Consider the following 72,089-nt stretch of genomic DNA (forward strand, 5'->3'; position numbering starts at 1 on the left):
TGGGATTTCGGCCCTATTGTGAATCTTGATCATTTTGGTACTGCTGCTACTACCAGGTCTTAAAGCTGTTTTGTCTACTTCTCATAATGAATGTGCCAAGCTATGGTTGGGGTCAAGATCTGCTAGTAGTCAGATGGAGGTTTTTGCTGTTGCTCTTTCTGCTGCTGCAGCTGCCTCAGATTGTCAGCAACAATGGAAACTACAGATCCGGTGCGCGGCTAAAGGTTGAAAAGAACCCTCATGGCTTCAAAGAAAATCATATTATCATTGGGGCATTTGTCTCTGTTTTTATTATTTTAGGGAAAGAGTTTTCCTTTAACAGAGTTCCAGATGGGTCAGTCCTTGGCTAGTAAGTAGACCTTTTCTTATATGGCAGGAGTATGTTGGACTGAGTAATCATTCTGATTTAATATGCTCATGAAAATATGGAGACAGTCTTCATTCCTCAGCAGTGCAATCAGCTGGTTTTCCATTGCATTCTTCCTTTTCATCTGAGTGAAACACCAAGATGGGCCCTAATAATGAAGTATACCGGCTAAAGCCCTGATAATATTATCTCTCATGACAAGAAGGCATAGTTCTCAATTGAGCTGAGCCAAAACTTCTCACAAGATTTTTTTTTCTGACAAAGCGTTTTGAGATTTTAATTTTCTCACTCCTGGAAACTTTTCTTCCTCTTGAAAAAGAAGGAAACTTTGCAACATTTTCTCTGAAATTATGCAGGGTCTTTTTGTACTGGTTGCCATTCACCCCCTCCCCCAAATGCCCCAGAATGATGCTGGATCTGAGGCATTTTGAGATTGCCAAATGTTGGCCCAAACCAGTGCTGCTGTTTTCATTTGCAGCAGTGAAGTTCTGGTGGTGGTGGGAGAAAATACGTACAGAAAAAAAGAAAGAAGCCGTGCTCAATGAACTTCTAGTTGTGAACCCCAATTCCCCCCCAAATGTTGGAGAAGACCCATAGCTCAGCATTAGAACATCTGTCTCAGATGCAGCAGTCCCCAGGTTCAATTTCTGGCATCTCCAGTTTGGTTCGGGAATGTCCCCTGTGTGAAACCCTGGTTAGCGGCTGCCACTCAGTGTGGACAATATTGAGATAGGTGGACCAATAGTTTGACTTGGTATAAGGCAGATTCCCATGTGTCTAGAATTTCTTCTTCCAGTGGAGAAACTCAGTGAAAGGGAGGGGGGATTTGGAGACACTGTGTGTGTGTGTGTGTGTGTGTGTGTGTGTGTGTGTGTGTGTGTGTGTGTTAAATTATGTATTGTAAAGCTCAGCCTGTCAACTGACATCAAGGTAGGGTGCGTTCATTTTCAGCCAACACAACTCATGAATCAGAGCCACCAAGGGCTCAGAAGAGCTTCCGAGAACACATTTAGGCAAAGAAGCAATTTGATATAATTAATTTTTGAAGGGGGAAATATAATTCTATCGACTGTATATTAATTCAGGAGATATGTTTGCACCCTTGAGAAAACACTGAAACCACACAACAATTTCATTGCAGTATACTGCCTAAATCCTACCATCAAATCCTTGTTGTTCAGTTTGCCATTGATGAAATCCGAAAGAATGTTAACTTCTTAACAAACTACACAATATTAGAACATTACATGCACAATTCTTACAATGAAATGGGAACCTGTTCTGCAACAATGGATCTCCTTTTCAGAAGCCATGGGAACCCCCTTAACTACATCTGTGGCAAGACAGACAAGCTAAAGGCTGTCATCGGTGGGCTCACCTCTCATAACTCCAATCAGATGCCACACATCTTAAATATCTACAAGATGCCACAGGTAGGTGTATTCACCATTTAAGGAGGAACAACCACTTGGGACCATAGGGGAGTAGGCTTTCCCAAGTTGCTGTCTACCACACCTGTTAAAAAAAGGGTAAGGCTCAACAGCTCTCCTCTGGTTACTTATCTCAACACAGATCCTATTCAATATGCACTACGTTAGAGCCCTAGCACTTCAGGTTTTTTGGGAGAGGGAAATCTGGAGTGAAGAAGCAGGAGTGTGTATTATGCAGTGTATTATTTTATTGTCTGTAATTTCCCCACTAAAACTGGCCCTTCACAGTATTTAAGAGAATGTTTCAACTCTCAGGTAAGGGGGAAAGAGCTGGGATTGGGAAAGTTGGACTAGAAAAAAATGAGGATTAAGGATTAAAGCAGGGGAGGTCAGCATTCCTTTCTGTAAGGCCTGTTGAGGACCACATGTCAGTGGTGTGCTGCTCCAGATGCAAAAGTGTGCAGAGGAATGAATGCAACTTTTAACTTTATGCAGAAGGCTAGTTTCTACCCAATTACAAACTCCTCCATCAAGGGAAACAAGAAGCATTATCGGAGTTTGAGGACACATTCCAGCCAGGCAAAAAGCACTTGGGTTGTGAAATGGAGCCAGTGAAGGCTCGTGGCTTGGGACAAGCCCTAGGGCCAGATACAGAGGTCAGGAGGGCAACTATCAGCCTCCTAGCTTGAGGCTCCCTATTTCTGGGCTAAAGTAATCATATCGTTCGGCTCCATGAATTCTCCACTCCAAATCAACTTCCCTACAAAAATAATGTTACTCTTAAATATTATTTGGGAGTTCTAACATTAGTCTACATTTAAAATGTGTGTACCTTTTAAGCAACAGTCCCCACAGTGAAGCACCAGTGTTACAATGAGCTGTCATTCTGCAAGACCTCTTAAGTATTTTAACTGCAAGCATAATGAGAATTTGTTGTTAGTTCTAAAAGGTTTCTTCTTTCTTCTCAGCTTGCTTATGACTCCTTTGATCCCACTTTGAGTGACAAAACACAGTTCCCTTCTGTCTATCAGATGATCTCCAATGAACGTCCTCAGTATGCTGGGATTGTTCAGCTGCTTCAGCATTTTGGATGGACCTGGATTGGCCTTATTCTTTCAGATGACAACAGTGGAGAAATGTTGCTGAGGACTCTTGAGCCTTGCCTACTCCAGAACAATATTTGCTTTGCCTTTAAGGAAATTATGCCAAACCTGAAGAAGCACTGGGGAGAAACAATGGAACTTACGGATCATATGGAAATAAAACTTAATAATCAGTTGAAAAGAATAAGTTCTGTTCTCTCATCCACTGAAACCAATGTGATTCTTGTGCATGGTGACTCACGGTCAATGGAGGGCTTACGAATGATTTTATATTTACATGAATTTAAAGAAATGAAGCCCATAGAGAGGGTCTGGATCATAACAGCCCAGTGGGATTTTACATCTGTTCTCTATCATGGGGTATTCACACCAAAATCCTTCAACGGCACCTTGTCCTTCGCACTCCACACAAATACTGTGGCAGGATATGAAGAGTTTCTTGAGGATTTAAATCCTCATCAATCTGTGACTCTTTTGATGCACGCATTCTGGGCCAATGCATTTGTTTGTTCATTCCCAGAATATAACGTGATTTTATCAAATGAGACAAATTGTACTGGGAAAGAGAACCTCAGGAGCCTCCCTCAATCTGTGTTTGAAATGGGGATGTCTGGCCAGAGCTACAGTATCTACAATGCTGTTTATGCTATTGCCCATGCTCTCCATGCCATGTTTTCATCTAGATCAAGGCAAAAGGCAATGGGAGGAGAAGGCTCATGGAATATTCTAAATGTTCATCCATGGCAGGTAGGAAGTCTCTCTTGGCTTCCACTATGGTAATGAGCTAGAAATCTGTATGGACAGAACTGCCTTACAAACGGTGGATTTAAAATCCTTGATCTAGTGTAGCAGGTTATAGAAGTTCATAGGAGCTCCCAACACCAGGCCTGCACAAATTGTGTCCTAAAAGCATCCAGTGCCCACCACATCTTCTGGCATTGCAGGTGCTTGAGGTCCCCTTGTATTTTTTTTCTATTTGCAGCCAAGGAGTAGATGTATCAAGCCTCTGATGGACCACCCTAATTTGCAGGTGGTGGATTGTTCTTGCAAGATTAAAGTACACACAAGAGAGTACTTTGGTAGCCAATTCAGTTCCTTGGCTGGTTCAGTTAGCTGAACCATATTGATCATATAAATCCAAGGGACGTTTGCTTATTAATTTAAGTGTGCAATTCTATACATAGTGACACTGGGCTAAGGATAGTTAGGACATACTGGATCACTGGCTGGGTCCTGGCTCAATCAGGCTACACTGGCATAAGTCCCTCATCCACAACTGAGCCAGCAACACCTCACCATTCCCCTCCCTCCTCAGCCAGGGCTCCCCCAACTCAGCTGAGGCCGGCATAAATGAAGCAGGTGTAAGCCTGCAAGAGGGACATTCTCAGTGTGTGGCAGAGGTGGGACCAAGGGTTGGGGCACTTACACTGCATCCCACATCTTTTCAGCTCAGTCATGTAACCTCCAGTCCCAGTGTTCCTGAGATGCAGAAACAATTTCTGGTCTATGTTTGGATATCATCAGATGACATTCAGAATCAAGATAAGTGCACCATATCTTTCAAAAATGCACTAATTTGGACACCTCCTCTAATCGTTATGCCTCCCCTAGAAGAATTCTGTTCAGAGGAGAACTTGCTACTCCTCACACAAATGTTACAGAGAAACAGGGTGTGTCAGTGTGCAGGCAGACAGAGCAGGGGGATCTTGGGCCTTCAGAGGTCATGGGATGATGACCTCCCCCACAAGAAACAGAAGGTCCCTGCACCAAATCAGATTTTATTTATTTATTTATTTTATTTTATTTATATACCGCCCTAAGCCCAAGGGCTCTCAGGGCAGTGTACATAACAATAAAACAATCAGAAAATATATAAATACAATAATACAATGGAATCAAACCAAACAGACGTAAACAAAAATCGAAACAGCAGCAAAATACATCAATAAATATTAATAGTACACATTGAAATGCCTGGGAATATAAAAAGGTTTTCACCTGGCGCCGAAAAGATAGCAGCGTCGGCGCCAGGCGCACCTCATCGGGAAGACCATTCCACAATTCGGGGGCCACAACCGAAAAGGCCCTATTTCTAGTCACCACCCTCCGAGCTTCTCGATGGGATGGTACTCGGAGGAGGGCCTTAGATGTTGAGCGCAGTGTACGGGTAGTTTCATATTGGGAGAGGCGCTCCACCAGGTATTGCGGTCCCATGCGAGATGTAAGTGTTGTTGAACCGATTGGGAGCAGTGACCACAGTGCTATTAAATTAAACGTACATGTAACTGGCCAATTGCCAAGAAAATCCAACACGGTCACATTTGACTTCAAAAGAGGAAACTTCACAAAAATGAGGGGATTGGTAAAAAGAAAGCTGAAAAACAAAGTCCAGAGGGTCACATCACTCGAAAATGCTTGGAAGTTGTTTAAAAACACTACATTAGAAGCTCAACTGGAGTGCATACCGCAGATCAGAAAAGGTACCGCCAGGGCCAAGAAGATGCCAGCATGGTTAACAAGCAAAGTCAAGGAAGCTCTTAGAGGTAAAAAGTCTTCCTTCAAAAAATGGAAGTCTTGTCTGAATGAAGAAAATAAAAAAGAACACAAACTCTGGCAAAAGAAATGCAAGAAGACAATAAGGGATGCTAAAAAAGAATTTGAGGAGCACATTGCTAAGAACATAAAAACCAACAACAAAAAATTCTATAAATACATTCAAAGCAGGAGACCATCTAGGGAGACAATTGGACCCTTGGATGATAAGGGAGTCAAAGGTGTACTAAAGAACGATAAGGAGATTGCAGAGAAGCTAAATGAATTCTTTGCATCTGTCTTCACAGTGGAAGATATAGGGCAGATCCCTGAACCTGAACTAACATTTGCAGGAAGGGATTCTGAGGAACTAAGACAAATAGTGGTAACGAGAGAGGAAGTTCTAAGCTTAATGGACAATATAAAAACTGACAAATCACCGGGCCCAGATGGCATCCACCCGAGAGTTCTCAAAGAACTCAAAGGTGAAATTGCTGATCTGCTAACTAAAATATGTAACTTGTCCCTCGGGTCCTCCTCCGTGCCTGAGGACTGGAAAGTGGCAAATGTAACACCAATCTTCAAAAAGGGATCCAGAGGGGATCCCGGAAATTACAGGCCAGTTAGCTTAACTTCTGTCCCTGGAAAACTGGTAGAAAGTATGATTAAAGCTAGATTAACCAAGCACATAGAAGAACAAGCCTTGCTGAAGCAGAGCCAGCATGGCTTCTGCAAGGGAAAGTCCTGTCTCAGTAACCTATTAGAATTCTTTGAGAGTGTCAACAAGCATATAGATAGAGGTGATCCAGTGGACATAGTGTACTTAGACTTTCAAAAAGCGTTTGACAAGGTAACTCACCAAAGGCTTCTGAGGAAGCTTAGCAGTCATGGAATAAGAGGAGAGGTCCTCTTGTGGATAAGAAATTGGTTAAGAAGCAGAAAGCAGAGAGTAGGAATAAACGGACAGTTCTCCCAATGGAGGGCTGTAGAAAGTGGAGTCCCTCAAGGATCGGTATTGGGACCTGTACTTTTCAACTTGTTCATTAATGACCTAGAATTAGGAGTGAGCAGTGAAGTGGCCAAGTTTGCTGACGACACTAAATTGTTCAGGGTTGTTAAAACAAAAAGGGATTGCGAAGAGCTCCAAAAAGACCTCTCCAAACTGAGTGAATGGGCGGAAAAATGGCAAATGCAATTCAATATAAACAAGTGTAAAATTATGCATATTGGAGCAAAAAATCTGAATTTCACATATATGCTCATGGGGTCTGACCTGGCGGTGACCGACCAGGAGAGAGACCTCGGGGTTGTAGTGGACAGCACGATGAAAATGTCGACCCAGTGTGCGGCACCTGTGAAAAAGGCAAATTCCATGCTAGCGATAATTAGGAAAGGTATTGAAAATAAAACAGCCGATATCATAATGCCGTTGTATAAATCTATGGTGCGGCCGCATTTGGAATACTGTGTACAGTTCTGGTCGCCTCATCTCAAAAAGGATATTCTAGAGTTGGAAAAGGTTCAGAAGAGGGCAACCAGAATGATCAAGGGGATGGAGCGACTCCCTTACGAGGAAAGGTTGCAGCATTTGGGGCTTTTTAGTTTAGAGAAAAGGCGGGTCAGAGGAGACATGATAGAAGTGTATAAAATTATGCATGGCATTGAGAAAGTGGATAGAGAAAAGTTCTTCTCCCTCTCTCATAATACTAGAACTCGTGGACATTCAAAGAAGCTGAATGTTGGAAGATTCAGGACAGACAAAAGGAAGTACTTCTTTACTCAGCACATAGTTAAACTATGGAATTTGCTCCCACAAGATGCAGTAATGGCCACCAGCTTGGATGGCTTTAAAAGAAGATTAGACAAATTCATGGAGGACAGGGCTATCAATGGCTACTAGCCATGATGGCTGTGTTGTGCCACCCTAGTCAGAGGCAGCATGCTTCTGAAAACCAGTTGCTGGAAGCCTCAGGAGGGGAGAGTGTTCTTGCACTCGGGTGCTGCTTGCGGGCTTCCCCCAGGCACCTGGTTGGCCACTGTGAGAACAGGATGCTGGACTAGATGGGCCACTGGCCTGATCCAACAGGCTCTTCTTATGTTCTTATGTTCTTAAGTTCCGACGAATGCAAGCGATCTTATCTTGGAAGTGTCCAGCAAACTCTTCACAGCGGGCTACAGATGAATCTATAGTATCCCGAGGGCCAAGATGTAAAAGCCCTCGTACAGTTTTAAAAAGCTCCGCTGGGCGGGAGAGTGATGCCTTAATACTGACAGCAAAATATCTCTTTTTTGCTGCCCTCACCGCTGCTATATATCGCTTAGAGCAGGCACTTACCAAGGCATAATTGCATTCGTCGGGAGTCCGCCTCCATCTGCACTCAAGCCTCCTCCTCTTTTGCTTCATCGCTCTCAGCTCCGAGGTATACCATGGAGCTGTATGAGCTCTACATAGGAGGGGGCGCATGGGAGCGATCGTGTCAACCGCCCGGGTCATCTCCGTATTCCACAGTTCAACCAGGGCTTCAACAGGAGTGCCAGTCTTCTCAGTCGGAAAATCCCCCAGAGCCTTTTGGAAACCCTCAGGATCCATTAATCTCCGAGGGCGGACCAATTTAATAGGTCCCCCACCCTTGCAGAGGGAAAGGGTCGCCGTAAGTCTAAACCTCAGCAAGCGGTGATCTGTCCATGACAATGGGGTAGATGAAAAAACCCCAACCTCCAGATCACCATCTCCCTGTCCAGTGGCAAAGATCAAATCAAGGGTATGTCCCAACACATGCGTTGGGCCAGTAACAAACTGAGACAGCCCCATGGTTCTCATGGAGGCCATGAAGTCCTGAGCCCAGATAAAGCAGTCTCGGCATGGATGTTGAAGTCCCCCAGTACCAACAGTCTAGGGGACTGCAACAATACCTCCGAGACTACTTCTGTCAGCTCAGTTAGGGAATTTGTTGAGCAGCAGGGCGGGCGGTACACCAACAAAATTCCCAGCCTGTCTCTCTGGCCCAGCACAAGGTGGAGACACTCCAAACCAGTCGTCACCTGTACAGGGTGCTCGGTGAGTGAGAAAGAACTCCTATAGACCACGGCAACCCCGCCTCCCCGACCTTCGGCTCTACCATGATGCTGAACTGTATACCCAGGTGGGCAAAGCTGGGTAAGAGCAACTCCTCCCATATCACCCACCCAGGTCTCGGTTATGCACGCCAGGTCGGCCGCCTCCTCCACAATTAAATCATGAACAAGGGAGATCTTATGCTGTACCGACCTGGCATTTAACAACAGCATATGGAGATCCGAAGGCTGACTGATAGGACAACCAGCAGTCCTGGGGGTGTGAGGAGAACCGGAACGGGTCACAGACACTACTTGTCTGGGACGGGTTCCCCTTACCTGGCATGTTCTCCTCACAACACCATACCTCCCATTACCCGTCACTATGCTAATTGGGGCCCCCGAAGGTCTCCCCGGTTGACGTATAATACACTCTCCCAGGCACATATTAAAAGAGATAAAAACACCAATACACACACACCTGGTCACATTCACACCAAATGATACACATTTACAGCAAAACACACAAAGAATTCACACACATACACACACTTCATCAATAATACGATACAGTAAACATACACACAATACACTCAGACAATATTAAAATAACTACAACACATTCCAACTAAAAACTCATACACTAACAGCTCAATCATTCACGAAACATAATACACATTCAAACATATTCATTACATCCAGGTGGCAGCAATGAGTAAAATGTTGCAAGCTCAGAGCCGCAGCTATGTTAACAACACTGGCCGTTCTTAAAGAGGCCGTAATAGCAGCAACACAAGGATGACACGATGGCGATGGGACAAAAGGTACAAAACTGCAGCAGTATCCCAAAACAGCAAAAATCGACGTTCGTGTCCCAAACAACGGCGATCCGCTCCGCCTCCAATAGCAGAATAGTGAAGACAATGATGGTGAAGACGTCCAAGCAACCAACAAACAGCAACGATGATCAACAACGCAGCAAGGCGGAGAGCAGACGAACGACGGCAGGGCAGAGCAGAGCGTTTTGTTTTAATATATTTTAATGCCTGTTTTTATGATGTTCTATAGTGGTTTTGTTTGCCACCCTGGGCTCCTACCATGTCGCTTCGCTTAGCTTGACGCTCTGCTCCACACTGTCATCCGGACAGAAAGGCTGCTCCTTGGAGCGCAGCTGCTCCCACAGTGACCCTCCAGCACTTTCCCCGAGAGCCACCGAGTCTGGGGGAGCACCATACCGAAAGATACAGCCCCAGTCAGTTGCCAAAAAACAGACTGCCTGCCTGGAGATCAAGGACACTTTGTGAGTAAAGGGCTACTCATGAGGAAGCTACTCATAATGGGCAGACCAACCTGCTCAGACGATTCAGATGTTCTGCAGCTATGCTCTGAAGTCCAATGGCTAAAAGCCTCCAGTTCCTAGAAAAGAGAACTGGAATAACATCCTTGTGCTAGTTTTCTGGTGGGCCAACCAGCTGGTAACGGAGCAGCATTGTCTTTGATTGTGGACATTTTCTGGACATTGTTTCTGATGGGATTTATGGGATAAAACATGTCTGTAGTTCTATCCCTAGCAGAGAAAAATTGCCAAAATGGAATGAACAATCAACCAGCCCACTACCCTTGCACCCTATACAGCAGAATAAAGCAAGCAAGCCTTCTTCAGTAAAGTATATAAAATAATCTTTATTCACAACCCTTCTTGTATACAGTGATACAGGCTCAGCTTATAAATTGGAAAGAAGAAATGTGGTTCCTTTCAGTCCATTGTTATCAGCTTCTGGCAAGCAACCACATGCCTGCTTGTCTCCATGTGGTTAATGGAGAAATCAAATGACAGAACCAAGGAGGGGAAAGGGGAGGGCAAGTCAACAAACAAACAGGAAACTACATCATATCAACTATAGACCTTCCCTGATTCTGGCTAGAGATAAAACTTCTAATTTAATGTATTAAAGTATATACACCTGCCCCACGCAGTGGAGGACAGGGCGGTGCAGGCAGGGTGGAATTTCATGCCTGACTTCCCAGTACTGACTGTTGCTATCACTTACTGAAAGAGAGAGTAGGTAATGGGCGAGGCTCAGGAAGCTAGAGGAACAATGCCACCCTGCCTGTGATGCCCTGCTGACCACTAGCAATGTAATAGTAGTATCACTGGCACCAGAGCCTACATTTCTCAGCATTTGGTTTTCCTGTGAAATTGCTATGTCAAATAACAAACATCACACCCTCTCTCTCGCCCTGCCTGCTTCTGACAATGCCACTCTACCTACAAGAAGTTATGCAGATAGGATGAAGTAAACGGAGTGAGAAAGGCTGCAGTCCAGTGGTAGGGCATCTGCCTTGCATGCTGGAAGTCCCAGGTTCAATGCCATACATCTCCAGGTAGGGCTGGGAATGTCCCCAATCTGAACCCATGGAGAGATGAACTGCTGTCAGTCACTGTAGACAATACAATGAGCAATATAGACTTGGTGTATAAGGCAGGTGTGTAGTCATCAAGGGTCTCAGGGGGTCATAGACCCCTTATGTTTTTGAGAGCCAGGTCCTAGCAGGGTTCCTATGACTCCAGTTTCCTATAATCATGAAATAATCATGAAATAGGAGTGTGTTAGCCACTAAAAAGGATCTTCTAACTTGCTTCTTTGTCTTTTTCTGCTGATCAGAGACAATCAGAGTGAAAGGAGATGAATGAGCCACTGACAAGACCCTTCACTTATCTCTGACAGTGAGAAAGAACAATAAAATGGTGACAGTGACAGAGAAGCAGAAAGCACTATTTATGCCTGGCCAGATTATTCTATAATTTAAGAATGTTGCATAATCTTAGAAGGACACGCTGTGGCTATTATGAAGGAACTTTGCACTTCTGCATTTGCCACTACACTACTGTAAGGCAGCTTCCTCTGTCTGAAGGTTCAGAGAACTCCCTAACATGGTTGCCTCCCTGGCTTGTGTTTCAGATTGAGGAGATCAGTAATCATATTTGAGTCATTAAGAGATAGAATGTGGCTGAGCCGGTGCACGTGCGCACCCGCGCACCCGCACACACACACACGGTTACTCGGTTGATACAGCAATGCTTGGAGTAAATGTTTCTTAAAGAAATATTGGGTGTTGAGAGTAGAACACAACATTGGGGAAACAAAAACATGCTCTACCAAAATCGGAGCTGCAAATTCTGAAGTGAGAACTGAACATTAAGTGTTTCCAGATCTGTGGTTTTAATACTGTTCCTTAAAATATTTTATTTCCTTCACTGGGAATCACAGGTCCATCATGTTTTGTTTCATCTTAGATCACGTAAAATATAGCAAGTGTTTTCCTCTGTCCTATACCAATCATACGGCTATTGGTGCATATCATTAGAATGGCAAACGGGGGTTGAATGTGAACAGATTGGCAGCAAATTGTAAGCAAATGGAAGTATCAAGTTCCCACTGCTTGCTCCAGTTCACTTTGTTATCCCCTCCAATGTAGCTCCACTCCTTCCTGAAACACATCCGCTTCAACAATAGTGCTGGAGAAGAAATATTCTTTCATGAAAATGGTGAGTTGGCAGCTGGCTATGATATCATCAACACAGTCAACTTCTCCAATGCATCCATCCAGAGAGTCCGTATTGGAAGGATGGACCCACAGGCTCCTGAAAGAAAAGCGTTCACCATCAACGGAAGTGCTATTGTGTGGAATCACAAGTTCAAGCAGGTGGAAATGACTCTTATTTTATTCACTCTTCATTATTGCAAGAGAGCAGAAAAACACTGCTGGTCAGGTCCTTGACAGTCCCTAATCCAACTTGTCTAGATTTCCACAATATTCACCACAATTTTTGTGTGTGAATCCTGAAGGATTCCAGGAATCGTGACAAGTCTTTGTTATTTTTGTATAACTAATGCATTGCACCCACACCTGAAGGAAAGAACCAAAGTACAGGTATTTGGGTAACTAGGCCCCTGACTTTATTTAACATTGAACCGCATTCTAATTTTGTGAGAAACAACTGCTAAGGAGACAGCTAGCTCTTGAACATTCACTCAGATGTTAATACCAATGGGCGAGCCAACTCTCCTTGGATGACATGCAACATTACCTGCCTTCTTTCTACATGCCCACATCTTTAGCTGCAGAGGGATTCTCTTCTTACATAAGCACAAACCTCACATGTTTAGGTGTGTGAGCTGGCCTGGAAATCACTTTTTATCATATAGGGGCCTCAGGTTGTTCCATAGTGAATTCTCTCTTTCTCCTTTGCTGCCAAATGTTAGGAACATCCCATGAAAATACTGCTACCTATTAAGTGAGAGGGTGGGTGGTAGGCTGCCAAATAAAGCAGTGGAGATCAGGGTGCTGCTGACTTAAATATTCACTTCCAGCCCTGCATGCTGCCACCCGTGTACACACATGTCCTGATGCCTTGTCTAAACCTCTTTCCTTGTGGCTCTTGTTAGAAGCTGCCCCGATCCACATGTGTTGAGAGTTGCCATCCTGGGCACAGCAAGACCATTCGTCAGGGTGAACAGATTTGTTGTTATGATTGTCCCCACTGCTCTGAAACAATGATTTCAAACCAGACAAGTAAGTAGAGATCCCACACTTCTGTGGGGAAAGAATTCCAAATTTATATGAATTAAATTTCCTCCAAGAGTTGGTTCACATGTGCATTGTTGATCAGTAAAATCCCACCACATCAAAGGTTGACTTTCATATTTTAATGGTTCATTAAGAAAATGAACAGAAATGTTATATCCCTTCATAGGTCATTCCTTTTTTAGAGAATGACTTCACATATTTGGCTGTTGGTATTCAGTTGTATATTGTTCATGTGTATAGAATTCAGTTTACATTTACAGAAATCATTTCATGAGCAAATCTGAGTTTCATTTTTCTCCAGCGCATACATAATTCAGGGAAGTGGAACCTGTGAGCCTCCAAATGTTATTGAACTGCAGCTCTCATCAGACTCAGCTGTTATGGCCAATGGTCAGGGATGACAGGATCTGGAGTACCATAACATCTGTGGGACCATATATTGTCTGTCCCTGATATAAGGGAATTTACAAACTGGGCTTCTCTGCTTTTTTCCCCTCTGCCTTTAAATATTTATTTAAAAACATTTTAACCACACACAGTTCAAAACAAATGTCCTTTCCACAATTATTCCACTTTGTGAAGCCACCAAAGTATATTGAGTTATAGGACAGATAGACAGAGATGGATGGAATGAACTGAATATTCCCTTGAATATCCATGGTATTAAGAGAGTTCTCCATTATCAATATGCTATCAGTCATTCAAAGTAAAAGGACAGGACAGTATTGAATTGTACTTTCGAGATACAGAGAGTGCATGTGTGTGAACATGGTCAAAATTCTGATCTCAAGATGGGAGAAGGTGCAATGTAAATTCATATCATATTTTTTTCATCCGAGCCCCAGACCACCTAATGTGCATGGTAATGAATTTTCCTCCAACTCTTAGTAGGAATGAGATGCTCACACATACTGGTTGTGTGAGCCTGATATCCTTTTTTGTATATTGAAATCCATTTCCATGCGACAATACAAATAAGAATATAAGAAGTTGCCTTAAATTGAATGAGACCACTGATTCACTCATTTGGTCATTTCTAACTGGTAGCAGCTCTTCTGGGTTCAGACAAAAGTGTTTCCCACCCAACCTGGAGATGCCAGGAGTTGAACCTGGGACCATCTGCATGAAAAGCAGATGCTCTGCCACTGAGCTGCAGCACTTCCCAATAACTTAATATATTGATGGCATCTAGAATAAATGGATACATGTGCATTTATTGTACTTCTGACTTTCAGATGCAGAGCATTGCCACAAGTGCCCTGAGGATCAGCACCCAAACAAGAAGCAGGATCACTGTCTCCCAAAATATGTAAGTTATCTATCATATGGAGAACCCCTGGGAATAATATTGACTTCGTTTGCTCTTTTCCTTTCTCTGATCACCCTTGTGGTAATGTGGATCTTCATTCAACATCAGGATACTCCCATTGTCAAGGCCAACAACTGGAACATCACCTGCACCCTCCTCGCTTCCCTGTTGCTTTGCTTTCTGTGCTCCTTCTTATTCATTGGAGAGCCTGGGAAAGTGACCTGCTTTCTGAGGCAAACTGTGTTTGGAATCATCTTTTCCCTTGCTGTGTCCTGTGTGTTGGCTAAAACCATCACTGTGGTTTTGGCTTTCATGGCTACCAAGCCAGGAAACAGGATGAGGAAATGGGTAGGAAAGAGGGTGGCAGTCTCAGTCATCATCCTCTGTACTCTTATGCAAACTGGCATCTGTGCAGTGTGGTTGGCAACCTCTCCTCCCTTCACCGAGTTGGACATGCGCTCCCATATCGATCAGATCATAGTGCAATGCAATGAGGGCTCAGACATCATGTTCTACATAATCTTGGGCTACATGGGGTTTCTGGCCATCATCAGCTTCACAGTGGCCTTCTTTGCCAGGAAATTGCCTGATACTTTCAATGAAGCCAAGCTCATCACCTTCAGCATGTTGGTGTTTTGCAGTGTTTGGGTATCTTTTGTCCCAACTTACCTGAGCACCAAAGGGAAATACATGGTCGCTGTGGAGATCTTCTCCACCTTGGTCTCTGGGGCTGGACTGCTGAGTTGCATCTTCCTGCCCAAAGTGTACATTATTATAAGAAGGCCTGAGCTGAACACCAGGGAACAGCTAGTAAGAAAGAAGAATTTAAATATGTGACTGACTTCCCACCCGTTTTTCATGTGCTTCTCTTTTTTCCCCCTAAACCAAAAGTGCTCCAAAAAATTGGTCTTTCTTCATAGGGAAGGTTTCCCAGATTCCCAGTTAAACCTTTATAAAATATGCTAAAAAGGATGCTTTTATCTGTCTATATAGGGAGTTGTGTATGTGTGTGTGTGTGTGTGTGTGGGTGGGTGGGATGACATTCTGAAGTGGGCAGTCCAATAGCAGAAATAGCCTTGTTTCTATTAAAGATGAGACATCTCCAGTAACGCTTCAAGTTATGGTCTTAATGTCTGGTCAGGTTTACACTTTAAACCTGTGGGAGGGATACTGTGTCCTCCCAGAAGTTGCTGATTTTCATTAGTCTGGTTTTCATTAGTCCCAGTCGCCATGGCCAGTGGTCGGGGATGATGGGCGCTGTAGTCCAGCAACATCAGTAGAGCCACTGGATGCCCACCCCTGCCATAAGCCATGTTGGGACTCTGTGTAACAAAGCAGGTTAAAATGTAATATGTAGATAATTGAAGAGAAGGGAGGCATTCCTTCAGATCTCATTCTCAAGCTGTTTAGTGGGTTTATCAGACAAAACCAAGACATTTGTTTATGCCAGGAAACAAATCATCGGCCCTGTTTCCCTTCCCTTCATTCTGCCCAAAGCATAGCAGCTGGGTTCCTTCTAGGGTTGCCAGGTTCATGGCCTGAGACTGATCCTGTATCTTTAGGAAAAGAGAAAGTCACCCAAGTGCAGGTGTCCTTGCAACACTGAAATGAGAAAAAACCACAAGGTGGAATTCTCCCTTCCCCCTGCACAACTTCTAAAGATACAGAAGACCTCTTGGACACCGGGCCTGAATTCCACCTTGTGGTTTTTCCCATTACAGGGTTCCAAGAACACCTGCACTTGGCTGACTTTCTCTTCTCGTAAAGATACAGGATCAGTCTCAGGCCAGGAACCTGGCAACCCTAGTTTCCTTCTCTATCACAACACAGCTGATGGAGAGAATGCTCCACCCTTCTTTTTCTACAGGTAGAATCTCCAGGCAATGTCCAAATGTGGTCTCCTCAGGAGTCATTGACTGGTTGGTGCCTGCTGGTGTGGATCAGGGACTACCCTAAAAGGCCAGTAACTAGCAAAGGACCCATGAGACTTGGGGGCCATCACAGATGAGCAAATGGATAGAACAAAAACTAATACCATTTTTCATCATTCACTTATCCATTATTTCAATCTGACATCTGTGCTGTGTGTCTGACAACCTCCTCACATCACCACCCCCATTTATAACATGCACTCTATGATGGTTTTGGAGATCTTGGTCATTGGTTACTCATGCTGGATTTCATCCTCCTCCTAAGATTCAAATATATGTGTATTGACAACTGAGCTGAACGCCAGAAATGAGCTAGTCAATGGTAATTGGATGATTTCCTTTTTTCTGATCCCTTCCTGCATATCCCTATGTTATCCCCCTCCCCAGATTATACTATGTTGTGCCTATCTTCATCTTTGTAAAATCCTAGCAGTTGTACATGCTCATGAAATAATAAACAACAGTGGTGTCTGTCTTTGTTGAGCATTTTCCCTTCCTGTTTCTACACTGGATGACACTTAAAATATTCATGACTTAGGGTGCAATCCTACTGTTAATTTTGTTTGGCTGAGGGGATACAGGATGTGGCAGACCTCTAGCTGAGCTGGCTGGGTCCTGATCAGCCAGGCTATGCCGGCACAGATCCTTCATCCTGGCTCATCCAGCCCAAATTAGCTCAGACAAGGTTCAGCTGACTCAACCAAGACTGGCGGAAAGAGGAGGTATGGAGGGGGAGGGGGATTTATGCCATAATCCTACTGCCATTCAGCTTGGTCATATGACCTCCAATCCTGGTGTAAATTAAGCCAGCTCTGCTGGCTCAGCTGGTATTTTCCCCTCCCAATTGTTCAAAATTTAAACCATCTTGAATTAATCTATAGGATTGTGCCCTTAAATTATACTGGCTTCCCTGATGTAGGATCACTACCTTATGGATATGTGTGAGGGGAGCAGTGTGGTGACTGCTGGCCTTTGCATTATCCGGTTCTCATTTGGGCTGGAAATTAACATTAATGGGGCCAGATGAGGAGCGGCAGTGGATGCTCTCTTGCCCTCATTACAGCTGCATAAAAGGCATATGGTGTGTGTGAAAGTGCAGGATATTGGTCACTGGGGGAATTTGTGGTGAGAGGTAAGGGGAAAGGAGCAGGTAGACTTGGAGACATTTTCTCAGCAAAGGCAGATGGCTGAGCAGGAAAGGGGAGTAGAGTTGCCAGGTTCTTGGCCTGAGACTGATCCTGCATTTTTAGGAGAAGAGACAGTTAGCCAAGTGCAGGTGTTTTTGCAACACTGTAATGGGAAAAACCACAAGGTGGAATTCTTCCTTTCCCCTGCACAACTTTTAAAGATACAGAAGACCTCTTGGTTGCCAGGCCCAGCCTGCAAGACATCTTCTGTATCTTTAAAAGTTGTGGAGGGGGAAGGGAGAATTCCACCTTGTGGTTTTTCCCATTACAGGGTTGCAGGGACATCTGCACTTGGCTGACTTTCTCTTCTCCTAAAGATACAGGATCAGTCTCAGGCCATGGACCTGGCAACCCTAAAGGGGAGAGTGGTAGGACAGAGAATGAGTTTCTGTGTGTGATATGCCCAGGGTGAGCCAAAGTTTGAGAACGGGATATTTCTCTGCAGCATAGAAAGAGCATGAGAAAGGGGCCTGCCATGAGAAGGGGGCCTGAACTCCTTAGAGAGCAAAGGACCCACCAGACATACTCTGAAAGTAAGTGTTTTCTTCTCATGCTCTGAGGACACTCTAGGGAAAACATGAAGAGGTATGGAACCATACTGTTTATGCTCCCCAATCAGTTGTTACTGGAGAAGGAAATATTTATGCCACCATTGACAATTGAGAAGATACTTTCTTACTTTTGAAATTAAGAAAGTATCTGAGGGGTAAATGTTACAATGAGTTAAAATTAAAAAGGTTGTACTGAAATAAAATCAAACAATGCTAAGTGAAACATATGCTTACCTCCCTTGTGAAAAGTATGGGAGTTTTCCGCCTATCTGCTTCTTTAACAATTAAAAATGTTATTTCCAGCTTATCGGACCAAAGGTCAAGGATAGAGGAAGTTTGGAAGGAGAACAGAGGAGTGGACCAGAATAGACAGATGCTGAGAAATTAAACAATGATGTATTCTTGATTAGCTATGCATTTCTGATATTATGTATGTGACGCATCTATAGCCTATAAATATGATGACTGTCAGAAATTCTGGAGAGTCACTTAAGGGTGGCCCTCCCTTTGCAAAGGTTCTAATAAAGGCAAGTATTTGCAATAGTCTGGTCTCGTCTCTATTCCTTATTGGCATCTCAAGGAATTCAGAGCTCTTATTGGTCTGGCCTCCATACAGGCCTGGCTCCTTTTGTAACGTTCTGTGATTGTTGCAGGGCATACAATTCTGATTACGGGAATTCACATTTTGATTCATAGTCAGTATACTACCCTGAGCTCCTTTTGGGATGAAAGGCAGGTATACATTTAATAAATAGTCAATCAGTCTGAACTTCTATAGGTGCCTTGACCTGCAGACAACTGTCAGGAGCCTGCATGTCATAGTGGGTGTGGTTGAAGCATTAAACTGAACATGGGCCCCCAAAGAAATTTTTTCTTCAAAGCAGAAAAATGAGGGGGAGAGCTTGAAAGGCTGGGGGGTGATCATACATGGGAATCTGAACAAAGCAACTCTGGGCTCTTTCTCCTGCTCTTTCTTAAAAAAAAATCATATTACTTGTTTATATATTTGATACTTTTCTCTTCATGGGCAAGTGCCCAGAACTCCTCCCAATATAAAGTAAGCAGATGCACCCTAAAATTACTAGGATAGATTGTGACTTAGGGTAGACCCATAGAAATAAATTGGTTTTCAATTACTCAATATTGATCAAGTAGTTAATTCCAGCACTGATCCATTAATTAGCAGGCAATGGTTGCAAAGCAGATAAATGTATTTTCCTTTGCATATTGTTCAGAATATTGGAAAGGAAAACTATGTACCCTGTAATTATCAGAATCACTGTTATCAAGTAGTTGTAACCCAGGGCAACCAGCTATCCGCATACACATATGAATCAATGTCAGGTCATATCCACTACTCCATCTATAAAGACTAGTTGCAAAACTATCTGTTATATACAATTACTGTAGGCTAACTGAAAGTACTTTCTAAATTGTTGGTTTTAGTACTGCTGCTATGTTGTGTGGCTGCATACACACCATACATTTAAAGCACATTATTTCCCTCAAAGCATCCTGGGAGCTGTAGTTTATCCTACACAGAACTACAATTCCTAGCACCCTTAACAAATCACAGTTCCCAGGATACTTTGGGGGAAATAACGTGCTTTAAATGTATAGTGTGTGTGCAGCCTATACCTGTCATAATGGCTGTGTCCAGCTGGGGACATCTTGCTAGTAGCCAGATGGATGACATTGCTGTTGTATATTCACTAATAGGTAAAAAAAACCCTTGTGGTTCAAGAACGTACCTGTAGCCAACAGAGATTTCTCTCAAAGTTTAAAAAGCGGGGAAATTGTGCAGCTATAGTGAATGCACCGGGGGAGCAGGAGTCCTGACCTCCTCTCTGAGATATTGTACTGTACTACACATTTGTCAAAATGCAAACACAATTTGGGTTGGTCTTACACAGTCCAATCCACTTCCTGTGTGGATTGGAAGAGTTTGGTAACGTGCCTTTGAGCATATTATGAGTGGCGGTAACACCTGCAATCAGCCCAAATAAAGAAACAAGACATGTGCTGTGCTGATCTTATTTTAGCAGGGAGTAAGCCACAATATTAAAACAGTTGATATAGTTCAGATAGTCACTTTAAATATGTTTTATTTACTTCACAATTTTAGTGAAGATTCCTATAGTCAATTATTTTCTTTTGCTTCTGTTTCTGTGAATATGTGAAGTACAGCATTTTGCATAATGTACACTAAAAACCTACAAAAACAATTGTGGAATAATGACAATGACTATTCTGCAGAATGGTCTCCAGTGGACATGAGATGTGTCTCAGTGCACAAGATATAAAAGTAGAAGGTGGAATATATTCTAACAATTTTGTAAGTGTACTTTATGTTTTTATTTATTTAATTCATTAAATTTATATCCCACCTTTCTTTTCATGATAGAAACCCAAGGCGGATTATATATGGTTCCCAGGCAGTCTCCCATCCAGGCACTGACCAGAGCTGACCCTACTTAGCTTCAGCAGAGTGCTGGCTTCATGTGCCTTCAGACCATAGCCTTGGACAATTGACCATGCCAACCCTTCCTTAGGTGGAGTGGTTTAAGCACAGCAGGCTGAACACATGCATCGTGGCCTGGCCAAGCCAAGTTTGTTTTTTCCAACACCTAGAGTCATTGCTTAAGTAGCAACATATTGTAATCAGTCTGATTTTACATCAAATGGCAGTTTCAGGTTCAATTGTTAATGCACCCAAAATAGACATAGAATATAACCTCCAGTTTGAAACACAAAAGGCTGTCTTCACCATCATATAACACTGACCAATAAAAGGGCTTTGAAATTAATAAAAATAAATTTGACACAGATATCTAGGATGAATAATGAATGAAACAGCAGCAACACAGGAAAGAAGTGAAGTAAGAAGAAGATGAACAAACACACAAAATAATTATTTCTCCATTTTTGAAGATGCAGTCCTGATTGCAGGTGTTGCCACCACTCACTGTGTGCTCAGAGGCACATGTTACCAAATTCTTCCAAGTTACACAGGAAGTGGTAGACTGAGAAAGACCATCCCAACTTTTGTTGCATTTTGACAAATTTGTAGGGCAGTACAATCTCTCAGAGATAAGGTCATGTCTCCTGCTCCGCTGGTGCACTCACTATAGCTGCCCAATATTCCCACTTTTTAAAGTTAATAGAAATATCTGTTGGCTACAGGTACATTCTTAAACCACAAGGTTTGTTGGTGGTGTTGTTTGCTTTCAAGTGAATTTCTCTGCTTTTTAATCTGAGATGTAAGAAATGGGATCCTGTGCAAGTTTGCTAAGAATGGATTTATCATTTGCATGTTTATTGAGTTCAATGGGATTTACTCCTGGGCAGTCATGCTTAGTATAGGTGAAACTGACCATGGGGGGGGAGAGGGCAAAGGGGAGGAAGGGAGTGGGAGCAAGCAGGAGGAAGAAGTGAGAAGGAGGGCAGGTTTGCTCATTTGCACGTTTATTGAGTTCAATGGGATTTACTCCCTTGCAATCATTCTTAGGATAGGTGAAGCTGACCATGGGGGAGATTGAGAAAGTGGAGGGAAGGAGTGCTGGAGTGTGTGAATCTGAGCATGGGGGAAGAAAGAAGGGAGCAAGGATGGGAGAGGAATGAGGGGAGTGGGATGAGGGGATAGGAGGGTAAGGGGTAAAGGAGTAGGAGCACGAATGGGAGGAGAGAGAGTGAAGGGGAAAGAGGGGAAGAGCGGAGGGCAGATTTGATCATTTGCATGCTTATTGACTTCAGTGGGATTTACTCCCATACAAATGCTTAGGATAAGTGAAACTGACCTGGGGGAGGGGCAGGGAGGGGAAGAAGGTAGAAGGGTATAGGGAGGTAGACAGTGGACAGGGAGATGGGTGGGGCAGAGAGAGGGAAGAAGGGGAGGTAGGGGTGATGATTGGGTTGGTTGAAGGAGATTTCACTGGGCAGAGGGAAAGCCCCTTTCCTTTCCAAAATAAAAATGTTGTGAACAGTATCATTATTTTTCAAGGTTTCCCCCACCTTTTTATTCTATAGCAAACACATGTAAACTCAAATGTAAACCAAAGCTGTCCCTGGACACATCTACACCAGATATTTATTCCACTTTAAACAGTCATGGTTTCCCCTAAAGAATCATGGGAAGTGTAGTTTGTGAAGGGTGCTGAGAGTTACTAGGAGACTCCCTTTTCCCTTCACAGAGCTACAATTCCCCAGTATTCTCTGGGTAGAGGGGATGGCTATTAAACCACTCTGGCCACTGGAGCTCTCTCAGGGGAACAGAAATTCCCTAACAACTCTCAGCATGCTTCACAAGCTACACTTTCCAGGTTTCTTCGCGGGAAGCCATGACTGTTTAAAATAGAATAAATATTTGGTGTGAGTTGGCTGATTAGCGAAGCCCAACAGCTCCTAGTCTGGCTGTTAGAACACTGACAGCTGGTTCTTACTGAGCCTGCCCGAGCTTATCATAGACTTCAATGTTAATTTTCTTAAATTAATTAAAAATTGTCCATGTTTATATATTTTTTTTTACTTTTGAACTGCAGAAGGTGAAGGTCAGAGTATGGGGTAAGGTCAGTAATAGGATTACAGGTACTCTGTGAACACAGCTGGTTTTTAATTAATTTAACAAATTATGAGACCACTGACAGAAAAAAGCCCATCAGGGGTCTGGATTTTTTCCTCTTGTTTTACACCTTGAACTCTCGATTCTGTCTGACTGTTTTGTGTATTGCCATGAAAACTCAGAGGGCTGTTAAGCAAGCATTTCTGAGTTCAGCACTATAAGTTTTGTAAGGTTTTGTTTTGAAATGAGCTTATGGGAAGCAGCAGAATGGCATGGGAGGGTATAACATTGCAGAATGTGAAAAATCCATGCTGGCAATTTAAAAATGCAATTTAAAAAAAACGTTTAAAAAATTAAAAACACATGCGTAAATATCACATGATTGGTACTGGATTGGGAATAGTATGGGCATCAAGCTAATGTTCTTATGGTACCTGTTCTTCCCTGATCATGCTGACAGACCTTGAAGGGGCAGCTGCTTAAATGTAACCAGGAGTTCCTTAGATGGCTAACTCACAGTGTGGACAGTAAAAAAATATCTTGCTTTCCACCAATGAGATGAGAATCTGCTCCATAATGTTATTAGTGGCAGGAACAGAAGTTTGAATATGACCAATTACTACACCAATGGCAACCTGGGAGAGCGCATAGCTGAGATTTGTGTTCCTGCGGACAAGTTCAATCATTTCGGCACCTATTATCTTTGGCATGATACTACTAGGCCAGATGATTCTTGATCTGCACCCTATCTCACAAAGTATACCAGAATACATTAAAATGGGTATTTTAGGATAAGGTGCATTTAAAAATGCATTAATTGAGATACGATATGAATTTAAACAAGATAGAACAGATTTATGAATGAAGACATGCAAAATTGACACAGACCAGTAATAGATAGGTCCATTCCTATTTATTTCACAAATATATTGACTTTGTCTATGCAAGGAAATTTGGAGAATTTTAAAAAGTGTTTCATCTGCCCTGTATTTATGACAATAATTGTGATTTCATATATCTTCTAATGGAAATTCCAAAGTAGCTACCTGGAGACCACTTGTAAAGTTCATAAAACAAACAACAAAATCCAAGTAAGATGTTACATTCAGGCTATACTTTTCTGATGTGTTTCATCTGCCCTGTAATTATCACAATGGCTGTGATTTCACTTGGCTTCTAGTGGAAATTCCAAAGTGGCTACCTGGAGGCCACTCGTAAAGTTCAAAACACATACAACCAAATCCAAGTCAGAAGCTACATTCGGGCTATAAATACAGCAGTTGAAATAAAGACTTCCTGGTGGGGGGAGGGTTTATTTGTGAGGTTTGCAAGGCTCTGCTAACCTGAGCACTAAAAGTTCACCCAAACCGCAAGATTGGAATTTGTGCCTTGCTAAAGCTTGTTTATCACTTACCAGGTTGGGATTGGTTATCTGTGGCTACTGTCAAGACCATTGTTGACTGTTAGCATTGGGGGGGGTGTTGGTGACAATGCAGGGATGTATTTGTACCTGGGGCTAGATCTACAGGCATTCCAATCGATCTTGTCACTACTTCTGCTTTTGCTGCTGCCTTATTCTTTCAGCAAGCCATGGAATCATTCCATGTGTGTCTGGAGGAAAACAGATCAAAAGATCCCATATAGTTCTCTAAATGATGTTATCCTTGGTGAATTTATATTCATTTTACTCCCTGAACTGCTTTCACTTTTCTTTAGGGAAAATCCATAGCCCTTCATGCTTGGCTTGTAAGTACTTTGGAATCATATATACTGTATTTCATGAATTAATATACAGACCATAGAATTTAACTTATATTTTTCCCTTTAAAAAGTTACCATTATGTCAACTTGCTTCTTTGCCTAAATGTGCTCTCAGAACCTCTTGTGAACATTTTGATGCCTCTGATGAATCAGTTGTGTTGGTTTGAAATTAATGCATTTGCCCTGATGTCAGTTGACAGGCTGAGCTTTAAAAGACATAGTTAAAATAAGCATATGTTCTAAGCAAAAACTCTGCAAATCTCCATTCATGAAATCCTACAAACATAATTACCCTTGTAGGAATATCACCAAATTCCAATCACAACTATGTTTGTGCCTTTTGCATGAAGAGCTGGACACAAGTGCCATGGACACCTTTTCAATAATGCCTGTGGCATCTCCCCAGCAGGTGGACCAATTATCTCTTCATGGACTCCTTTCAACATTACATCTGCAAGATGTTTATCTGTAAAACCAAATGACCATCTATACATTGAAACTCATATTTATTTGGATTGCCCTTATTTACATGGTAAAGTGGGACTGAAAGTATGTAAGGACATAAGAGATCCACTCCAAAAAAAATTATTTATTCATTCATTCAAAAGCATGTTTAAACAGCATAACATTTTTAAAATCTCTATGCACAATAAAAATGATATCCTGAACAACAAAAATGCAACATGAAACCAATAAATGTATATAAGAGCAAGCAAAACAAAGATTCAGGGGATCCATACACATAAATCAGGGTCCAATTTTATGTTGGCCTGTAATGTGTTCTGTGTGTCTCACAGAAAGAGGCTCTGGAAACCTGAAGCAAAAGAGTTAAGCAGAGCAAGAGAGTGTGCGAGGTCTGCCAAGGTCAGCAGCTGGTTGACAAGGGCAACCGCTGAGATAAGAAGGGAACTCAAGGCAGCTCTGGTGTGGGGGAAAGTTTGTATGGAAGGAGGACTGTGTTTGCTAACTTTAGTGTCAGTAAAAGACTCTTACAAAGTACTTTGCCTGGCCTGTATTATTCCGGTTCGGACCTGCTCCAGTGCCTCTGCACTGTACGGTATCAACACGCGCTGCAACACGGGTTATGGGCCCAGCATACCGAACAAAGCAAGCTGTTCTGATCCGGTGCTGAAGAGAGAGAAAGCAGGAAAATAGTGGCAAGTAAAAGAGTGAACAACATGGCAATAAACCTGATGACCGGGATGGAGATGGAAAGATTGAGTGCCATTAATTATGCCAGTTGGAAGTGGAGAATGAAAGCAGTTCTGGTCAAAGAAGATTTGTATGACATGATAGAAAATCCCCCTCCGGCCGCTCCATCAGCAGCGTGGACGAAGAAAGACGAGAAAGCGAAAGCATTTATTATTCTAGGGCTGTCTGATACTCAACTGCTACACGTAAGGAATGAGCCGACAGCATACCAGATGTGGGAGACGCTAAAGGCTACCCATGTGCAACAAACAGCAGGGAGCCGGCTGTGTTTAGCGAGGAAACTTTATCAGATGCATTTTACAGATGAAGTGACTATGAGTGAGCATCTTGCTGAATTTCGTAGATTGTTTGCTGAGCTTCATGATAGAGGAGTGAATCACAGTGACATTCAAATGATTTATATCATTTTATCTTCATTGGATCAAAAATGGGACAATTTGGTAACAAGTATGGAAACGTTGCCTGATGGGACTTTAACTTTGGACTTTGTGGAACAAAAGCTGCAACAAGAATGGAACAGAAGACAAGAGAGTAAAAGGACTGAGTCTAAAGAGGCTGAAGCTGCACAACAGAATTATTCAAGAAACAGGCAAGAGAATAAAACTTGTTATTTTTGTGGGTCCTGGGGACATATACAGAGACATTGTTTAAGTAAGAAGAGGAGAAACAGAGACTATGGATGGCAGAAGCCAAGCGTAAACTTTATTGCTGAGAAGGACACTAAAACACTTAGCACTACATGGCTTTTGGACAGCGGTGCGTCTAATTGCCTGATTACTCACGCAAGTTTGTTTTACACTTCAAAGCCTGTGCAAGAGAAGATTTATCTGGCTGACGGATCAACGCGGGACGCAATTGCAAGAGGCACGATAAGGTTAAGTAATTTGAGAACGATATTGACAGATGTATTATTAGTTACTGATTTAAAATATAACATTCTTTCAGTGAGAAAATTAACTCAGATTGGTTGTAAAATAACTTTTGAAGGGAATAGATGCATTGTGCAGAAAGGCAATATAATATGTATGCAGGGGAAATTACAAGACTCAATGTTCATAGTTCAGAGTGAGCATGCTGAACCTACATGTGCCTGGTTAGGAGTGAATAAAAACATACACGAAAATTGCATCCATGAGTGGCACAGAAGATTAGGGCACGCAAACTTTGAGAAGATTAAAAACACCCCAAAGCATAGTAAAGATTTAAAGCTAACAAATTGTGAGCATGTGGATGAGTGTGATGCATGCTATAAGACAAAAATGACAGTGGCACCAATTAATCAGAGCGTTGAAAGTACTACCACGGAACCTTATCAGCTTATACATGTTGATTTGGCAGGACCTTTCCAGAGTTCAAAAGGAGGGGCAAGATTCTACTTAGTGATTGTTGATGATTTTTCTAGATTTACACATGTATATTTATTGAAAAAGAAAAGTGAAGCGGAGGACAAATTACGTGCGTTATACAGAGAACAGAGACACAATATGGGGTTGTTATTAAAAATATAAAATCAGGCCAGGGGGGCGAATTTACAAGTAATACATTAAAAGCATATCTTGAAAAGAAGGGAATAATCCAAAGTCTCACTGCTCCCTTCAGCCCATTTTCCAACGGAACTGCAGAGAGGAGGAACAGGTCTCTGCAGGATTCAATGAGAGCTATGCTAGAGGATGCAGACTTGAATAAAACATATTGGGGTGAATGTATTTTGTATACTGTATACATACAAAAACCGTCTTGTACACAGAATGATTGGAATGTCTCCCTATGAAAAGTTGACAAGGAGAAAACCCGGGCTAAAACACATTGAGCGTTTCAGAGCAAAATGCTGGGTGCATGTTTCTAAGCAGAAAAGACATGGAAAAATGGCCCCAAGAGCTCAGGCAGGTCGTGTTTTGGGATTTCAAAATGCGTTTTATAGAATTTGGTTACCTGAGAAACAACAAGTAGTATTAAGCAGAAGCATTAAAGTAGTAGACCAGCCTTGGAAAGACAGTCAAACAATTGTGCTTGATGACGCAAGCAGACAAAGAGCAGTAGATATTCCTTTTGGTCATCAAATACCCTTAAGAACTGCGTTAACTGACATGATGAAGGGTGGCAAACGTAATGTTAAAAGACTCAGAAGTGAGGACATAGCGATGCAGGATACAGAAGTGCCAGGGACTAGTGCAGGCTCAAGTGCAGGTGCAGGAACAATTAAAGATGAGAGTGATGAAGCAATGGAAATTGATAATGTCAGACGTTCTGAAAGATCAACGAAAGGAAAACCACCACATAGATTCACATTTAATGTAACACAACACAAGAAAGATGAGACAGATGAATATCCTTTAGAGTGGGAAAAAGAAGGGCCAATAGACAAAGAAACTATGGATCTAATGTGGAAATACTGTATTGAAGAATGAAATATAAATGATGTGTATATATATATGTGTATTGAAATTGTAATGTATAACTGAAAATAAGATAAATGTATATTGCTTTCTGTGAGTCACAGGTGGGGGCTGTTGGCCTGTAATGTGTTCTGTGTGTCTCACAGAAAGAGGCTCTGGAAACCTGAAGCAAAAGAGTTAAGCAGAGCAAGAGAGTGTGCCAGGTCTGCCAAGGTCAGCAGCTGGTTGACAAGGGCAACCGCTGAGATAAGAAGGGAACTCAAGGCAGCTCTGGTGTGGGGGAAAGTTTGTATGGAAGGAGGACTGCGTTTGCTAACTTTAGTGTCAGTAAAAGACTCTTACAAAGTACTTTGCCTGGCCTGTATTATTCCGGTTTGGACCTGCTCCAGTGCCTCTGCACTGTACAGTATCAACACGCGCTGCAACATTTTATGGGTCATAGAAAGGCAAAAAGTTAAATTTTCACAAGAATGTCTGGTGATTGTTGCTTCATGTATAGCAAAGGGAAGGACATTCTATAGAACAGGGGCAACAGCAGAAAATCTCCTTTTTTAATTTGCCACCCTATTCTGTAGGGCACTGCTTTTCAACCTCAAGTCCCCAGATGTTTTTGGACTATAACTCCCATCAACCCCAGCCAGCTTAGCCAATGGCCAAGGATGATGGGAGCTGTAGTAAAATAACATCTGGGGACCCAAGTTGAAGAACAGTGCTGTAGGGTGCAGTGCCTAGAAGATATGAGTGTGGTCTTGTAGGACTATACAGGCTCAGGCTGCTTTCACACATGGGGCTAGTAGCACTAGTTTAACGGATTAAAAAGCTAACATTTCTGTTCTGATTTCTAAATCCCTTTCACACTGCAGTACCTCTTGCGATAAGGAACAGTACTTTTTCAGCCGATATAGCGGCATTTTGCGTAACTGTCTTTCACACAGCTTGTTTTTGTCCCTCACCCATGTACACTGTTCCCCACTGTGTAGGAGGTCTAAGATCTTGTCCCGTCACCATGCAAGCCCTCTCCCTTTAGGATCTGACTTTTTAAATTGTTTTAGTTGTATCAAGACGGGTGTGTGTGTGTGGGAAATTCTGCTGCTATCTGCGCTGATGCCGGAATACCAGTACAACGTTCATGAGGCAAAACAAAAACTAAAACTGTGCTACTAAAGGGCCGGAACACACTGCATGCTGGGATGCCTGTCACATGAGCAGCAGCAGCTACTGAAACACTCCCGCAATCTTCCGGGTTCCCAGCCTTCCTAATGGATTATTTCTGGTATCATTTTTTTGCAGGAATTAGCGCTACAATTGCACTACATTCCACCAGAATTCTGGAGCTATGTCATGTGAAAGCTCAAATATAATGCACAAATTGCCAGGTAAGAAATTGTCAGAATAACGGAATAAAGTGCAGTGTGAAAGCACCCTCAGCTAGCCTTACAGGTAACCTTGTTCTGAGGTTTCCAGGGCCTTATATGTAACAAAAAAAACAAAAAGCCCAGTCTATATCTGGATAAAGGCTGTTTAAGTAGGTGTGTGTGTATGTGTGTGTGTGTATTCATGGGAAGATGTTAAGAGATGGAATACATAAATAACAACACTGTTGTTGTTTACCACCATATCACATAACATCAGGATAAAACAAATACATGGACACATCAGAACATTTTATAGCTTCAGTTAAATTTCTTTTCACATGCACTGCACCCTATCTCTCACATGGAGTACTGTAGACATGCATCATACCATGTCTCACATACAAGGTAATGCTAATTCCCAGGATCCAAAAAAGGATCTGAACAGGTTTCCAGGGCCTTATGTGTAACAAGAATGCAGGAATGGGACCTTCAGTGATGTGGCACCCACACTTTGGAACTCCTTCCCATTACACATCAGGCAAACACTGTCTCTATTGTCTTTTCAGTGCCTGGTGAAGCCATTCCCTTTTCAACAGGCTGCTTTAGTAAAGTGGTGTGTTTTTTTTAATCCCAGTCTATATCTGGATAAAGGTTGTTTAAGTGTGTGTGTGTTCATGGGAAGATGTTAAGAGATGGAATACATAAATAATGTGAGCTCATCAGCACTTTCCCCACTCATGTTAAGAACATAAGAAGAGCCTGCTGGATCAGGCCAGTGGCCCATCTAGTCCAGCATCCTGTTCTCACAGTGGCCAACCAGGTGCCTGGGGGAAGCCCGCAAGCAGGACCCCAGCATCAGGTATTCATATTGCCTCCTCCAGTACAGGTAGCCATATGGCTGGTAGCCACTGACAGCCTTATCCTCCATGCATTTGTCTAATCCTATATTAAACAAAAAAACACTGTGTCATGCAGCTAAAATGAAAACTAACAAAACAATAAAGACAAGCACAATGACTGTGAATAACAGAATAGATAAATATACTGAAAGGCCCAAGACATGGGACCTGAAACAATATGTAACAATGCAAAATACCACCACAGTGAATATAGAATATACAGTGATGACAGACAATGGAAAATGACACAATAATGCAAAGATGACAGTTATTCTGGAGCAGAGTTTGCTTCTCTCCCTATTAGAAGTGGCTATTTTCTTACATGAGGGCATATCACCCTCACAAGAAGATAGTGGTTGAGCTACAGTATCGGTAACTTATATACATTGCATTCTCTTCAGCGGAGATATCTGTGGGAGACTCAAGGATGGCTGCTGAAATCTGAGCATTATGAATGTCTGAAGAAGCACTGAAACAGTTTAACAATCCAGAATAACTGTCATGCCACAGTGTTTTTCATTTTCCTCTGCAATTTTGGGTAGTGTCTTTTTTGGGTGGGTGTATTTGTGGTTACATCAGGAACCCTCTCTTTTTGGTTGCCAGTAATCCTATGTTAAAGCCATCCAAGTTAGTGGTCATTTCTAAATCTTATGGGAGGGAACTGAGGAGGCCCAGAGAGGGAGAATTGGGGGTCTGACAGAGGAAAAAGACTGCAGAGATTAAAGGAATAAATTCACTAATAGGCAAAAAACCTTGCGGTTTAAGAATGTACCTATAGCCCACAGATATTTCTACCAAACTTTAAAAAGCAGGGAAATTGGGCAGCTATAGTGAATGCACCAGGGGAGTAGGAGACCTGAACTCCTCTCTGAGATATTGTACTGCCCTACAAATTGGTCAAAATGCAAACACCATTTGGGTTGGTCTTTCACAGTCCAATCCACTTGCTGTGTAGCTTGGAAGAATTTGGTAATGTGCCTCTGAGCATATGGTGAGTGGTGAACGGCCTCTGTACTGTGATGTTACAATTAAAAGTTGGCAAGCACTGAGGTCTAGTGGTTTAACTAGTGGATGAATTAAACACATGACATGTAGCTCACAGGAATACATTGCCACAGTCATTACCTCTCCACATGACCTGCCTCACTAGGTCACTGCAATATTAAATACTGGACGATAAACACCACTGTCTTCGTGGCATATCTCCAGTATAGGATGTATGTTTCAGTGTGGGAGGGTATATTTGTGAAGAGGGGTTTCAGTGTTGGGCAGTGTGGGTGGGACATTGTATGGGGTTACAGTGTGAGTTGGGGTGGTGAGGGGCTGCAATGTAGTGGGTGCATGCATAGCTGTGACATGTGTGGTCCCCTCTTATTTTCTCAGGTTTCTAGATGTGCTCATGTGCCCTAAACAATTAACCAGTTTAACCACACACTAACACTGAAGGGATAAACATTGAAAGCCTCAGAAGATGGCACCCATTACAGACATTGCACTCCCTGCAATATTTTAGTGTCCATTTTGCTGTCACTCATGCTCAACAATATTATGATGGAACTTGTTTTCTATAGACTTTAATAGGGCAGGAAAACCTTAATTACTTTTGAACTATTTATTACAACATCAGCAAACTAAAGAAAATGTGCACTCTGCAACAAGCGTCAATAAAGTACATTCTTAGTTTTCTCTCAAAGTAGAAAGAAACATTGTATTTTTGTGGGGAAAAGGAAGTCACCATGTTTAATGCAGGTTAAATTGCTGCATCTGTGGAAATTATTATTAGATTGGTTTGAAATTTCTCATCAAGTGTATTGTATATGCCATGTCTCGAATCATTAGCCCCAAGAAATGCTCTAGAATTTGTAAGTTCTAGAATTTTTAGGCATATAATGATTGAATCTTGTTTTTCTTACTCATCCTAACTATAGGAGCATGCCCTGAATTCTGGCACTAAATTGGCTATGAAGGAGCTAAACAAGTTTCCCTTAACATTACTCAAAGCTGACATTTATGGAAAACGTAATTGTCTACCCTGTCATTATTGTAATCATTGTCCTCATGTAATTGTAGTGGAATGCCACTACTACCGGAAAGACAATGGCACAGGTGAATCTCCTTCAGGTGATGGTGGGATTATCCTCTCATTTCACAACAACCTTTTGCAAACAGCACTTTCGAAAGGTTCTGCCAAACAAATGTTTGAAAATTCAGATAGGAATAAGTGAAACAACCAAGTTTGTTAAACCCTGCCAGGGTTTACTGGGTGGTTTTGGAGCTACTCCTGTTCAGTTTATTGGTCACTATGAAGATGCCCAGTTTTGGGAGAAATTTGATAGTAGCCAGATAGGCATCATCAATGCTTCTCCTTTTGCTGTTACAGCTGCCCCAGGTTGTCAGCATGAATGCAGATGACAGAAGCAGTCAGCAGTCAGGCATTCAAAATGACTTTGGCTTTCCAGAGAATATTAAAATTGGTGGATTTCTCACTTTTTAAATTCATGATTTTAATGCAATCCCATATAATACAATTCCAGACCTGAAAATTAGGGTTCAGTAAGTAAATATTTTGTAACATAAAATAACTCCATAAAGTTGAATTAAAATTCCAGCCAAACAGCTTAGGGTGAATATGGAGGCAGTGGGGGCATCATTAGTCTTCCTTTTTGATACTACTGTGCATGGAAGCACAATTTGAGGAAATCGGAGTCACAAGAGGACCAGCTTGTGATGAGATGAGTGTTCTCCTTTGATTGGTGAGCTCAAACCCATTTATAAAATACTTCCTCCAGAAAGGATGATGTCTGCATGATTTATTTGCTCGTATTTCCTCCTACTTTGCTTCCAAATATAACTGGCTTTTCAGTTAAGTTATGGTAAGACTGGAGGCTTTATACCAAGTCAGGCCATTGGACCATCTGCCTCAATAGTGTCTGGAAGCAGCTCTCCAAGGTTTCCATCAGGGAACATTCCTAACCGTACCTGGCAATGTCAGGAATTGAACCTCACCTCCTGCATGTGAATGCAAGTCCCGGGGCAGTTTTAAAATACATCATTAAAAACAACTTAAAATCATTTGTTTGATTTTAGTGATTTTGTTTGTCACCAAAAAAAAAAAAAAAGTTCACAAGCTTAAGCCTGGAGAAAAGGCCCAGATGATGGAAACTTCCTCATTTTTTTAAAAAAAAAAAGAGTGGGGAGAGGAGAAGAATGATAGCTTAGGAAGATAGCTAGGCCATAACTCATCTGCTTGACATGGTCCTTGAGGGATCTTCTTTGCAGGGAGAATCAGCCAGGCGACACTCCACCTGTATTCTGAAGCAGCCCAGTCCAGTCTCTGGTTTACTATCCCATGTAATATAAGAGGCACGAATTAGAGAGATAAAAATGGATAACCAGGCCTTTTGTGGTGGCAGAAAGTGTGGGACAGTACATGTAAGAAAAATACTTTATGCCTTTATTCATTCGCTTGTTGGTGAATTCAATAAACGGATGCGTAGAGAGATAGTACTGCATCAGTTTCACAGCAACATAGTTAATGAATCATAGTCATCAAAGAGCACTTGGCTTAGAAAATGAAACAGCCGTGGAAAATGACATATGACAAAGAAACCTTATGAGATGACAGTAATATTAAAGGCTTTAAGATATATCAGGTACTCCACACCTGATACTTCAATAATAGCTTCCAATGATCAATAAGATCACTGTGTGCACATTAAACCAATCAATATGCAACAGTACTAAGTCTACATTGACGTATCATTGCAGCCTATTGCCAAATTACTACCACCAAGCGCTTATCTTTCTGTTTGCAATAAGTGAGATCAACAAGAATGCCAAGCTCTTACCCAAGAGCACACTGTCTTACATCTTCACTCAAAATGCTTCCAGTGAAATGGGAACCTGTTCTGGGACTGTGGATGTCCTTTTCTTAAGACGCTCCCCCCCTCAACTACATCTGTGACAAGTCATTCAAGCTAATGGCCATCATTGGTGGGCTGGCCACTCATAATTCCAAGCAGATGCCCCACATCTTAAATATCTACAAGATGCCATAGGTGTGACTACACGGGTGCAAGCTGGAAGGGAATTAAGGGGACCAGACCCAAATGTTTAGGAACCCATGTCCCTCCTCTGCCCTTAGCTCTGCACAGATCTTGTTCAATTGATGGGTGAACTACACTTTATGGGGAAATGTGTGCTTTGTGATGGGGTGGATTTACCCCCCCCTTATTAGAGGAAAATGTTTCCAGAGCGACTTCCCGGAAGGAGTGCTGGCTGGTGGTTGTCTCTGAGGGAGCTCTGCCTCAGAGGAAGCTTTTTTCAGGTTAAAAAGCCAGTCAAGAGGAAACTTTGACTGGCTTAAATGTTCTCCAAGGCATAGGAGAACCGATCAGATTTTCCACAAGACTTCGATGAGCTGTCGGCGGCTGGAATTGATCAGGAAATCCCTGAGATAAGAAGGCATGCCGATCGGCTGAAGACGGAGTCAGGATTTCCACGCAAGCTGTACTGGAAAAAAGCAAAGCGTTTTTTTTTCTTCTTAAAAAAAGTCCTTAACCAGAGAGCCTACTTCTGTCTAAATCTTATCATTCGGCTTAAATTACTACAATAAAAGGGATTTGTTTACGAATCAGCAACTGAGAAACCTGGGTGAGTCATACTTTTTCTCTTTTAAATATAATTAAGGAAGAAAGAAAATGTAAACAACTTATATACTTTTTTTACGACAAAAAGCTGGCCTGAATTTGGAGTTTTAAAGTTCAAAAACGGATGAGAGGTAATTATTATTTGATGGAAATATATTTTGGACTATTTTTCTCTTTGGACTATTTTTTTTTGGACAAATCTGCTGTTCGTATATGTTACTAATTGTTTGGTGTTGGGAACCAGAATTGTTTTGCATTCTTGGATGTAGATAAGAATTGTGCTGTGCTGGCTGGACTACAATAACAGGCCTGGAATATTAACTCTTTTGTCGGTGGAGGAAAAAAAAAAGAAATAGACTGCCTCTAGGTTTTGGAACAGTGATTAATATCAGAAATTAAAGGCTCCTCTTGAAAATGACAACTAGAAAAGCAACTAAGGCCCAGGAGCGAAGAGGTTCTACTGATCCACAGGAAGGGGCTATACCCCCAGATATGTTTCAAAAAATAATGGAAGGGATTAATGATATAAAACAGGAAATGAAAACTGAACTGACAGATATAAAAGACTATATTAAAACACAAGTGGATGAGATTAAAGGGACAATTGGGCAAATAAAGGAGGATGCAAAAAACACTAAAGAAAAGGTACAAATCTTGGAGAATAGAACAGATATATTAAATCTGGAATTAGAAAAAAACTTGGACTATATGGCTGTGACTGACATGAGAAATAAAGAACATTGTTTGAGATTTCGTGCAATTCCTGAGGAAACAGGTGAAGACATCAGAGATAAAATTGTTAATGCTCTAGTAAAATTTCTGGATTTGAATGAAGATCGGATGGAATTTGAAATAGACAAAGTGTATAGAATTAATTCCAGATATGCAACAATGAATAAAATTCCAAGAGATGTGCTTGTTCATTTTATAAAGAAGACGACTAGAGATATGGTATTACAGCAACACTTTAAAAATACCTTTAAAATTGATGGTAAGGAAATACTGGTGATGAAAGAAATTCCTATTACACTTTTACGTAAGAGAAAAGAATATGCTTTCCTTACAGAGAAACTTAAGCAACGCAAAATTCAATTTAGATGGGATGTTCCAGAAGGAGTGATCTTTACATTCAGACAACAGAAATATAGATTGAATACTGTTCAAAAAGCAAGGGACTTCTTGAGAAAAGCTTCAAAAGATATGGATGAAGATAAACTCAAAGATATGGATATAATTCCTGGGGAACAAAGTCAACAAAGATATGCAGAGGAAGGGAAGGAAGATGATGGATTAAAAGGAGCATCAGGCACATTTTAAAATACACGCTTAAAGATGGATTACAAATATCTAACTTGGAATATAAATGGAGCCAACACGGCGCAGAAGAGAAAGAAAGTGTTTCATTATTTGAAAAAATTAAAATTGGATATAATTTGTTTACAAGAAACTCATATTAAGAAGAAAGATTCCAAATATTTGATTTGTAAAAATTTGGGTGAAGAATTTATTTCGGCTGGACCAAAAAAAAAAAATGGAGTTGTTCTCTACATTAACCCACAATTGCTTCCTAAATTGGTATTACTGGATGATAGTGGTAGATTTGTGGGGGTTGAAATTACTCTACAGGGTACAAACATTTTGATAGTGGGTATCTATGCCCCCAATGAAGATAAAACAAGGTTTTACACAGGACTTATGGAAAAATTGTCAGAGTTTTCATATGACCATTGGTGTGTCATGGGTGATTGGAATGGGGTAACTTCACCAAAAATTGATAGGCTGTCTGAAAAAAATATCAAAGAGACACAGGGTAAATTACCGAAGATTTGCTTTGAACTGATGGAACATTTAGAATTGGTGGATACCTGGAGATATATAAATGATAATGCAAAGGAATTTACTTATTTTTCAGAAAGACACAAAACATTCTCGAGGATTGATATGATTTGGATGTCTAAAATTTTAGCGAAGGATACTTTTAAAATGGATATATTACCAAAAACTTTTTCGGATCATAACCCTGTGATATTAACTTTAAAAAAGAAAAATCTTGGATTTAGATGGAGACTAAATGAATCTTTATTATAGAATGACAAAGTAGTACAAGAATGTAAGAAGAAATTAAAAGAGTTTTTTGAACATAATTTACATAAAGGAACAAGTGAAAATATCGTTTGGGATACAAGTAAGGCATTTATGAGGGGATATTTTATTAAATGTAACTCTGAATTAAAAAAAAGAAACAACAGAAAATGCAATTAATTTTGGAAGAAATAAAACAAACAGAGGAAGAATTGAAAAAGAACCCAACTAAAGTTTCTATTGTAAATCAAATTAAAATGCTACAGAAGCAAGTATCAATGCTGACAGTTAGAGAAATTGAAAGGAAACTAAATTTTGCTAAACAAAGGACTTTTGAATTTGCAAATAAACCTGGGAAATGGTTAGCATATAAATTAAGAAAAGAACGTCAAAAAATATTATTTTAAAGATACAAGAAGGAGATGAGACGTTGACAGATAATGTAAAAATCAAAAAGATTTTTCATCAATATTATTCAACATTGTACAAATGTCAGGAAATTCCATCTGAAAAAATAGAAGAGTATATATCTAAACAGAATTTGCCTAAAATTACAGACTTTCAGAGACAAGCTATTAATGGCCCTATTACGTCAAGAGAGATATTTGAAGCTATAAACAAAATTAAATTAGGAAAGGCACCAGGACCAGATGGGTTATCTGCAATGTATTATAAATGTTTGGAGGAAGAACTCTTACTACCTTTACAGTCTACAATGAATCTTATTCTGCAAGAGGGAAAGATACCGGATAGTTGGAAAAATGCTAATATAACATTAATACCTAAAGAGGAGCAAGATTTAACTAAAACAAAAAATTATCGACCAATATCTCTATTGAATAATGACTATAAAATTTTTACAATGATCTTGGCAGAAAGATTGAAAATAATATTGCAACAATTTATTCAGGAAGATCAATCAGGGTTTTTACCTAAAAGACAATTACGTGACAACATCAGGAATGTCTTGAATGTCGTGGAATATTTAGAACAACGAAATGATAAACAAGCAGCTTTGATTTTTTTAGATGCTGAAAAAGCATTTGATAATTTGAATTGGAAATTTATGTTTCAGGTTTTGGAGCAAATGGATTTTGGAGACAATTTTATAAAATGGATTAGATCGATTTATACATCTCAGAAGGCTCAGATAATTGTTAACGGAGATTTAACGGATTCATGTGAAATACAAAAGGGTACAAGACAGGGATGTCCTTTATCTCCCCTTTTATTTATTCTGGTCTTAGAAGTGCTGCTTAGAGATATAAGGCAAGATAAAAGAATTTCGGGATTAAAGATAAAAAAAGAAGAATATAAATTGAGACCATTTGCTGATGATTTGATAATTGTACTAGAAAACCCTTTGGAAGGAATTAATGTATTGATGGACAAATTAAAAGAATTTGGACCGTTAGCAGGATTTAAGATCAACAATCAAAAAACAAAGATGTTGGTGAAAAATTTAACTTTAAGGGAACAGAAAGAGTTAATGGACAAGACAGATTTTACAATAGAGAAAAAGTTGAAATATTTAGGTATCATTATGACAAATAAAAACTCAAAGTTGTTTCATAATAATTATGAAAAATTATGGACAGAGATTAAGAAAGACTTGCTAAGATGGGATAAACTACAACTGTCATTAATGGGTAGAATATCTGTGATAAAAATGAATGTATTACCGAGAATGATGTTTTTGTTTCAAACAATACCTGTAATATCCTCTGATTTACCTTTTAAACAATGGCAAAAAGATATTTCTAAATTTGTATGGCAAGGAAAAAAACCAAGAGTTAAATTTAAACTACTACAAGATGCCAAAGAAAGAGGAGGACTGGGATTACCAAATCTGAGACTTTATTTTGCTGCCTGCTGTCTAGTCTGGATAAAGGAATGGATCTCATTGAGGAATAAAAGACTATTGGATTTGGAGGGCCATAATTTGAAGTGGGGATGGCATGGATATCTATGGTATGACAAAGTAAAAATAAATGTAGACTTTAACAATCATTTTATAAGACGTCCTCTGTTGAAAATATGGAATAGATATAAACCAAGGTTTTATTCGAAAATACCATTATGTGTCTCAAGTCAAGAAGCGTTTTATAGAAGAGAAATGGCTGGAAAAGAGAAATGGTTAACTTATCAAGAACTATTAGAAAATGTACATGGAGAATATATAATGAAAGAGAGAGAACAACTGACAAAGGAAGGATATAGTTTTCAATGGTTTGCCTATTTACAATTGTTAGAAAGATATAAAATGGACAAGAAAATGTATGGGTTTGAAATAAGTAAATCTGATTTTGAAATAGGATTGTGTACAAATGATGAAAATATAATTGCGAAAATGTATAAACTCTTACTGAAAATGGATATGGAGGAAGAACAAGTAAAAGAGTGTATGGTAAAGTGGGCAAAAAATTTTGGTTATAACATACAAATGGATCAATGGGAAAATATGTGGAAAAAAGGCTTGAAATTTACACTATGCTATAATCTTAAAGAAAATTTTTATAAAATGATGTACCGTTGGTACATGACTCCAGAAAAGTTGTCAAAAATGTATAGTAATGTTTCTAATGTTTGTTGGAAATGTAAACAACAAGAAGGATCATTTTATCATATGTGGTGGTTGTGTAAAAAGGCAAAATCATTTTGGGCACAGATAGGTAGGAAGATGCAAAAAATTCTAAAGATAAATATTCAGTCAAAACCAGAATTTTTTTTATTGGGTTTTATGGATAAACAAATAGAAAAGAAATATGGAAGAATAATATTATATATGATTACGGCAGCAAGATTATTATATGCACAAAAGTGGAAAATGGAATCAACACCAACAAGGGAAGAATGGCTATTGAAATTAATGGACTTAGTAGAAATGGATAAATTGACATGTTTACTTAGAGAAAAATCGACAGATACATTTCTTAAGGAATGGAAGCCTCTCTTAGACTTTTTGTTGAAAGATCAAAATAAAATGATGATACTGGGATTTGACGATTAATTAAGACAGCCTATGGAGAAAAGGGATTCTGTATGTATATATTAAGGGACAGGTTTGATGTATATTATATACTTATAGCTGATCTGCGACAAATCGGAAGTCAATTATTTTATTTTTACTTTTTGTTGTTGTATTGTTATGTTTTTTTTATTTTGTTTTGTTTGTTTTTGGAAAAATTTGAATAAAAATTATTAAAAAAAAAATGTTTCCAGAGCATGCAATTAAATTAGGATTAATTGGAGTGGTAAACACCCAAGGGAACTTTTGGATGGAGGGAATTTCTCCAACTATCTTCTGTTGCTGACAGGTTTGCTAGGATCTTTGGCCTTGTGTTCTTGTTACCTGGGGTGTACTTCCTGCTAAATGCTGATCAGCATGGTTGGGGTGTGCAAAACATGTTCACTAAACCCCACTGCCTCCCTATATGGAAATATAGAATGATTTGACTTCCATCACACACTTTAAGGTTATGGTGCTCTGCTGGGGTGGTTTTGCCCAAAATGGTAGGCAGGAGGTCTCCCTTATAACAAATTACTGTTTCAAGAATCTCTATTCTGGGTGTGTGAGAAATAGTCAAATGTTTGAAAGAAGTCAGGTTCTTGATGCTGCTCTCACTTATTCAATATTGGGAACCCCTGCCGCTGCAGGATGGAAATTGGTACTTGAAATATGCCCTGTATGAAAGTGTGTGTGAGCACACACACTCACTAACACATTTAATTCTTTCATTGCTTCCTACTTCTCCACTCCAAATAATTCTTTCGCATAGTTCATAGCGCATGAAGCCATGTTCAAGTTCTTACAGGAGTGGAAAAACTGCTTAGAGCAAGAAATTTGGAGACAAATGTTAACATGGGCACAAAAAGGATGGAACACATTTTTCTCCACCAATTCTCAGATCAAATTTATGTGGCTTTGTGTTTTTTTATCTACCACATTCCTAGCCCTTTAGTAATACTTTCCAGATTACTGTATTGGAGAGTGCAATATTTGTTGGAAGTAGGGATGGGCAAGGATCCCACTAAACTTGAAGCTGACATTTGATCCCCAATAGTTCATAGGGTCACTATCTCTGGCAGACCAGTCTTGAATGCTGCAAGAACCTGCAGCTGTTCCCAAAACTGGCTTTTTAAAAATGCATTGAATATAAGGTTAAGTGAAACTGATGAGCCTGTCTTTCAGGCTGTCTTTGCTTTGGTGTTTGCTAACAGCCTGTGAAACTGACTTGATCTTTGCTTTCTCCCACCAGAGGGGAGAATCACATATGGAGGCTAGCGGGGAGAAATGGGAGAGAGAGAGAGAGAGAATGGCAAACAAAAGAGAAGCTGGGGAAACATTGGGACTCAATCTCATTGCACTTTTAAGTTCTGATTCCTCAGAATTCTCTCCTCCCTTCTCTCTCCCTCACTTATTCCCTCTCTTTGTGTGTGTGTGTCAAAGGAGGTAGAGAGAGAGACTGACATCCAGAACCAGTGTTTTCAACAGTGCAATCCTACACATGCCTAATCAGAAGTAAGCCCATCTGAGTTCAGTCGGACTAAGTTCCATGCAAATGTGCATTGTTGCAGCTAGGTTAGACTCTCTCTTCCTTTCCCAAAGTTTCTTTTTTTGGGGGGAGAGGGTTTTTGGGTTCTCTCTGTGTGTTATTTTGCAGGGTGGGAGTGATGCTGCTTAGGCAAAGACAAAAAAGGTTTTGCTGAGGACATAGCCTCTCTCTCTCTCCCCCCCCCCCGTATAAGACCTCTCTCGAAGGAAGTGGTGATTGGGTGAGTGGACAGGCTGCTGCTTTCCTTCCTTTTGTTAGACACCATGATAAAACATTGTTATCATTTGGGAGAAACAAAATGAACTGGGAGCAGCACTAGATAGTGATAAACAAGTGATTATAGAAAGGAACTGTCTGTCAGTTTGATGGAATGCAGTTGAAATGAGAACAAGCAGTACATCCCCTACCTAGTTGGAAGATCAAATGTACAATGAGCTCAATCTCCTATCCAGCCGCACCTTTGTAGGAAGGTGTTTTTTTTAAAAAAAAAATGAGGAACAATCAGATATCGTTGTTAGGTTTTAGAAAGCCATTGTCATTGTTCTTAGTTCAGTTATGGCTCCTTTGACCCTGCACTGAGTGATAAAACACAGTTCTGTCTGTCGGATGATCCCAAATGAACGTTCTCAGTATGCTGGGATTGTTCAGCTGCTTCAGCGTTTTGGATGGACCTGGATTGGCCTTATTCTTTCAGATGACAACAGTGGAGAAATGTTGCTGAGGACTTTCCTTCCTTGCCTGCTCCAGAACAATATTTGTACTGATTTTAAGGAAATAATCCCAATACTGGAGTACTGAAGAATGACAGTGCAAATCCATATGATGTTGAACAGTATCTGTTATATTCTTTCTTCAGCCAAAATCAATGTGATCCTTGTTCATGGGAATTCAGGGTCTATGGAGGTCTTACTAATGGTTCTGTCAAGATCTGAGAAGGTTGAAATGAAACCATTAGAGAGAGTTTGGATTATAACAGCTCAGTGGGATTTTACATCTGTAAACCATAGCGATATATTCACACCAAAATCTTTCAATGGTACCTTGTCTTTTGCACTGCATACTAATAATGTGCCAAAATATGAAGAGTTCCTTGAGACTTTAAATCCTAATCAACTGATGCTTTACTTCATCCGCTATTTCTGGGTCAGTGTTTTTGGGTGCTGATTCCCAACATATAACATTTATGTACCAGATACAGGAAAATGCACTGGGGAAGAGAAGTTGAGGAGCCTCCCTGGAACTGTTTTTAAAATGGGAATGTCGGGTCAGAGCTACAGCATCTACAATGTTGTTTATGCTGTAGCACATGCTCTCCATGCCATGTTCTCATCAAGATCTAAGCAAAAGGTATTAGGATATGGATCCACATGGAAACATTCGAATATTTACCCATGGCAGGTAGGCTTCTCATGTACACCTCTATTGTGACATAGGGGCCCGCCTTCTTTCAACTGACTCGATTCAGGATCTTTATTTTAGTAGAGCAATCTAATGGGAGCCAGGTTAAAAATATTTATTTTAAAAAATATTTAAAAGATATTTATGCTACTTTCAAAGGATTTTTTGAAATCAAAACATCTGGAGACATCAGGTTAGGAGTGGCTTATACTCTTTGTGAGTTAAACATATCCAGCATCAACTACACATTCTGGACTTCAAGAAACTTGAAATCTCTCTCTCTTCCCCCATTTCTCTAGGCCTGGCCAATCCAAAGCTTTATCAAGCCATTGATTGGCTAAGCATCTGCTCAGAATGGAAACTCTTTTTGGGGAATAGCATGGAAGAGCCTAAATTAAATTTAGATCAACTTTTCAGATCAACTTCCGACCATCTCATTAGGTCACATGTGCCAAGCTTCATGTTTCTAGTGCAACAGAAACTATAAGCTATAGAATTTAGAGGCTTATAATGACAGAACCTTGTTTCTGGTATTTACTTTACTTACAGAAGCACTCCTATCCTTCTGTAATACCCAACACGCCCTGATTCCCAGCACTGAGAATTTAATTAACAGGCACTGGATATGAAGAAGCGAAGTAAGTTTTTTCTAAACTTTGCTGCAAGTTGAGGCTCTTAGAAAATGTAATGATATTCCTTGTAATTATCATAATCACTGTTCTCATGTAATTGTTGTGGGATCCCATGGCTATCAGAAAGACAGAAAAAACTAAAATGAGTGAGTGAAATAGTCATCTTCACCTATAAAGGCAAGTTTCAAAACATTTTTTTACATACATTTTTTTTTTGAATAGCTCTTTCTGAAATCAGTGAAACTACAAGTTTTGCTGAACCTCTGTGTGGTTTCCAGGGTGATGTTGAAGCTGTTCCTGTTCAATGTATCTGCCACAATGAATGTATCCAGCTGGGCACGAGATTTGCTGGTAGCCAGATGGACATCATTGCTGCTTCTCCTTTTGCTGCTGCAGCTGCCTCAGATTGTCAGCAGGAATGTGAACACTGGATTTGGTATACAGCCAAAGGTTCAAAATGACTTTGGCATTCCACAGAACATTGCCATTGGTGAATTTCTCTCCCTTCTAACCCATGATTTTAATGAGATCCCATATGATACATCTCCAGATCCGAAAATGAGTGTCTAGTAAGTAAATGGCTTTTTTAAAAATATGACAAAAGTCAATATACTCTTGAATTAAAATTCCTTTTGAATAGCTTAGTTTGAATATGCCTTATTATCCATTATTCAATATTCATTATTCTCTATATATACTGTATATTATTGTGCCTGGTAGAACAATGTGAAGAAGTAGGAGTCACAAGAGAACCAACCAATATTCTCATAGTAAGATGACTGCTATTCTCCATTGATTAAAGTGATTCTTATTGTGTTTGGATACATGAAAACCTTCATAAGATTCTTTCTCCAGATAGTGCTGAGACATATGTTTCCCAGTTTTTTCTTGATACTGAGCAGCATAACAGACAATTTGAAGCCCACCCTTCTTCCTGGATGAGATGAAGCCCTGACAAACTTATTTCTCTTGAAAATAAACATAGTTTTTGTTTGGTATTAAAAAATGAAATAGGCACAGTTTCATAGTCCTATTTCTTAGCTGAGGTATAAATGCAAGCAGCAGAATGAAAATAAACCAGCCCACCCTTCCCTCAGACACAAATAACAACAGAGACAATCTTCTTAGGTAAAAAGGGATAAAGAATGTTTACTCAAGACCTTTCATATGTTCAGGAAACATAGGCTCTAGCTTAGATAAAAAAGTAGAAGTCTTAGTCCATGGTAATGGTCATCTTGGAAGAGAAGCATGTGGATGCTTTTCTCTCCTCAAGTTAATGGAGAATATGCAAGAATCTACAATACAACCAGACAAAGGAGGAGGAAGCCAGGTAACCAACCCCACCCATTAGGAAATTACATCATGGTATACAGGTACATAGGGATATTCCCCAAATATCCCTTAGAGGGTACATCTCCCTTTTTACAAGGGAACATGCAAGTTTGCTTATTGTAACAGTTTTATGTCCATCTGGCTAGTACCAAAGTCTGAGCCTTCCAAACATAAATTAAAACAACCTAGCCCCTGTATCACAGGGCTTTCCATAGATAAATTCCTACCAATCTTCTTGAAATTTAGGTTTAGTATTCATTATGTCCCATTTCAAAAAGTTCAGCCAGGAAGGAGAGACCCAGATGACAGAAAATGCCTTAATGTAAACAATAACAACAACAACACATATTGAGGATATGGCTAGAACATATTCTGCTTGCCATGTTGGTTGAAATATTTTCATTGTAGAGAAAATCATAGCCCAGTCACTGGTTTTCTATCTCACTTAGCATGAGGCATGAAGAAAGAGCTTAAAATGGATAAAACTGGTGAGAGAAAGTGGAGGAAAGAATTCACCCACTTATTTATTTATTTATTTATTTATTTATTTTATTTATATACCGCCCTAAGCCAAAAAGGCTCTCTGGGTGGTGTACATAAGAGATAAAACAAGCACAATATATAAATACAATAAGTATAACAAAATCAAAGATCAAAACAAACAATAACAAAGAACCAACAACGTCAAAATACAACAATAATGAAAATACTAATAAAATACACTATAAAATACAATTTAAAATACACTTTCAAATGCCTGGGAGTATAAAAACATTTTCACCTGGTGCCGAAAGGATAGCAGCATCGGCGCCAGGCGTACCTCATCAGCGAGACTATTCCACAGTTCGGGGGCCACTACCGAAAAGGCCCTAGTTCTAGTCACAACCCTCCGGGCTTCTCGATGGGATGGCACCCGGAGGAGGGCCTTAGATGTTGAGCGCAGTGTACGGGTAGGTTCATATTGGGAGAGGTGTTCCACCAGGTATTGCGGTCCCATGCCGTGTAGGGCTTTATAGGTCAAAACCAGCACTTTGAATTTAGCCCGGAAACAAATAGGAAGCCAGTGCAGACGAGCCAGAACAGGTGTTATATGAGCAGACCTTCTGGTCCGCGTCAGTAATCTGGCCGCTGCATTCTGGACTAGCTGTAGTTTCCGAACTATCTTCAAGGGCAGCCCAACGTAGAGCGCATTGCAGTAGTCCAGCCTAGAAGTTACCAGAGTGTGAACAACTGTGGCGAGGTCGTCACTGTCCAGATAGGGACGTAGCTGGGCTACCAGTCGAAGATGGTAGAAAGCATTCCGTGCCACCGAGGCCACCTGGGTCTCGAGAGACAAGGAAGGATCGAAAAGAACTCCCAAGCTACAAACCTGTTCCTTCAAGGGGAGTGTAACCCAATCAAGAACAGGATGAACATCCTCCATCTGGGCAGTGAAGGCACTCACCAACAGCGTCTCGGTCTTGTCTTCAGTTTGTTAGCCCCCATCCAGTCCATTATCACGGCCAGGCAACAGTTTAGCACGTTAACAGCCTCACCTGAAGAGGATGAAAAGGAGAAATAGAGTTGCGTGTCATCAGCATACTGATGACAACGCACCCCAAAACTCCTGATGACCGCACCCAGCGGCTGCATGTACATGTTAAAAAGCATGGGGGACAGTACCGATCCCTGCGGGACTCCACAATGGAGAGTCCAGGGTGTCGAGCAATGCTCCCCAAGCACTACCTTCTGGTGACGACCCACCAAGTAGGAGCGGAGCCACTGCCAAGCAGTACCCCCAACTCCCAACTCCGTGAGTCTTCCCAGAAGGATACCATGGTCGATGGTATCAAAAGCAGCTGAGAGGTCAAGGAGAATCAACAGAGTCACACTCCCCCTGTCCCTCTCCCGACAGAGGTCATCATACAGGGCGACCAAGGCTGTTTCAGTGCCAAAACCGGGCCTAAAACCGGATTGAAATGGATCAAGATAATCCGTGTCATCCAAGAGCCCCTGGAGCTGGCCGGCAACCACCCGCTCCAGGATCTTGCCCAGGAATGGAACATTCGCCACAGGTCTATAGTTGTTCAAGTTGTATGGGTCCAAGGAGGGTTTCTTCAGGAGCGGTCTCACTACCGACGCTTTTAGGCAGTCAGGGACCACTCCCTCTCTTAAAGAGGCATTTATTACCTCCTTGGCCCAGCCGGCGGTTCCGGTCCTGCCAGCTTTCACCAGCCAAGAGGGGCAAGGATCCAGTAAAGACGTTGTCGCCCGCACCAGTCCAAGGATCCTGTCAACATCCTCAAGCTGCACAGACTGAAACTCATCCAATAAATGAGGACAAGACCGTGATCTGGATACTTCATTAGGTCCAACTGCTATAATATTGGAGTCTAAGTCCCGGCGAATGCATGCGATCTTATCTTGGAAGTGCTCGGCGAACTCATCACAGCGGGCTACAGATGAATCTATAATATCCCGAGGGCCAGAAATTTATAAATTAAATAGGCAGACACATAGAGACATAGTAACACATCAAAGAAGATTGCATCAGTTTCAGATGCAGTTAAAAAAGAACAGTCTTCAAAATACACATAGCTTTTTGAAAGAGCTTTCAAAAGTGAAAGATGACAAAGGAGCATAATGAAGTGTCAACATTTTAAAAGTTAAGAGTTATAAAGATATTCTCTACTACATAATTTGTGTCTGGTATTATGAGTAGCTTCTAATGGCTAATAAGTCCATTGTTTTTCCATTGATATGCAACTGTCCTAAACCTACATTGAAATATCATTGCAGCCTTCTGCCAAATTACTACCACCAAGTGCTTGTTCTTACATTTGCAATGAATGAGATCAACAAGAACACCCACCTCTTACCCAATAGCACTCTGTCTTCCACCTTCGCTTTCAATGTTCAAAATGAAATAGGAAAATGTTTTGCCACTATGCGTGTTCTTTTCCAAAGGAAGATGAATTCCCTTAACTACATCTGTGACAAGACATTCAAGCTAATGGCCATCATTGGTGGGCTCACACCTCATAACTCCAAGCAGATGCCCCACATCTTAAATATCTACAAGATGGCACAGGTGTGTATGCATATATACATATAACTTGTCTCCCAGTAATCTTCTAACACTTTCCTTGCTTGCGGGCTTCCCCCAGGCACCTGGTTGGCACTGTGAGAACAGGATGCTGGACTACATGGGCCTCTGGCCTGATCCAGCAGGCTCTTCTTATGTTCTTATGTTCCCCAAAGGATTTGAGCAATTGGATTTTTAATTTTCACGAGGTACAAGATAGGCTTTACATAGTAACATCTCCTTTTTCGAGATGGTTCCCTTCCTTTAAACCAAATCATGTAATCGCTTCCTATTTTACCATTCTTACTAACCCGAAGATACGGAAAGTTTACACTGAAATCAGATTTCAAACTATGAAAACAGCTCTCTTGGAGGGCAGATACAATGGGGTGCCGAGAACTGAACGCTATTGCATTTGTGGAAACAAGGAGATTGAGGATCTTGGCCATTATATTCTAAAATGTTCTTTATATAATGTTCCCAGACAAAAATTCTTATCTCCCTTTATTAATCCTCGAGCTGACCTTCCTCCTGATATCATAATAGCCAACTTGTTGGCAGATAATTATAGTACAGTTACCATGGCGGTAGCCAACTTTGCTCTCGCGGCTAAACATATTAGAGCTCTTCATGGTAAGACCCATCAGCAATGAACCTTACACTGTTCTACAGTTTAGGCTTGTTAATATAATTGTATATTATATTATATTGTCTATTTTTATTATTTTATTCTATTTTCTGGAAATTTGTTGTGCTATGGCCTATGGCTAAATGCAAATAAATTGTTGTTGTTGTTGTTGTTGTAGTGAATCATGTCTTCTCATTATGTGTCCAAAGTATGATCATCTCAGTTTCACCTGCTGTTTTATGGAAATGTGGCTTTTTGAGTGATATACCACCATGTCACATTAATTCCATTCACACAATTGGATGTGGTGTGACATAACATCAAGTGTAATTGGACATGTCACCACTCCCTCACCAGTTTATTCCTGTTCCCCCATGATGCAGGGTGTGTGTGCATCAGAAACCTCTCCTGAAAGGGGAGCTTTGCATGGAATCCCCTCCTAAAATGATGGGGAAAATGTACCTTATGCAGATTCAAGAAGGGGTGTGTAACAAAATCCCCTGCTCAAAAGGAGGATTTCCCCCCATCACTTTAACAGAGGACACCATGCAGGTTTGCATGGAACCCCCTGCTAAAATGATGGAGGAAACCCCATTTTACCAGCCATATTGAAAGCACACCTTCCCACCCTCACCTTCAAGCATCCAAAAACCAGAGGTTCAGACAGTGATATGAGCTGATGGGTGGGTGGTGAGGTGTGGGGAAAATGCAAAAGCAAACGGTTCAGAAAAGAGGAACCAAAAATGATCAAGCGAGTGGAGCAACTCCCCTATAAGGAAAGGTTGTAGCATTTGGGGCTTTTCAGTTTAGATAAAAGGTGAATAAGAGGCAACATGATAGAATTGTGTAAAATTATGCATGGCATGGAAAAAGTGGATAGAGAAAAGATTTTCTCCATTTCACATAACACTAGAATTCGTGGACATCCAGTGAAGCTGAACTTTCAGGACAGAAAAACAGTGTATGGTTAAACTATGGAATTCACACCTACATGGTGCATAGTTAAAATATGGACTTACACAAGAGGCAGTGATAGCCATCAGTCTGGATGGCTTTAAATAGGATTAGACAAATGCATGGAGGATAAGGTTATTAATGGATACATGCCATGATGGCTATGCTGTCCCTCCATAGGTGGAGAGAATATGATTCCAAATACCAGTTGCTGGAAACCACAGGAGGCGAGAGTGCTGCTGTGGTCAGATACTGTTTGCAGGTTTCCCATAGGGATCTGGTTGGCCATTGTGAGAACAGGATGCTGGACTAGATGGGCCCTTGGCCTGATCCAGCAGGCTCTTGGGCTGGAGGTTGCCCACTCCTGGTTTACAGTGAGTGCAGTATTGATTTGAGGATTAAATATACAATGAACTCAACCTTCAATCCTTCCAGACTTTTGAAGGAAGTAATTATAAGGGGGGGGGACAATCAAAGATTGGTGTTAGGTCTAAAACAGATCATTATCATTGTTCTTAGCTCAGTTATGGCTCCTTTGACCTTGCACTGAGTGATAAAAAACAGTTCCCTTCTGTCTATCGGATGATCCCAAATGAAAGGCTTCAATATGCTGGAATTGTCCAGCTGCTTCAGCATTTTGGATGGACCTGGATTGGTCTTATAGTTTCAGATGATGACAATGGAGAAATGTTATTGAGGACTCTCATTTCTTGGCTGCTGCAGAGCAATATTTGTATTGCTTTTAAGGAAATTATTCCAACACTGAAGAAGACCTGGGATGAAGCATTGCACATGAATAAGAAATTGGAAAGAATAAGTTCAGTTCTCACATCAATAAAAGCCAACATGATTCTTGTTCATGGGAATTCACGGTCAATGGAAGGCTTACGAATGGTTCTGTCAATACATGAAAATGTTGAAATGAATCCAGCAGAGAGGGTTTGGGTCATAACAGCTCACTGGGATTTTGCATCTGTATTTCATAATACTGTGTTCACACCAAAATCCTTCAATGGCACTTTGTCTTTCATACTCCACACTAATGATGTGGCAGAATACAAAGAGTTCCTTGAGACTTTAAATCCAAATCAATCTCCGCTTTACTTCATTCATAATTTCTGGTCCAGTGCATTTATGTGCTCTTTCCCCAAATATTATCTTCATATGCCAGGAACAGGAAATTGTACTGGGGAAGAGAAGTTGAGGAGCCTCCCTACAACTGTGTTTGAAATGGGGATGTCTGGTCAGAGTTATAGTATCTACAATGCTGTTTATGCTGTTGCACATGCTCTCCATGCCATGCTGTCATCAAGATCTAAGCATAGGGCAATGGGAGATATAACCACACGGAAATATCTTGATGTTCACCCGTGGCAGGTAAGATTATCCTATCTGTCATTATTGTAATGTATGCACCTAAATGTTTCTCACTGTCTGGATTTATGGGACTTTTAAAAGTGGAGTACAGCAGGTTTTTGAAATTGGTTTAAAATAATAATATTTAGCATGTTTTTAATCACCCCAGTGGCTTAAAATTGGCTGTTTCTTAAAGAAATTTGAAATGTTCTACACCAGTAATCCCCAATCTGGTGTTTTCCACATGCTTTTGGCTAAAGTTCTTATCAGTGGTATCAAAAACTGTTGAAAGATTGAGTAAGACTAATAGGGTCCTATCTTGATAAATGTCGTGAAATGAGGCCTGAACCCAGATTGGTTGCACTCAAATAATCAGTGTCTTCCTGAACACCAGTCATTTTGGGCTGAAGGGCTGTAGCAAAAAACAACTCTTTAGATTTTTATTTCCATCTTTCCTTGTCTCTTTGATCTATTACCTGGTTCAGTTACCTGAATCCACATGCATATCAACCCAAGGAAGGTTTTCACATTTAGAATACAGTCTTTTGTTCTGGAGTGCAGGAGAAGGGAGAAGACCAACGAAAGGCGCATTTCTTGTGAATCAGAAACTATCATTCACAGATAGTATGGTAGAAGTAATCTTTTTCTTTTCTGGATACGGGAGAAGCTTAAGGTGCCTGGTAATGACATGCCAGGGGCAGGTGGAGAGCATCTCGTTCAGAAAACATGGGAGAAAATTATGAAAGGGGGCAATAAAGCATAAATCTCCTGAAAACAGTTGATGTTTAAAAGCTGATGCCCAGATTTTCTCCCACAGGCTTACTCAAATACAGCTAGGTTAGACACATGGAATGCTATCAGTATGAAACTGTCAGAATGGCCTCTCTCATGTGAATGAACAAGACAGAGGGTTCCTACATTCTTCCTGTTGCCCACTGGCTATTCAGAGTCATTATATGTCAGACATCATGCTTGCCTAAGCTTGCACAGTCTCTGACAGCAGTTCATCTGAACAAGCAGGCTAAGGTTGGAGTTCCCGCCCAATACATCCTTAGGTCTTAGCAGACATCACAAAATAAATGGGAGTTCAACAGCACATTGTCTTCATAATATTTCTTAAAATATTTATTCTTTATGCATTCATTTCTTAGTTATACAAGTTATACATATACAGTAGCTGGTCTCAACCAGTACATCAGAATCATATAAGTCAGGATCAAAGTCCTGATGGGTTACAAATACATAAGTGCATACATAATGCTTACAGTGGCCTTAGCCAATATGTCTCTCATTTGTTATAGTTCAGGATTACATATCAGGCTTTACTTTGTTTTCAGCCAAGTCTCCAGGGAGACTAGACCCTGACTGGGCACAACCCTCTCCTTATATTGGAGTTCATCAAGGCTATGATATTGCTGAATAGTGGTATGTCCTGAGTTGCATCATTTACAATCCATCACTGATGGTAGATACTGATAAGATAATCTCAAGTAGCTGATAAAATAGTCAGTTATAGTCAGGTGTAGTCCATACCATATAAGGAGCTCATAGAAGCTGTTATCACCTTTATGTATACAAGCAAAAGTAAGTTGGCTGACTGCCCAGAAGTAGATGGAGAGAGAATGAAAAAGTTTCACAAGTTTAAACGTTCTGTGGCTTTCCTGCATATCATATGAGGGGGCCTGCATACCTGGATGCGTAATATTCTATATATTAGGATTGATAAATGCATTATAAAGACTCTTAGATGGAAAATTTACATACATTAGACATGGGGCCAGCCCATAAGAAGTAGTTGCTAGAATGGTGAAACAAAGAAATGAAAAGCCCCCCCCCAACACTGGCATTGCTGGAGTTTACCTTGATGGTGGGGGTGGGCAGGGCTAATGGATCCAATCCAGCATTTCTGCCACTGTTTTCATGCAGTCCAAACCTCTCTCTGTAACAAGCATGTTAACCCAAAAGTCATTGCCATCAGAATGGACTTCTTAGCACCATGGATTTGGGGATATACAGCCTTTCCTTTGACTTATATAGGGGAAGGCTTGGATAAAATAAGTTTTTAATCTCCAGCCTACAGTTCTGTGATTGGTGTACCCTGGGAAAATAATTCATTAAGATTAAAAGCTAGACCTATCCCACAAAATGAAAGAGAAATATATCCCCTTCTCCATCTGTTCCCCACTTGAGCTCTGGACATTTCCTCAGTTAGCTTGGTTTTGTTTCTTAGGGGAAAATGAAGGTCATACCTTGTGTGTGTTTTTTGGACAGCCAACCCTACAGAGTTACCTGACTGGGGCACCTTCCCCAGTTTAACCCGATTCACCTCATCATTTGGGATACACATAGAGCCAATGCACACCCATTCTATATCCTGTGTCTGAGGGAGCATGTTTCTGGATACCATTTGCTGGGAATCAGAAGAGGGGAGAGTTGCTGTTGCACTCAGGTTTTGCTTGTGGGCTTCTGATAGGCATCTGGTTGGCCACTGTGAGAACAGAATTCTGGACTAGATGGACTTTTGGCATAATACATCAGTGCCTTTTTCTTATGATCTCATGACAGACGTTTAGACACTGCAACATCATTCTAGATTTATATTAACTTTGATCTTAATATGAATTTTGAAGGGGAAAAACTGCTGTTTAATACCTATGTTTCAAATTTCTGAAGTTAGGAGTCCAATTAAAAATTCTAGTTTGTCACTGGAAATCATAACTATGTTGAATTTTGTCTTCCTAACATATCTGCAAGATGGTAAATATTTCATTCAAAATTACATCTATCATACATGAGTAAGAAACACCAATTGGAGTATTCTATTAGACTGGCAAAAATGGGTTGCATGTCAACAGGACAATATAGCAAATTCCAGGAAAATCACAGCCCTTTTCTAGCACTGGCCTCTGTTCATGTTCTTTCTTTCTTCCATCTAGCTTCACTTCTTTCTGAAACACATCTACTTCAACAATAGTGCAGGTGAAGAGATATTTTTTGATAAAAATGGAGAGCTAGCAACTGGATATGATATCGTCAACACAATCATGTTCCCCAATAAGTCCATCTGTAGAGTCCGTGTTGGAAGGATGGGCCAATGGGCTCCTGAAGAAAAGCAGTTCACCATCAATGAAAGTGCTATTGTATGGAATCAAAAGTTTAAACAGGTGGGGATGAATATAATTTCCAGAACTGTAAGTTCCTGGATGTTTAGACATTTCATATTTTCTATGAAAAGATCAAGAAAATGACATCCAGTCATTGTATGTTTCCTTATTTGTTTATACTTGTTTGTGGCATTTCTTTGTTTTCTTTGAAGTTACTGTTTATCCACTTACTGATGATTACTTCAAGCCCCATAGCTCCACTTGGGAGCTCTCATTGGAACCAATCTAGGTAGGGCTTGTATTTGGTGCCAAATCTGAAAGGCTTTGCATAAAAGCCCAATTTACTAAGGAACAAATGGGAGTCCTTTTTAAGGCTCTTGATTGTTCCTTTGCAGAAAATCTTTATTAGACACATCTGATGTCATTCATGGACATATAAGTGGGAGGTGTGGACATTGCTTGTGGAAAAGGGTATAGCAGGCTGAAGGAGGAGCATAATTAAGCTCCTGGCCAAAGGTTCCCTTCCAACATTCTGCTGCTTACATCGTTTCTTTCTGGGTGTTAATAGATTCTACCCCAATCCACATGCGTTGAGAGTTGCAACCCTGGACATAGCAAGATTGTGCGTGAGGGGCAACAGATTTGTTGTTATGATTGTCCTCAATGCTCCGAAGGAATGATTTCAAACCTGACAGGTACATAGAGATTGCACAGTTACATGGGAATGGTAGTCCAGATGTTTGTAAACTAAATTTTCTGAAAGGATTGTTTTACACATGCATATTCATCACTTACTGCCCACAGCATTGCACTGAGACTTTGATGTGTAGATGTTAGAAAGAGCTTTCATAGTACTTTCAATATAATTATTTTCATGGAATCTGTTCACACATTTATATTAAACTGCAAGGTGTAGAGAATTTTCCCCTAATATAATTTCTAACACGTTTCATTTGTGAATTGCTTCTCTTAAAGCATGTCAAAGCAACTGGAAGAAAAAAACATATATAAAAACAATGTAAAATCCATTACGCATGGAGAAAAATGTTCACTTAAAAGGCCTGTCTTCAGTAGGTACTACAATGCCAGTATTACTTATAACTGAATGGAGTCTCAAAGGTGTTACCATGCAAAAGGCCTGATTCCTACATCATATGGAATGGATCCTATGATGAGATTTTTTTCCAGAAAGTATGATTGATATGAAATCTTTAAGCTATGCTGGTCCCAAGCTATATAGGTCTTTGTCGTCCAGCTCCAGTACCTTGCCACTAGCCCAGTAACTAATTGACAGCCAGTGAAATTCAACAAGCCTTTTAAGTTGAGACCTTATCCCAGTCTGCTTCTATGTTGGAATTGGTTTTTAATATGCTTTTAAACTTTAAAAAAAGCAATATGTTTTTAACCTTTTTTAAAAAAGATGTCTTGTAAGCTTTTTTAAAGAAATGTTTTCAAAGATGTTTTGTTTTAAGGTATTTTAAAGTCTGTTTTTATGATGTTTTAAAATGTCTTTAGTGCTTTTGTTTGCCACCCTGGACTCCTACTGGATATAAATCAAATAATAAATAAATAAAATAAACAGTGGAGTAATATGTGACGCCCTTCCCTGGCTCTCCCTGTCAGGTTCCTACCTGCGCGTGGCTACTGCCTGTCACTAGGCACCACCAGGGACTCCACCAGTCCACCAGTCTGGACTGTCCTTTTATATTGTTTCTCTTCCCGCTCTAGCACAGATCTCAACAGATCCCCCTGCTAGGCAACCACCAGTCACGTCCTAATACTAGTATTCCCAGAGACTCTGAATACTGGTATTGTTATTCTCTTCACCGCTGCCACCATTTGTTACAGTTTCCCTTCAGCCTTGGTCATTACCTTACCCTCCCTTCTGGTCTGTGAAACCCCAGCCAAGGATCAGGCCTTTGGTAAACCAAATTAAGTATTTATTACAGATAACAAAGCTAACAAGATTAACAAGATTTCTTCTTAAGGCACATAAGCATATGGTTTTACTCAATACTAATCCGAACTCCACCTCCCTCCTGGCAAACAACTCTCTAAACCCCACCAAGCAACCCACTCAGTTCTCTTCTCCCCCCCTGATTCCACTCTCACTCTTCCTTTTATACGTTCAGCCATTTTAAACACTCAGCCAATCATCTAGCATTCTACTGCCCATTCACTCCCCCTCCTCTTTCACTACTTACCATATATCTTCTAAACAACCAACACTTACCATCTATACATTAATATAGGAACATCACATAATACAATGGTGATATTTTGCTCCAATAAACAGTCAAGACACTACATTTTGTACTAGCTGTACTTTTTGGACCAAGCTCTGGGGCAGCCCTACCTAGCGTGCATTACATTATTCTGATCTGGAGGTTACCAGCGCATAGACAACAGCAGTCAGATTATCCCAGTCCAGAAACTGTTGTAATTGTCTTGTCAACCAAAGCTGGTAAAAAAGGGACTCTCTGTCATTGAGGTCCCCTGAACCTTTAGTGAAAGAGAGGTACCAGGAGCAACCCCATACTGTGAATATAAAACAGGCATTTTTCCATCCCTCTGTCCTTTCCTCCCTCCTTTCCCTCAATTAAATCTGTTTCATCAAATCACATAGTCCTAAACAGTGCCCCTGGCAAACAATTTTTTAACTGTTACTGCTGTCAAAGCACTGATGGCAGAGCAACAAAAGCAAGGGAAGTTTCCATACCTGCAACAGGATGGCTTGTGAGGATGGGCATCCTCCTTTGGGTGTGGACCTCCCTTGTAATGGATAAAAACAGAGCAACCTGTGGCTCATGAGATAGGAGGATTTGCACCCTGAGATTACTTTCATTAAGAAAAGAACGGTTGATTTTTCTGGACCTCTCAGCAGTCTTTGATAAACAATCAGCCATGGTATCCTTCTGGATATGCTGTTCTGGTTGGTTGTGAGAGACAGTGCTTGGTATTTTTTCCTCCCCTGCTTGGATGACCATTTACTGCTGGACCCCTTGACAGTCTTGTTTTGGGGCTCCAACAGGTTCTGTTCTCTCTGCAATGTTGTTGTGCATCTTAATGAAATGGCTGAGAGTGGTCATTCAGAGATTTGGTGTGAAGTATTGCCAGCATGAGAATGATACCCAGATTTAGCTATTTTTCATCAGAAGTAGGTGAGGCTGCATGAGCCCTGAACCAGTTCTTGGGCATGGCATTGGAGACGTTCCTGGAGACGCCTGATCTGGCTACGGTGATACATGCCTTAGTTACATCCCGTTTAGATTAGTGCTCTATGTGGGGCTGCCTTTGAAGACTGTTCGGAAACTTCAATTAGTACAACTAGCGACAGCTAGGATACTAACTGGGGCTGGCTACAGGGATCATACAACTCCCTTGTTGCAAAAGCTCCACTGGCTGCCAGTTTGTTTCCGGGCACAATTCAAAATGCTGGTTTTGACCTATAAAGCCCTACACGGCTTAGGGCCAGGCTAGTTGTCAGACCGTATCTCCCTATATGAGCTTACCCGGGCCCTGAGATCTTCGGGAGAGGCCCTCCTCCCAGTCCCACCACCATCACAAGTGCGATTGGTGGGGATGCGAGATAGGGCCTTTTCAGCAGCTGCCCATAGGGTTTGGAACTCCCTTCCGAGGGAGGCAAGAATGGCCCCCGCTTTACTGGCCTTTCGTCGACAGGTGAAGACTTATTTATTCCAGCAGGCTTTTGGAGTAGAAGTTGTTTAAGACAGGACTTCTAGAGGTATCCCGTATTGTTTTACTGTTTGATTACATTATTTTTAAATCGGTTTTAGGTATTTTTAGGTGATGTTTAATTGTTTTAATGCTGTAATGAGTTTAATTCTATTTTAAATGTAGATTTTTATATGTCCAAATTATATGTACCCATTTTTAGTTGTAAGCTGCCCTGAGTTCCAGTTTTAGAAAAAGGGCAGGGTATAAATAATAATAATAATAATAATAATAATAATAATAAATAATGATGATGATGATGATAACAACAACAACAACAACAACAACAATAATAGGACTGGATTAAGGCAAACAAATTGAGAATGAATCCAGACGTGATGGAGATACTGTGGATTGATCGTTCATCTACCCAAGGCTGTGATGCACAGCCAATTCTAGGTGGGGTTGCATTCCCCTAAAATGATCTTTTGCAGTTGGGAAGTGCTTATTAACAAAACATTGTCATTAGAGTCTCAAGTGAGCTGTGTGCTTCAAAATGCTTTTTACTAGATTTGGCTGATAAGCCAGCTGAGTTCATTCCTACTTGAAAATGGCTTGGCTATAATTACCCAAACTCTGGTAACCTTGCAGCACTGCACGTGCATTTAAAATTATACAGAAACTGCAGAAATGCAGCTGTAAATCACATCAAGATGCCTCAAAGGAAGCAATTCATAACTAAAATGAATAATGATGACAGGGGTGCAAGCTTATTATATTGGACAGGAGATTTGACCAATTTAAACCTGTGCTTTGTTCACTTACAAGCCCAATTCAAAGTGTATGTGTGGGGGAACTCATGGGCATGAGGCCAGCCTATGTGGAAGACCACCTCTTCCCATATGTACCTCTGTGATACTTAAGATCTTGTTCAGTGACCCTGCTCTGCTGAATGAATGGAGGTGGGCATCCACCAGAGAGAGGGCCTATGCAGTAGTAGCCCCCGGGTTATGTATTAGCCTTCTATTAGCCTTCCCAGGCAGGCTCCCCTGGTGCCATCACTGTGGCCTTTTTGGTATTGGTTGAACACCTTTCCATTCACTTTTAAATCTTGTAATAATTATATCAGTTCTTAATCTTAAAGGATTCTCTTTTCAACTTCTTATTTTTATGAATATATTAAAGGAGTTTTCAAGACCAACGTGTTGATGCTCCTAGATATGAAAAACAAATTAACCAAATTATCCCATGTCATTGTCATCTCTTTATCTTACCACAAAGTTCCACATTATGATTATCATAACAATTCTTCCCAAGTGAAAGAAGGAGATGGAATTCTTCTTCCCCAAGAAAGTTATGCTTTCAGCTGTATTTCATTCCAAGGAATGGTTGATGCCATATATGCTAAGAGGGTAAATGTATTTTTTTAATTATTGAGATTATAATTTTTAGATGCAGTCAACTGCAACAAGTGCCCTGAAGATCAGCATCCAAATAAGAACCAGAATCACTGCATCCCCAAACTTATTGTCTATCTATCATATGGCGATCCCTTAGGAATGATTTTGGTTTCATTTGCTCTTTTGCTTTCTCTGATCACCCTGGTGGTAATGTGGATCTTCATTCAACATCAGAATACTCCTATTGTCAAGGCCAACAACTGGAACATCACATGCACCCTCCTCACTTCCCTCTTGCTTTGTTTTCTTTGCTCCTTCTTATTCACTGGACGGCCTGGAAAGGTGACCTGCCTTCTCCGTCAAGCAGTGTTTGGCATCATCTTCTCCCTTGCTGTTTCTTGTGTGTTGGCTAAAACTATCACTGTGGTTCTGGCCTTCATGGCCACCAAGCCAGGAAACAGGATAAGGAAATGGGTAGGGAAGACATTGACAGTGTCAGTCATCATCCTCTGTACTCTTATTCAAACTGGCATCTGTGTAGTATGGCTGGCAACATCGCCACCCTTCCCAGAGTTTGACATGCACTCCCAGACTGACCAGATTGTTATGCAATGCAATGAGGGATCAGCCCTGATGTTTTATACTGTCCTGGGGTACATGGGGCTTCTGGCCATTATCAGCTTCATTGTGGCCTTTTTTGCCAGGAAGCTGCCTGATACTTTTAATGAAGCAAAACTGATCACCTTCAGCATGTTGATGTTTTGCAGTGTTTGGTTATCCTTTGTCCCAACCTACCTGAGCACCAAAGGGAAATACATGGTGGCTGTGGAGATCTTCTCCATCTTGGCCTCTAGTGCTGGATTGCTGGGTTGCATCTTCCTCCCTAAATTCTACATTATTATACTGAGGCCTGAGCTAAACACCAGGGATCAGCTCATAAGGAAAAAAAATTTGGCATTTAAGTGACTTCCTCCTTGTAAATTATTTCCTCTTTTATTCCCACTGTTGCCTAGTCTATTTCAAGGATTTAAATGAGGTCTTGGGAACTTTCAGTCTGCAGGCCAAACTTGGCTCACCTGACATCCAAATTGTCCCACCAGGCCATTTTCCCCAAACCACTCCTACTCACCCCACACCTGGTGTCAATGTGACATCAGACCTGGTGGGAATACTTTCACAGTTTCAAAGGAACAATTGGGAGCTCAAAATGAGCTGTTTATACTCTTGTCTGGGAAACATCACTTAATATGCTTCATGTCTGTTAGCCAAAAGCTTAGTGTCTGTTAGCCAAAGCCATCACTGTGCCTTGTGTCTTTTTCAAGGTTCACCAACACCAGAAGAAAGGATGATCAAATGACTGTGACAGAAGCTGATAGCATTGCTTATCACACAATATTTTTTTTTATTTCAAACTGGCACCTATGTTGCGTGGCTGTCAACCTGTCCTCACCACTCCTTGTATTTAATATGCACTCAAGAGATGAGTCAGGTCATAGTGAAATGAAGTTTGGGTCAGAAATTATGTTTTACAGTGTCCTGAGCTTCATGGGGCATGTGACCAACTTCAGCCTCACTAGCTTTTTCTGTGTTAGAAAGATGCCAGATTTAATGGAACTGTGTCAATTCCTACAACTTGTTGATATTCAGCAGCATTTGGGTGTTATTTGTCCAAGCTCCTTGAGCATCTTGCGTAAATGCATGGTGATGTCTGAGATATTCTGCATCGGGCAGAGCAATCCAACTCAGGGGTGCTGGCAGAGGAGGAGCCAGCAGAAAGCTCTGCAGCATCCCTTTGCCATTTGGGAGCCACTGGGGTGGCAGAACATCAACTCAGCCTGGAGCTGTGTGCATGAACAGAAAAAAAAGCCAGCTCTCATCAATATCCCTATCAGCGAATATGTCCTCCTCATTGACTTCCATTATAATTACTTCCCTAGACCTTTTGCTTGGCTTAACTTTGGCCCAGATTGGTACCCACAGAAGCTCTCTGAACTGGAGTTAGATGTTGCATAAGTCCCCTCCCCCCCCGGTTCTAGACTGCCAATGTCTGATTTTTAAAAAAAGACTGGAAATATGGAACTGATTCCATAAGCATCCCTAAACGTAATTTCCTTCAGCAGTGGTGGCTGCTGCCCATTGGGATGGGTGAGCTGGAAGACACAGAGGCTAACAGTAGGTGGAGCCAGAGCCAATGACAGGTGGAACTAACTCATTCTAGGTTTGTCTCTGTCCTCCTCCCTGCTGAGTTCTACAAGGGGCAAAGTTGAGACTAAGGAGGATGCAGCTGACAGGCAGTCCCACCCCCTGGATGTAAGTAAGAAAGCAGGCAGGTGGGGGCTGGCTGAAAGCAGAATTAGGATGCTGGGGCAGCACCCTATTCATCCTAATGGACCAACTTCCACTGTCCTTCATTATATATTGTTAGTAGCTTAAAATACAGATGAAAACAAAATGAAGGTGAAAAATGATCTTTGTTTTCTTTCAGTTCCTTCTGAAGCAGGGACCCTATATCCAATCTGATACCCAGTAGTTGTAATAATAGAATGTCTGCAAAGTTTTTAATGGAACAGAACCAAGTTGTATGTAGAGTAGTCCTTGCCTCTTCCATTAAAAACAGTGGAAAGACAAAAAAACAAGATAAAAAGATAAGGAGAGCAATTTAAACCAGGACAATCAGTTAAAATCTAAGGCAATGAAAATAAAGGTAAAATTAATAATTGTCTCTGCCCATATAACCACAGTTCATTGTGTCCTCCCTTTAACATGGAACTGAAAACACATGGGATGTATCCCCATATCCAGAGCTTGGAAAAGTTACTTTTTTCAACTACAACTACCATGAGCCCCAGCCAGCATGGCCACTGGATTGGACTGATGGGAGTTGTAGTTCAAAAAAGTAACTTTTCCAAGTTCTGCCCACATCAACAACATAAAACATGCAACTGTAAGGGGGAGGAGCTAAGGACACCTGTTCAAGATGGCCCCACCCCCAACCAGCTCTGGCATGACAACCTGCTCATCTGCCCTGTTGGATAGTTACCCTCTTCAGGGCTATGTGTGAATTGTGTTTGTTGGGTTCTTTAGCTAGCCACAAGTCAGGGGTGGCATCAGTTGATTGCACTAGTTGGCTGCTTTCATTTATTTGTTATAACCATCCAGTTGTGTGGCCACATCTGTAGGGATGGTGGAGAAATTCATTTGGTTTTCATTTTAATGTGGACCTATTTTATTCAAGCATTCCAAATCAATTCCAAACCAAAATACACCCATTCTTCATAATGTACCCTTCTTTGAATTTTATGATGCATTTCTGCTACAAACTTTTTTGTTTAGGCAAGCCTATCTAGACACATAGATGCTGATAGGTATAAATCTTTTTAGTAGCGGTTTTAATTGCTTCAAATATGTATTTAATTATTTGTTTAACTGTTTTATTGATAATTTTAATGTTTTGTAAAGTGCTTAAAGGTTTTTACATTCAAACAATATATATATTAAATAATAAATTTCTCAAAAATGCATATAAAATGTGTATTATTTTTTACTTATATTTACTAATAGGCAAAAAACCTTGTGGTTTAAGAACATATCTATAGTCCACGGATATTTTTATCAAACGTTAAAAAGGTGGGAAATTGGGCAGCTATAGTGAATGCACCAAAAGGCTACCTTCATCATCATATGACACTGATGAATAAAAAGGCTTTGAAATTAATAAAAATAAATTTGACACAGATTTCTAGGATGAATAAGGAGACCAATAAAATTTTCTAGATTAGATTCTCTGTAGAAACAATGGTAACCCAGGAATGAAGCAAAGTACAAAGAACATCATCAGCCATAAAAAAATGTAATTCTCCATCTTTGGAGATGGCAGGTATTGCCACCACTCACCATATGCTCAGAGACACATGTTACCAAATTCTTCCAAGCTACACAGGAAATGGATTGGACTGTGAAACACCAACCCAAATTGTGTTTGCATTTTGACAAATTTGTAGGGCAGTACAATATCTCAGAGAGGAGGTCAGGTCTCCTGGTCTCCTGGTGCATTCACTATAGCTACCCAGTTTCCTTGTTTTTTAAAGATTGCTAGAAATATCTGTGGCTATAGATACATTCTTAAACCACAAGGGTTTTTGCCTATTAGTGAATTTCCCTGCTTTTTAGTACGGGAGGTAAGAAATGGGATCCTGTCCAAGTTTGCTGAGAATGGATTGATCATTTGCATGCTTATTGAGTTCAATGGGATCTACTCCCCTGCCATCATGCTTAGGACAGGTGAAACTGACCACAGGGGATGGGGAGGAGAGGAGGGGGAGGGGAGCAGGCTAGAGGAGGAGGGTATGTTTGATCATTTGCATGTTTACTGAGTTCAGTGGGATTTATTCCCATGCATTCATGGTTAGGATAGGTAAAACTGACCATGTGAAGCCTGGAGTGGGCAGGGAAGAAGGGAGGAGAGGAAAAAGGGAGGAGAAACAGAAAGGAGAGGGGAAGGAGGGGAAAGGCAGATTTGATCATTTGCATGCTTATCGAGTTCAATGGGATTTACTCCTGTGCAATCATGACTAGGATAGGTAAAACTGACCGTGGGACAGCAGGAAGGGGAGGGGAGAATATAGGAAAGGAAGAAGGGGGCAAGGGGAGCAGAAGGAGTGGGATGGGGAAGGAGGGGATGGGGAAGGAGGGGATTGGGAGGGGGAGGGAAGGGGCAAAAAGGAGGTGATGGGAGGGAGGATGATGAGAGGGCCGGTTTGATCATTTGCATACTTATTGAGTTGAATGGGACTTACTCCCATGCAATCATGCTTGAAAATGAAATGGACTGTCTTCAAGTCGATTCTGACTTATGGGGACCCTGTGAATAGGGTTTTCATGGTAAGCGGTATTCAGAGGTGGTTTACCGTTGCCTTCCTCTGAGGCTGAGAGGCAGTGACTGGTCCAAGGTCACCCAGTGAACTTCATGGCTGTGTGGGGATTTGAACCCTGGTCTCCCAGGTTGTAGTCCTAGAATAGGTAGAATTGACCATGGGAGAGAAGGAGGGGAAGGGCAGAGGAGGGGGAGGAGGAGGGGGAAGGAGGGGATTAGAAGGGGATTGGGAAGGGAAGGGAGAGGTGAAAGAAGAGAGAGGGAAGAGGGAAAAGGGAGGGGATAGGAGGGAGTAGGAGGGAGGGCAGGTTTGATCATTTGCATGCTTTTTGAGTTCAGTGGAATTTACTGCTGTGCAATCATGCTTAGGATAGGTGAAACTGATCTGGGAAGAGGCGGGGGTGGAGGACACATCCACACCACACTGTTATTTCAATTTAGGCAGTCATGGCTTCTCCCAAAAAATCCTGGGAAGTGTAGTTAGTGAAGGGTGCTGAGAGTTGCTAGGAGATGCCCTGTTCCACTCACAGTGCTTCAATCAGAGTGGATGACTGCTAAACCACTCTGCCACTGGAGCTCTGTCAGGGGAAAAGGAGTCTCCTCTCAGTCCCCTTCATAAACTACACTTCCCAGGATTCTCAGAGGGAAGCCATGACTGTCTCACATGAAATCAAAGTCTAGTGTGGGTGTGGCCCCCTGATTAGGCAAGCCCAGCAGCTGGGAATCTGGCTTTTAGAACACTGACAGATGGTTCTTACTGAGCATGCCTGACATTATCATTGAGTTCAAGCCAAAATTTCTTAAATTAATTAAAAATCAGCAAGGCAGTTTTTTTAAAAAAACTTTTAAACTACAGAAGATGAAGGTCAGAGTATGGGGCAAGGTCAGTTATAGGTTTGCAGGTACTCTGTGAACATGGCTGATTTTCAATTAATTTCAACAGATTATGAGAACTGTGACAGAAAAATGTCCAAAAGGGGTCTGGTTTTTCTCTCTCTTTTTACACTTTGAACTTCTGATTGGCTCTGACTGTTTTATGTATCACCATGAAAATACAGAGGGTTGTTAAACAAGCATTTCTGAGTTCAGGACTATAGGTTTTGTAAGGTTTTGTTTTGAAATGAGCTTATGGGAAGGATCAGAATAGCATGTTTTTTTGCCACAACACCAAAGAAGACTCGAGACACAGATATGGTATAATGTTATATTTATTAAAATATAACAAATATTAAGTCAAAATCCAATTCAATTGTATTAATCCAATTTAACTCCTTCGGGCAGGTGAGGTGCAGACTAACTAGTAGGCAATACTCCCTCAATCTTAAAATAGGTCAGTCACCTTGGGCTGTAACTCTCCCACCACGGATGTGGGAAAAGTCATCCCTCCTTGCTATTGGAGTCAGGTATGTGGTTCCAACTTCCACATCCTGGCTCCACCATACAGGCATTCACCATGATGCGCAAGCTGGTCCCACTGGGACACTCCCCAGATCCGCACCAGACATTAAACACTGATGGTTCCCTAGGGAGTGCCCTTTACCAAAATGCCTCAGCCTCCTTACTTTTTTCCCAAATACCTCACCTGCCCGAATTCCATGCCAGCCCAAGCAGAACAACCCAAACCACTCCCAGAAAGCCAATCAAATCAAACCAAGCAGTATGGAGTAGGCAAAACCAAAGGGATTCTGAAATCAGGATCCCCCCCAAAAAAATTCCTACTCAGCCCCATTAGCGACTAGCAAGGCCCATATTGACAAGGGAGGGAGGGCGGGTGCAGCAAGGCAAAAAAGGCAGGTCTTCCAGGGAGGAGCGGTCTTATATACCGACTGATCCCTGTCTCCTAATTGACCCTAAAAATACCACCTGACCTCCTTTGCTTTCCTCGGGAACCTTCCCGAGCCTTCTATTCAATATGGGTGGCAGCAAACAGGCCCCCTTAAAGCGGGAACGCCATTTTTCAATTTAACATTGCAGAATGCGAATAATCCATGCTGACTATAGTATACAGCCACTCTTGTGGCTGTATAATCTATCATTCAAGATGCCAGAATCTTTTAATATAGTATGCTATTGACCAGTTGCAAAATATCAAAAGAACATAGGATATCACTATTATGATCCTGATTATTTTACCCCTCCCAAGTCCAGTTGACCATATTATATATACCAAAGGGGGCAAAAGTAAAGTGCTATTCAATTTGAAATTTTAGTTCCTGAAGACACATAGATGGGAATCTGAGCAGTCCGACTCTGGGCTCTTTTCCCCTCCTTATTCTTACCCAAGGATGTCAGGCAACACCCATTCAGAGAGTGACATTCAGTACCCAATATACACCACAAATCAACACTGACCCACTGAAAATGCTAAACATGTTTTCTAACTCTGCTGATAATCAAGTATCTTGAAAAGGGCAATTTTTGCGCCCTTAATTATCATAATCACTATCATGAAGTATTTGTAGTCCAAGGCAACAGGAAGCCACAACACACAGATGAACCATCTCCCAAAGCCTGTAAAAGAAAAAAGGTGGCTAAACATCATATATTTTCAGTTTATGGGATTTCGGCCCTATTGTGAATCTTGATCATTTTGGTACTGCTGCTACTACCAGGTCTTAAAGCTGTTTTGTCTACTTCTCATAATGAATGTGCCAAGCTATGGTTGGGGTCAAGATCTGCTAGTAGTCAGATGGAGGTTTTTGCTGTTGCTCTTTCTGCTGCTGCAGCTGCCTCAGATTGTCAGCAGCAATGGAAACTACAGATCCGGTGCGCGGCTAAAGGTTGAAAAGAACCCTCATGGCTTCAAAGAAAATCATATTATCATTGGGGCATTTGTCTCTGTTTTTATTATTTTAGGGAAAGAGTTTTCCTTTAACAGAGTTCCAGATGGGTCAGTCCTTGGCTAGTAAGTAGACCTTTTCTTATATGGCAGGAGTATGTTGGACTGAGTAATCATTCTGATTTAATATGCTCATGAAAATATGGAGACAGTCTTCATTCCTCAGCAGTGCAATCAGCTGGTTTTCCATTGCATTCTTCCTTTTCATCTGAGTGAAACACCAAGATGGGCCCTAATAATGAAGTATACCGGCTAAAGCCCTGATAATATTATCTCTCGTGACAAGAAGGCATAGTTCTCAATTGAGCTGAGCCAAAACTTCTCACAAGATTTTTTTTTCTGACAAAGCGTTTTGAGATTTTAATTTTCTCACTCCTGGAAACTTTTCTTCCTCTTGAAAAAGAAGGAAACTTTGCAACATTTTCTCTGAAATTATGCAGGGTCTTTTTGTACTGGTTGCCATTCACCCCCTCCCCCAAATGCCCCAGAATGATGCTGGATCTGAGGCATTTTGAGATTGCCAAATGTTGGCCCAAACCAGTGCTGCTGTTTTCATTTGCAGCAGTGAAGTTCTGGTGGTGGTGGGAGAAAATACGTACAGAAAAAAAGAAAGAAGCCGTGCTCAATGAACTTCTAGTTGTGAACCCCAATTCCCCCCCAAATGTTGGAGAAGACCCATAGCTCAGCATTAGAACATCTGTCTCAGATGCAGCAGTCCCCAGGTTCAATTTCTGGCATCTCCAGTTTGGTTCGGGAATGTCCCCTGTGTGAAACCCTGGTTAGCGGCTGCCACTCAGCGTGGACAATATTGAGATAGGTGGACCAATAGTTTGACTTGGTATAAGGCAGATTCCCATGTGTCTAGAATTTCTTCTTCCAGTGGAGAAACTCAGTGAAAGGGAGGGGGGATTTGGAGACACTGTGTGTGTGTGTGTGTGTGTGTGTGTGTGTGTGTGTGTGTGTGTGTTAAATTATGTATTGTAAAGCTCAGCCTGTCAACTGACATCAAGGTAGGGTGCGTTCATTTTCAGCCAACACAACTCATGAATCAGAGCCACCAAGGGCTCAGAAGAGCTTCCGAGAACACATTTAGGCAAAGAAGCAATTTGATATAATTAATTTTTGAAGGGGGAAATATAATTCTATCGACTGTATATTAATTCAGGAGATATGTTTGCACCCTTGAGAAAACACTGAAACCACACAACAATTTCATTGCAGTATACTGCCTAAATCCTACCATCAAATCCTTGTTGTTCAGTTTGCCATTGATGAAATCCGAAAGAATGTTAACTTCTTAACAAACTACACAATATTAGAACATTACATGCACAATTCTTACAATGAAATGGGAACCTGTTCTGCAACAATGGATCTCCTTTTCAGAAGCCATGGGAACCCCCTTAACTACATCTGTGGCAAGACAGACAAGCTAAAGGCTGTCATCGGTGGGCTCACCTCTCATAACTCCAATCAGATGCCACACATCTTAAATATCTACAAGATGCCACAGGTAGGTGTATTCACCATTTAAGGAGGAACAACCACTTGGGACCATAGGGGAGTAGGCTTTCCCAAGTTGCTGTCTACCACACCTGTTAAAAAAAGGGTAAGGCTCAACAGCTCTCCTCTGGTTACTTATCTCAACACAGATCCTATTCAATATGCACTACGTTAGAGCCCTAGCACTTCAGGTTTTTTGGGAGAGGGAAATCTGGAGTGAAGAAGCAGGAGTGTGTATTATGCAGTGTATTATTTTATTGTCTGTAATTTCCCCACTAAAACTGGCCCTTCACAGTATTTAAGAGAATGTTTCAACTCTCAGGTAAGGGGGAAAGAGCTGGGATTGGGAAAGTTGGACTAGAAAAAAATGAGGATTAAGGATTAAAGCAGGGGAGGTCAGCATTCCTTTCTGTAAGGCCTGTTGAGGACCACATGTCAGTGGTGTGCTGCTCCAGATGCAAAAGTGTGCAGAGGAATGAATGCAACTTTTAACTTTATGCAGAAGGCTAGTTTCTACCCAATTACAAACTCCTCCATCAAGGGAAACAAGAAGCATTATCGGAGTTTGAGGACACATTCCAGCCAGGCAAAAAGCACTTGGGTTGTGAAATGGAGCCAGTGAAGGCTCGTGGCTTGGGACAAGCCCTAGGGCCAGATACAGAGGTCAGGAGGGCAACTATCAGCCTCCTAGCTTGAGGCTCCCTATTTCTGGGCTAAAGTAATCATATCGTTCGGCTCCATGAATTCTCCACTCCAAATCAACTTCCCTACAAAAATAATGTTACTCTTAAATATTATTTGGGAGTTCTAACATTAGTCTACATTTAAAATGTGTGTACCTTTTAAGCAACAGTCCCCACAGTGAAGCACCAGTGTTACAATGAGCTGTCATTCTGCAAGACCTCTTAAGTATTTTAACTGCAAGCATAATGAGAATTTGTTGTTAGTTCTAAAAGGTTTCTTCTTTCTTCTCAGCTTGCTTATGACTCCTTTGATCCCACTTTGAGTGACAAAACACAGTTCCCTTCTGTCTATCAGATGATCTCCAATGAACGTCCTCAGTATGCTGGGATTGTTCAGCTGCTTCAGCATTTTGGATGGACCTGGATTGGCCTTATTCTTTCAGATGACAACAGTGGAGAAATGTTGCTGAGGACTCTTGAGCCTTGCCTACTCCAGAACAATATTTGCTTTGCCTTTAAGGAAATTATGCCAAACCTGAAGAAGCACTGGGGAGAAACAATGGAACTTACGGATCATATGGAAATAAAACTTAATAATCAGTTGAAAAGAATAAGTTCTGTTCTCTCATCCACTGAAACCAATGTGATTCTTGTGCATGGTGACTCACGGTCAATGGAGGGCTTACGAATGATTTTATATTTACATGAATTTAAAGAAATGAAGCCCATAGAGAGGGTCTGGATCATAACAGCCCAGTGGGATTTTACATCTGTTCTCTATCATGGGGTATTCACACCAAAATCCTTCAACGGCACCTTGTCCTTCGCACTCCACACAAATACTGTGGCAGGATATGAAGAGTTTCTTGAGGATTTAAATCCTCATCAATCTGTGACTCTTTTGATGCACGCATTCTGGGCCAATGCATTTGTTTGTTCATTCCCAGAATATAACGTGATTTTATCAAATGAGACAAATTGTACTGGGAAAGAGAACCTCAGGAGCCTCCCTTAATCTGTGTTTGAAATGGGGATGTCTGGCCAGAGCTACAGTATCTACAATGCTGTTTATGCTATTGCCCATGCTCTCCATGCCATGTTTTCATCTAGATCAAGGCAAAAGGCAATGGGAGGAGAAGGCTCATGGAATATTCTAAATGTTCATCCATGGCAGGTAGGAAGTCTCTCTTGGCTTCCACTATGGTAATGAGCTAGAAATCTGTATGGACAGAACTGCCTTACAAACGGTGGATTTAAAATCCTTGATCTAGTGTAGCAGGTTATAGAAGTTCATAGGAGCTCCCAACACCAGGCCTGCACAAATTGTGTCCTAAAAGCATCCAGTGCCCACCACATCTTCTGGCATTGCAGGTGCTTGAGGTCCCCTTGTATTTTTTTTCTATTTGCAGCCAAGGAGTAGATGTATCAAGCCTCTGATGGACCACCCTAATTTGCAGGTGGTGGATTGTTCTTGCAAGATTAAAGTACACACAAGAGAGTACTTTGGTAGCCAATTCAGTTCCTTGGCTGGTTCAGTTAGCTGAACCATATTGATCATATAAATCCAAGGGACGTTTGCTTATTAATTTAAGTGTGCAATTCTATACATAGTGACACTGGGCTAAGGATAGTTAGGACATACTGGATCACTGGCTGGGTCCTGGCTCAATCAGGCTACACTGGCATAAGTCCCTCATCCACAACTGAGCCAGCAACACCTCACCATTCCCCTCCCTCCTCAGCCAGGGCTCCCCCAACTCAGCTGAGGCCGGCATAAATGAAGCAGGTGTAAGCCTGCAAGAGGGACATTCTCAGTGTGTGGCAGAGGTGGGACCAAGGGTTGGGGCACTTACACTGCATCCCACATCTTTTCAGCTCAGTCATGTAACCTCCAGTCCCAGTGTTCCTGAGATGCAGAAACAATTTCTGGTCTATGTTTGGATATCATCAGATGACATTCAGAATCAAGATAAGTGCACCATATCTTTCAAAAATGCACTAATTTGGACACCTCCTCTAATCGTTATGCCTCCCCTAGAAGAATTCTGTTCAGAGGAGAACTTGCTACTCCTCACACAAATGTTACAGAGAAACAGGGTGTGTCAGTGTGCAGGCAGACAGAGCAGGGGGATCTTGGGCCTTCAGAGGTCATGGGATGATGACCTCCCCCACAAGAAACAGAAGGTCCCTGCACCAAATCAGATTTTATTTATTTATTTATTTATTTTATTTATATACCGCCCTAAGCCCAAGGGCTCTCAGGGCAGTGTACATAACAATAAAACAATCAGAAAATATATAAATACAATAATACAATGGAATCAAACCAAACAGACGTAAACAAAAATCGAAACAGCAGCAAAATACATCAATAAATATTAATAGTACACATTGAAATGCCTGGGAATATAAAAAGGTTTTCACCTGGCGCCGAAAAGATAGCAGCGTCGGCGCCAGGCGCACCTCATCGGGAAGACCATTCCACAATTCGGGGGCCACAACCGAAAAGGCCCTATTTCTAGTCACCACCCTCCGAGCTTCTCGATGGGATGGTACTCGGAGGAGGGCCTTAGATGTTGAGCGCAGTGTACGGGTAGTTTCATATTGGGAGAGGCGCTCCACCAGGTATTGCGGTCCCATGCGAGATGTAAGTGTTGTTGAACCGATTGGGAGCAGTGACCACAGTGCTATTAAATTAAACATACATGTAACTGGCCAATTGCCAAGAAAATCCAACACGGTCACATTTGACTTCAAAAGAGGAAACTTCACAAAAATGAGGGGATTGGTAAAAAGAAAGCTGAAAAACAAAGGCCAGAGTGTCAGATCACTCGAAAATGCTTGGAAGTTGTTTAAAAACACTATATTAGAAGCTCAACTGGAGTGCATACCGCAGATCAGAAAAGGTACCACCAGGGCCAAGAGGATGCCAGCATGGTTAACAAGCAAAGTCAAGGAAGCTCTCAGAGGCAAAAAGTCTTCCTTCAGAAAATGGAAGTCTTGTCTGAATGAAGAAAATAAAAAGGAACACAAACTCTGGCAAAAGAAATGCAAGAAGACAATAAGGGATGCTAAAAAAGAATTTGAGGAGCACATTGCTAAGAACATAAAAACCAACAACAA

The 72,089-nt window shown here is 41.1% G+C and overlaps 2 protein-coding genes and 1 non-coding gene across 3 annotated transcripts; 2 read left to right on the forward strand and 1 right to left on the reverse strand.

Moving 5' to 3' along the window:
* Window positions 1-1,656: 1,656 nt before the first annotated feature.
* LOC133367466 (vomeronasal type-2 receptor 26-like) lies at window positions 1,657-15,225 on the forward strand. Its single transcript, XM_061591569.1, has 5 exons — window positions 1,657-1,800; window positions 2,766-3,647; window positions 11,967-12,194; window positions 12,938-13,064; window positions 14,315-15,225. The coding sequence occupies exons 1-5, from the start codon at window positions 1,657-1,659 to the stop codon at window positions 15,223-15,225; spliced, it is 2,292 nt and encodes a 763-aa protein (XP_061447553.1).
* On the reverse strand, window positions 14,168-14,242 carry TRNAE-UUC (transfer RNA glutamic acid (anticodon UUC)). Its single transcript has one exon. It is a non-coding gene; the product is annotated as a tRNA-Glu (tRNA).
* A 10,353-nt stretch (window positions 15,226-25,578) lies between the features above and the next one.
* Window positions 25,579-60,034, forward strand: LOC133367467 (vomeronasal type-2 receptor 26-like). Its single transcript, XM_061591570.1, has 7 exons — window positions 25,579-25,773; window positions 43,834-43,991; window positions 47,834-47,957; window positions 50,053-50,910; window positions 53,826-54,053; window positions 54,562-54,688; window positions 59,121-60,034. Exons 1-7 carry the CDS (start codon window positions 25,579-25,581, stop codon window positions 60,032-60,034), a joined length of 2,604 nt encoding a protein of 867 aa, XP_061447554.1.
* Window positions 60,035-72,089: the final 12,055 nt, after the last annotated feature.

Source organism: Rhineura floridana, chromosome 11 (genome assembly GCF_030035675.1).
Source record: "Rhineura floridana isolate rRhiFlo1 chromosome 11, rRhiFlo1.hap2, whole genome shotgun sequence".
Lineage (NCBI taxonomy): Eukaryota > Metazoa > Chordata > Lepidosauria > Squamata > Rhineuridae > Rhineura > Rhineura floridana.

What these genes read in the sequence shown, in the direction of transcription:
- LOC133367467 (XM_061591570.1), top strand. Translation starts at nt 25,579, where the DNA reads ATGGAGATGGAAAGATTGAGTGCCATTAATTATGCCAGTTGGAAGTGG. An exon ending in CTGATACTCAACTGCTACAC is followed by an intron (nt 25,774 to 43,833) that starts GTAAGGAATGAG and finishes TGTGGTTTCCAG; the next exon opens with GGTGATGTTGAAGCTGTTCC. An exon ending in GGAATCAAAAGTTTAAACAG is followed by an intron (nt 54,054 to 54,561) that starts GTGGGGATGAAT and finishes GGGTGTTAATAG; the next exon opens with ATTCTACCCCAATCCACATG.
- LOC133367466 (XM_061591569.1), top strand. Translation starts at nt 1,657, where the DNA reads ATGGATCTCCTTTTCAGAAGCCATGGGAACCCCCTTAACTACATCTGT. An exon ending in GGAATCACAAGTTCAAGCAG is followed by an intron (nt 12,195 to 12,937) that starts GTGGAAATGACT and finishes GGCTCTTGTTAG; the next exon opens with AAGCTGCCCCGATCCACATG. An exon ending in AATGATTTCAAACCAGACAA is followed by an intron (nt 13,065 to 14,314) that starts GTAAGTAGAGAT and finishes TCTGACTTTCAG; the next exon opens with ATGCAGAGCATTGCCACAAG.